Source organism: Lagopus leucura, unplaced genomic scaffold (assembly GCF_019238085.1).
Source record: "Lagopus leucura isolate 7727_CA_CO unplaced genomic scaffold, USGS_WTPT01 Super-Scaffold_100019, whole genome shotgun sequence".
Taxonomy (NCBI): domain Eukaryota; kingdom Metazoa; phylum Chordata; class Aves; order Galliformes; family Phasianidae; genus Lagopus; species Lagopus leucura.
Window position 1 is genome coordinate 5,818,424 of NW_024962273.1, and position 72,089 is coordinate 5,890,512.

General features: G+C 39.8%; 2 long non-coding RNA genes across 2 annotated transcripts in view; both read right to left on the minus strand.

The window, feature by feature from the left end:
* Positions 1-11,373, minus strand: part of LOC122183663 — a 31,794-nt gene extending 20,421 nt beyond the window's left edge. Inside the window, exon 1 of the long non-coding RNA XR_006180312.1 lies at positions 11,172-11,373. This is a non-coding gene — a long non-coding RNA (uncharacterized LOC122183663). The remainder of the gene's footprint in view (positions 1-11,171) is intronic.
* Positions 11,374-31,733: 20,360 nt separating this feature from the next.
* On the minus strand, positions 31,734-55,689 carry LOC122183662. The gene is made up of 3 exons (XR_006180309.1): positions 55,496-55,689; positions 35,905-36,012; positions 31,734-33,750 (listed from the first exon to the last, which is right to left on the minus strand). It is a non-coding gene; the product is annotated as an uncharacterized LOC122183662 (long non-coding RNA).
* Positions 55,690-72,089: the final 16,400 nt, after the last annotated feature.

Here is a 72,089-nt window from a genome sequence, read left to right on the forward strand (position 1 = left end):
TATTTTACCGTCTTTTTTTTATTGTATCTCACATGTTGTTTTTCCTCATATTTATCCTGCTAGACAATAAGTCTAGACTCCTTTTGAGATTCAGCCATCCACCTTGTTTTTCTGAAGTAGTTCCTCCCCTTCTGTTAGTGTTGCTGTTTTTATACCTTTCTCACTCAGGCTTTCCTACCGCTTTCTCCATCAAGCTGTTAAAGCTAACTCAAAGACATAAGTCATGGTATGGTAAATGGCATTTACAGACAAATTGCTCATTTTTTTTCACTCTGAGCTACGTGGACCAATAAAATAGAAAACCAGATGAAGAAGTGAATGACAAGTTACACATCTAGTTCATATGCTATGAGTTATTAATGCCATGCCTGGGCAAACCAGAATGATTCCAGAGTTAGTTTAAGAAGATCCTACTCCTCCACTCTGCTCCCACTTCATCCTCATTTCTATCTCACTCTTACTGATGCCACACGTTGTGATGCCACAGTGCAAATCAGTAATTAATTAAAACCATGTACTTCATTCAGATCATGTTCTTGCTCTAATTTATGATGTAGCCATGAAACAATTGCAGGAGTAACCAGAGCACAGGTGGGAACTCACTGACAGAGAGGCAGTTAGCTGTGTCTGAAGCTGCACATCCAGTGTTGCAAACCTAGAGTAAATAAGTGCATTTGTAGCTCCATGGCTTCTTTCACTGCAGCTAGTTAAGAAAGGTGTATTAATTAGTTCAATAGGAAAGGCACCAACTTCTACAGCTTTCTTGAATTTCCTCCCAGAATTATTTCATGTATGACCTTGTGGCATCCAAGATTAAAAAAAAGAAAAAAAATCATTCAGGCCCATTCAATTTCTGAATTCCTCAACAACTTGCAAAAATAGTGAGCTTTGTTACTCCGCTATGTTGTTAATACCAATAAGTGTTTAAGATACAAAGATCTGTTCCCGTATAAATCTTGGTTCAAGGACGATGGGCAAGCAGCTAGAAAACATTTCTTCAAGTCTTCTTCCCCTAATGTAAAACTCTTAGTAGAAAAATGATAAGGATAAATGGCACCTATCCAACTGATTCCATTATAGAAGCCGGTTTGTCTGCAACAGATGATTCACTATTTATAGTGTCTTTAGTGCGTGCCTCACGGTATACACTCACAGTCAATCTCAAAGAGATGTTACTTAGGCAGGGTAATGCACTCATCTTCTGAGAAAGAGCTAAACCTCTGCAAAAAAAAGAACATATCTGGGGATAAAATAATCTTCTGTGTCTACACCCATTAAAACAGAGCTCAAGTATAACAGAACAAGAACACCAGTTTAAATCCAGAATAACCCTTCTGGCTTTGCGCAACTCCAAGATGCTCCAATGTATAAGAGGGGGCATTTAGCAGAACTGTCATTTCAGTTCTGCTCCTCCAGAAACATTTAAACACTCCCATCTGTGGCCAAAAACAAAACAAAATCAGCTCTGATTTCTCCCAGCACAAAGGGCTCCAGCTGAACTGCCAGCTCTGACATGCTTCAAATAACAACGTCAAAAATGCAACTCCTGCTTCGTGACAGGCAGTTACACTGAAAGCACTGCAGGGCTGCAGTATACAGCAGTTGTGTTTGAGCTTCAAGCTCGTTCTCTGAGAGACTCCATGCAAAGCTCCATCAAATACACATTTAAGAAACTAGCAAGGGCAGAGGACCTACCCACAGTGATGTTGAGTGTAGCAGCATCAAGAATTAGGGAGATAATTGTTGCCTGTAAACTCTGCAGCATTGCAGGGTGAACTCCAGAAGCTCAATGGTATAGCACAGCCTGAGTTTGCCATGGCTGAGGAGCAGCTATAGCTTCTATTCCATGGATGCATGGCGTACAAGCCAATTTTATTTGCCCCACACCAAATGGCTCCTTCCACGCTCAAGAATGAAAGGATCTTCTTCCCCACTACAAAAATACAATAAGAAGATTGCAACATTATCTCTCAAGAAGAAATGTCACTAGCCCCTATGGGTAGTGTTATGATCAACAATCTGTATTACCTTTGTGGCCTCATTTTCCAGAAAACATACAAGCATTACAAATGCCCTATCCAGAATATTTCAGATTAGGAGACAACCTATTTTACATTTAATCCTCTGTACTAATGACACATTGAAAATCTACATAACTGATGTTCTGCTGCTTAAACACATTTTCCAGCAGCATTGTTACAGAGACCAAGAAAAAGTTTAGACCAAAACCTACATAGAAGGTGAGAAGAAAAGCCAGATAGATTGGCACAGCACCTGCAAATCCTGAAAACAGTGGGTTTTAGCAGTTATTATCAAAGGGCAGTTAGAAATCCCTAGAGGACACTGACATTTTTTCCAGCAATAAGTGCAAAATCTTCTCTTGTTGATTCTTACTGATACCTCGGTTCTCAGATAACCTCAGTTAATAATTCTGGTGGTCTCAATGTTGCTCTTCATCCTGAGCACGCTTTCATAGATCTCTCCCTGCAATAAGCTATTTTTCTGGGAGTTATTCATTGCAAATACAGCTTCTCACATCATTTCTTCCTACTCCTTCCTCAAGGTAAAGAGGGGTCTTGACAGTATTTTCACTTCAGTTCCTTTCAAATAATATTGGAAGTACAAGGATGGGGATGGTTATGCATATGAAAGCTAACATAATGGGCTCACAGCTGACTGCGCCGGAGGTCAGGCAGTAGCAGATACTGGGACTTTGCTGTCTGCCAGGCAGCGGTTCATTAAACCTGCCTGTCCTATCAAAGGTCCCCACACAGCAGCTTTCCTCTGACTCCAGACATCTGGGCAATTCGCTTTTTTTCCAACCTTACTGTGACATCTGCCCACAAGCCCTTAAGATATGACAGCAAAGTTTTACCTACGAGGAGAGCAAGAGCCCTCCATATTTCATTCTCCCTCTATCTGGGGACAGTATGGGCCTGCTTCGTCCAAAGTTCCTCTTATAGAATGGGCATTAGCTTGTCCCTAACAACACAAAATGCCCCACTGTCCCCCTCACCTCTGGAAGGGTAGGGAAAGACTTGCTGAAAAAACAAATATTCATAAGAAGTGAAAAAAGCAGGGATTGAAGGGGCAAGCAGCCAAGTTCACAGGCACAGCAAGCATGGTGGGAACCCTCAGTCTTCAGTCAAAACCCAACACTGGGGAGTGCCTTCAGGAGAGGATTTTTGAAAATGAAGGCTGACAGATGGTTGGACTTGATGACCTTAATTAAGGGTCTTTTCCAATCTAAATGACTTTAGGGTGACATGACAAAAAGATCCAGGTCTTCCGGCCACAGGGGGGAGTGAAGAGTCCATAGGCAGCAAAACTGGTTCTTGAGATGATGAGCAGTCCAACCTACACAGTGAGGATGGACTCCAAAGCTGCTCAGCTACACCCATTGGCTCTGAGTTTTATCCTTCACATGGATGATGCCTTTCTCTCCATTCTCTGGACTGTATTTTGCTCAGGGATGTATGAAAATGCAGATCAGCACCATTCACTACAATAGAGTTTTCATTGGTGTCATCAACAGAAGAACTTGGCTATTGTCTTCCTATTTCATGAAGCAATAAAATGCAAAATCAGGCGAATCTGCATTCAATCTTTAGTAGTTGTTTGATATGAAGATCTGTTTACCAATTACAATGTTTTAATATTAAAAAAATCACAATTCAGAACAAGAATTTTATAATTGGTAACGAATCCTCAAATTAATTTTATAGAACAGTTAACACCTGGATTAGTTAAGGATGAACATGACATTAGATACTTAGTTAAGAGTGCCAACAGATTCATCATTGCCAGTAATAGACATCATTGCCATTGGAAGAAATACTGGTATGAAACTTGCTGGAAAAAAAAAGGGCTTGTGAGAACATTCTCTATCTTCTGAGGTAAATAAAGCACCTAACATTCAAGTCATTAAAAAAAAGTTGAGAAGAAAACCTAAGGATTTAGCTCCACATCTGAGAAGATTAAATGTTTCATATCTTGTTGACCCTGTTCCATAATATCTCCCAGTTCAAAACCTGTTAGGGCTTTTTTTTACCCCTAATAAAAAAACTACCATCATAAGTAAGAACATTTTAGCCTTTCAGCATAATATTTCTGTTTTCCAAAATACACAATTGCGATTTTGGTTTCAGCAACATGGCTGAATATCCCTTAACCTTAGAGGAAGATGCCAAGTAAGGCAAACTATACAAAGCAGGAAATAACAAGTCTTCATGAACCGTACCTTGTACAAAGCAAATTCCTTTGACCTCTGTGCACGCCAGGAGCTAACAGGAGCCATATCCATTTGCACTCAGACATCTTTCCTGCTTTCAATTTTAGAGGAAAGTCACCCACTGTATTATTTCCCCTCTTTGCAATAACGAGAGGCAGCATACAGGAGTCACAAGTCAAGCTGTCCTTCACACCAAAAGAATTGAAATTCCAGGATTTTTTTATTTGCCATGAACTTTGAGACTTTGGGTTTTGCTTTTACAAGTCTGTCCACGCAGCTTCCACTGCTGGAACTCATCCCCTAAGTGTTACGCATCACCTTTTTTCAATGAGCACAAACCAACATTGCTGTAAACTGCACCTGGCAAGGAATTTTTCCCTCTTCATAGTATCAGCGTCAGCTGATCCGGAATTAGTATGTGTACGAGTACTACCAATGCAACAAAAAATCATGTTATAATAAAGGATGAGTAATATAATCAATACTTTCATAGAAAGGGGAAAAGATTCTGAGGCAAGAAAAAATATAGAGTGAATGCAATACCAATGTTTAGACTGGTAGAAAATAGAGAATATTTAAATACCTTATGAAGACTAAAGAACAATGCCATACATCAGCACGCACACTTGCCACCAGGCTCCATGCTGATGGCGCTCATTTTGATTTCTTCCCTTACAAGAATGCCTCCATATTTATCCCAAAGATGGGCCAAATTCGGAAACACTGTTGAATGTACTGCATGGCTCTGGGATTAACATTAAATAAGCCCAGGCCACCATCATCAGGGTGCTTACAGTTTAAACGAACCAAAACAAGAGCTGTCCTTAGTTCTCTTTGCTGCTGGGCTGCGTTCACCCACGAGGCAGAGATGTTATTTCCTTTCCACGGTGGCAGTTAATTGTGCAGCAGTCCCTGCTCTGCTGACCGACATAATCCAACATGTAGAAGGTAGTTTCTGAATCCTCTAGAAGAAAGGAAACAATTCCACTTGAACTTCCCTTACTGACATCATCTGCGGCATGACCAGTGTTGGCTCTTTTCCTGTCTGCACAATAAACCTAAACTCTGCTCTAACTTTCTGTACAAAATACCTCTCCTCTGTAATATTCCTTTGTACTTCAGCTTTGTAAAAGCTGTAAGACAGCATGCAATGCTGTCTTTATTTAGTTACACAAAGTTATGGTAAAATTAAGGATGGCTATCACAAAAGAATTAAGAATTAGAAACCTATCAACTCATAGTTCCCTTAATTTATAATGAGAGGCTTCGTGACTTCTAAGAACTCCGAGCTTTACAAAGCAGACCTGTGAGCCTTGATATGCAAAAATTTCCTGATCTGAAACTTTCTGCCAGAAGGCAAACTCAGAAGAGCAATAAATGGAACAAATCTAGACTGCCTTTGGACATTAGCCAGGCCTTCCTGAATGGCACTGCTTGCAAAGACAGGCAAGCAAAGCATCAATAAACCAGGAAACCAATAAACACCGAAGTCTCTGCTGTATTCATTATATATCCACAGCTCTTTCTAAACTTAGATAAGAACCAGTAATAATCCATTAGATACCCTGAATTCAATGCCTGGCAAAAAGAAAGAAAAAATAGAAGAAACACATGAACAGATTTGTTTCTGTTCTGGTCGTATAAACTTTTCCCTCTAACATGATTTGAAAATCAAATCATTCCTGCTTTTTGAACACTTTGATTTTATTTTTTTTCTTAAATGATATGGCTTCTAGTTTCAAATCCTTTCTTTATCCCAGAGGTGTTTGGAAAGCCTCACTCCACAAAGGAAAACACCATTAAAACAACCATAGAAACACACAGTTAGCACTTTCTGTTACACCAGCTAAGAATCTAGATGTGAATCTCAATGAAAATGCTACGTAGAAACACAAACCCCTGGGTTTAGGTACATACACATTATAGTTAGATGCATGACAGCAGCCAGAGCAGGAATACTTGCCAAGACAGCAAACCTGCAGCAGCACCTTGCAGGGACAAGGAGGAATACCCAGGCAGCTCACAGCAAGGCTGAAATACTACATCAAACAAAAACATAGATCAGACACGTCAGCTCAAATTAGTCATACAGTCTGTAGCATAAGTTTTTAATGCATGTGACCTGACAAGTGTCACGCTGGCAGCATCGAGATCCCCTGGTCACACTCCTCCTCCCTGCACAGTGCTTTCTCCCTCCTGCTACACCAGTGCAAATGCTCAGCAGAGGTTTTGCTGAGCTACTTTGCATCAGTATCATCTCTGAAAGCAGCACAAGGGACAGTTTGCAGAGCAGGGATGTGATGAGAGCTACTGTCAGACTAAACAGCACCCAGCTGGCAGTGTGATCAGCATACTACAATGCAATCCTCATCACTACCAGAGAAGCAGCAGGCAAGTTAGTGATTTGTTTGGGGTTTTTTTTTTTTTAGTTTATTTTTTTGCTTGGATTAACATCCAATTGCAGTTTGAGCAGCAGAGAATATTTCATTGATATTTCAGATGAAAATCTTTACTGGAGCTATTGTTCATTATTTTCAAATATTTCACAATCTGTGATAGAAGAGTTCGCTTCTTTTTTATTTGAACACCAAAAGGAATGTCCATTTTAATCACTGAATACATTCTTATGCTGATTTTTCAAAATGTAAGACATGAAAATGCACATCGAGCTTTTTTCATTTTCTCTTGCAAGCTCACAGTAAAACTTCAAGCCCTGCAACAAAAATTGCCAGTGTTGCTCCCCCTACAGTAAGCTCACAAATCACCCTTTAATTTTAGCGAAATGAGACAAGATCACCTCAGAACTGAAGTCTCCCAACAGTATATCATCTAATAATGGCTATCAAAAGCCTGATGCATTTCAACTTGGAAAAACATCACTTCAGCTATGGAAACTCTTACCAAGAAATATATTTTTGTTTCCTTCTAGCAACAATTTCAGGTGAATTGATCCAGCTATACTGAAAAAAATCACCTTAGTAACTAATGACTTTTTAGGATAAGTTATGGAACTTTTTCCAGTTCTGACACAGACACTGCTGTGGTGCAAGGCTGATGCCCATAACAGTCAGAAGAATATTTCATTTGAGTTAGTAACTGGATTGCACATATGCTCAAGCAGCACTTTGCAACGAGCGCTCTGTCATTTTGGTTTACTCAGAGTATTACTTTTTATTTCTACAAAGGTGTCTCTGAGCTGTGCAAGGGACAGAAGCTGGCATAGTTTACATCTTGCCTCTGCTTTGATTTCCAGGATTTTATAGCCCCTTGGAAGCTGTGCTGGCTGCTGCCAGTGGCAGATTTCCCGTGCTCCCTTCACTGCCACACACACCTGCCCACTTGGACCTTACGATCTGCTCTCACTTCTGAATTCTTCCTTGGCAAGCGCACAAACTGACTCCTGCTTGAACTTTCTCTTTATTGAAACCTGATGGATGACTTCTTTTTCCTTTTAAAAATGATATGAATGTTGCACATACTAACATGCAATTCTTTAAAATACTAGTAAAATTTAACATTTGATATGCCTTTTAATGTGAACGCTATCGTTCAGAGACCTGCATTTGTTAGACCTCAGCCCTATGAACAGCTGAGGTCAGTTCAATCTGTTTCACAAGATCTCCAATCCTATTTGGTGGAAATGTGTAAAAATTATATATGCGTAGATTGTACGTGAAAAATGAGGCAATATACTAAAGCTATGCAAAAAAAAAATATTAATCCATTGGGCATAATACCATGCTTGAAGATTCAAGTTCAACATTACCTGCAGCTCCTAGATCTGTTCTGCAGCTTTATGTTTTAAATTTTAATTCAGAAAATACAGGGAAAGATTCAATTTTCTTTCCTTGTACAGTCATACTGATATAAGAGTTTTGCTTCTGCATTATGATAACCATTAAGATTCTATGAATTGTACTGCAGATTTATAACACTATAGCCTATTTTAGAAACCCTTTAGGTTTAAGGTGAGATGTGAAAGTTATTTTTCAGTACAAGTTCCTCTGAAAGGACATAGGATTTATAGGTGTGGGTTTTTTTTTTTTCCAGCAGCCCCAGTGACTCAGTCTGCAGCTCTCAGCAGCCTGCATTCCACATGAAGCACCAATTCAGGCTACACTGTATTCCCACTCATTGCCCCCCATAAAAAGCTAAAATAATTTGGTGACAAAGCAGAGGATGCCAGAATTATAGTGAATAGGAAACCTGGAAGCTACCTTTCAAAAAAAAAAAAGAAAGAAAGAAAGAAAATTTCTTCACCCAATTTCAGTGTATTTTGGGAAAGACAACTGCTCATGCAATAAGGGAAAACCGATAGACAAGTGTCTTAAGGTAACACTTCATTTCATGCTTTATTAACACAATCCTATTACATATTTTTCCTCCTTCATTTTAATTAATAGAGCTGCAATATAATGGAGTTATCCAGAAGGCCCCACAGTTGAAAGCTGTAACTTCATTACAATCTCTATTTTTAGCAATACACAATTTTGGCTTGGGAATTAGGAGAACCAGCTTAAATGAGAACTGTCAGGCTTATCTTGAAAACAAAAGAGATACGGGTCTACATTCTGTAGACAACTTGGTTTACTAGCACCGAGTTACAGGTCACCAATGCTGCCTTAATGTAAAGCATTAACCCTCTCCCACAACATTCTCATCTCTGAACATTACAACACTTCACATCTTTGATGCAACGCCTTGCATACAGACTTCACATAAAGATAAACCTTTTTGCATCTAAATGTATCGACAGATAGCACTTGTGTGTACTTGCCCACACTGAGAGATGTTTCTGCAGGAGGCAGCAGAGGTGAGAGCTCAGGGTGATCGTGCTACTTGCAGCCCACCCAGGGGTCACCTCATACATCTTGTCCTATAGACCCTTCCCTATCTTTTGCCCTGAGTCATTATAGAAGAACGTTTGGTTCAGAAGGGCTGGGGCTCTTGCACCCACCTGCCAAAAGATGTTTGTGTTCAAACAGCTCATGCAGACCCACAGCTGACAACCAGTCCATTACACAGCCCCAAAAAGAACTGCAGGAGAAAAAAAACCTCCCATGTCCAGGCAGAAAACAGCTGGTATTTCTACCTCTGATTCCGGAAATAAAGCTGCCAAGATCACCAGCATTCAAGACAAGACTATATTTAAGAAGTCCACAGTATTCCCTGATCACTGAAGCAATCTAACCCAGAGCTTTATATGGAAAAGTAAGTTCTGTGGTTTCTATTCGAACTCCTTGGGAGCAATGAGAAATGAGAACAGGAAGCATTCATTTAGCTGCAAATGCCTAAACCCCAATCATATTAGTATAAAAAAAAAATAAAAAAAAAAAACAACCAACCAAACACACACACACCAAACAAGAGATATTTCCAGAAAGTTATGAGCCTCATAAACAGACTTTATCTGAATGAAAATAAGAGTCTACATCAGAAGGACAGACTTTAACACTCAGCAAAGCAAATCTTATTTTGCATGAACCTGATATTTACTTTTTATGAAGTCTACATCAAGCTAAGAGAGGCAGTTAGCAGGGATTGGATGGAGAAATTATGACAGTGTTGCCTCAGGAAAGCGTAGCAAGATTTTGAATTGGATGCAGGGAGATTATTAGATAAGCAGACCCTGCTTTCTGCCTCATCACAGACCAGTAAATAGATGAGGCTACATTTTCTGAAATGAATAATGGAGAACAAAATTACACACATCCTTCTCTCCAAAGTAGGGGTACATTTCACAGAGATGAAGACAGTCAGGTGAGATGGGATCTCCAGCCTGTGGTCTGTTATGCTGACTCTGAAGCCACAAAAGATGACTCAAGTGAGCTTGTCTCATTTTCCAAAACAAGTAGTGGATAAAATGATATTAATAGCTTTTAAAAGCCTTCAGCCTTACTGATATAGCATGGATTTTTTTTGTCATTGACTTCAGAAGTAGGAGATCATGTCTTTAGAAATGGGATATTTTGGCCCTGTGACTTTTGTGGGGATGCCATGTGCAGAGGAGCAGATTGCCCTCCCTTTGCCTTTAATTTCACACCTTCAAACACTTATGCTTTTTCTAATGGTAAAATTCTGTTCACACATACATATCCACATACATACATCACGTTCATTACACACTGAATTTGGATTTTATGTTTATATTAAAAGCTTGCCTTTTTAATGATATTATGCATGTGTACCTTACCACAAAACTAAAATTCCCTCTGTCAACATAGGAAGATTTACCAGAAAAAAACTATCCTGAGAAGCACCAGTATCATAGGCAATCAGTGTGGTTCTTGTGTGACAATTACTCCAAGGATCAATTTCATCAGCTATACATCCTAAAAAAAAGTGTCTTTTCATAACGTATGAGAAAAGAAGTCTAACAAGTCAAATTAAAGCAGTGTCTTAACTAGTGGAAACATCTACAAAAGCTAACCAGTTTGTTTTACAGTGCTCTGAGAGCAGTGAGCAAGTTCCATCACCTCTAGATACGCTGCTCCTAGCAGGCAGAAGGACAGCAACACAGTGGAACTACAGGGAAGTTGTGACGCTGCAGCAGGCTCATTGCACACCATTTTGTGCACACAGTCTATTTGTCATTTACAGGTGTTATCTCACCATCAATGAATCAATGGAATTACAAGCTTATTATGCACAGTCAGGCTTGGATTATAGCACATATTATGATAAAATGTATGAGGGCTTTTTTTTTTTTAAACACTGAAACAATGTTTTGCTTGTTTAATTTTTAAACACCTATTACTATCAGAGCACAAATCTTATTATCAGCTTTTGAAGTTATTACCTCAAGGTCATCCTCTTTTGAAAGGGTTTTATATATTTAAGAATTACAGGTCTGGACCTTAAATCAGTCAAGTTACTTGATTTTGATGCAAACCAAGGAAAAATGTATGAATTAATTTCAGTAGAGATGGAAGTTACTCACCAGTATCTCTGCTCAGAAAAGCACTGTAATCTATTGTGTGGTATTGGCAGCAGGACAAGACACATTACGCTTGCAATGCATCAGAGGAAGGAAAGGAAGCACGCTTGCCCATGAGGGATAGCAAAGCCAAGTTAAGTTGTCAGACTTCTCCTCCATCCCACAAGAGGTTGAAGATGACAGCATATTTTTGTTTATTATTTGGTGCCCGCTCCTGTACAAAAGAGGAAAGACAAAGACAGCAACCAGAAAAAAATGAAAAAGAAAGCAGCAGCGGATCGAATTCAAAACATTACAAAACAAATGCAGAGGCTTTGCATCAGAAGTTGAGCATCTTCCATGGTGGTTTCATACTGGTATGCTCTGTTGCTTCCTAATCAATATTCAACATACAAGAGGTGGCTTTCCTCGCTCAGGAACTAATGAGTGGTTAATGACCCCAATCTGGTGTATAACAGATTGTTAATACTGGTACAAGGAAAGCCCTAGCGAGATGAGCATTTGTTGGCAGAATAGGAGGGCAAAGGAGTCATTTGATGTAAAAATGGCTACAAGCTGCACTTCATCAGAAAAGTTATGATATTCTTTGTTGTGCAGCTCTGCCTTACACAAGCAGAAAGAAAAAATTAAGGTATTACAATATCTTTAATATTGCATTTATGAAGATGATGACACAGCTGGTGCTTAATTCCTATCTGTGTTCTCCTGCACTTATGCCATTAGTGCCACACTGTGGTTAGACAGATAGCCTTGTATTTTGGAGGTGGAAAAAGAAAGTGTGGCTGACAATTACCATTTAACTTGATGGAGTAGTAAAAAATGGACTTTTCTGTACGTGGTTACCTATAAATCATAAAGACTGCCCTCTTTTTGCAGGCTTTCCAAAAGCAGGCAAAAAAAAAAAAAGAAAGGCTCTTGCAAATCCCAGCAGTTCTCTGCTGCATTGAAGGAAGTTCCCTCTGTGGTAAATTTGCAAAGCTATAGCTTACACAGATTAAATAAAGTCCCTCTCAGCGGGCAGTATGTGATCATTTTTGCATTAGGAAGATATTGCAATATACCCCATATCAATTTGTTTCCCTTTTAAAACAAACAAACAAACAACCCCTTGTTTAATTCTACATTCACACACAATAAAGCTGGTCTTAATCTGTTACCCTAGCCCAATAACACACTAGTGCTTTCCACATGGCAAATTCCCTTGTGTTTTCCAATCAGCGATAAAATAAGGTTTTACAGAATTCTTTCAGTGTGGTCTGGAAACTAAGAGGAACACAGGCACCTTCAACTCCTACGTAGCATCCTGGCTCCCGAATAAGGCAGCAATTCACTGCCAGAAAAGATTTCTAGGCTGTCTCCAGACAAACTCCCGTTTCCTCCGAGTAGAGCAAAATGAGGTCTGCACTCTGACTGCAAAGTAAATGCTGGAGGCTCCTCCACCCGGGAAGCCTCCCTTCTTAAGCCAATTCTCCAGGCTCTGGTAATGAAATCCCCCCAAAGGACTTTGAGATCATTTCTCAGAGGGTCATTTCAGATTAAAGATGTCTGAACACGTTTAAAAACAAGGATCAGTTACAGCTACCCAGAGGGACGCAGCCATGGAGCAGAGCTCACAGAAGCCTTCCATTCACCCCCTCGAGCCTTTCCGACATGCCCACAGAGGGTCCCCTAATCCCAGCTCACCGCCGCATTCCCATCAGAGGAGCACAGCGCTGTGCCCACGTCATACACTCTCAGTCATCTGCAACTCAGCTCTACTGCAACAGTTCCTATTGTTTCCTTAGGCCAGCACGCTTAAAGTTTTATATCCCCCATGATCCTGGATATTGATTTGAAAAGTCTACAGTTGATCCAGGTTGCTTTGATGGAGACAGGAGCTATTTCTCTACCAACAGGCATTTTTACTATTGCTTCACTCTCTGTAGCAGCCTTTGATTTGACCCTATTTCTGCTGCAGGGCAGCACCATACATGCAATCCCAAAGCTCAAAATATCAGTTGGCTTACATGTATAGGTTTTTTTTAATGCTACATATTATTACCTCTTTCTTTTTGATAACAAACTAGTCAGAATCCTCCAAAACTAATAACCCAGGACTTCCTGAAGGAAAACAGAAACAACACACCCCTCCTTGTCTTCCTTTCATTTGTAGTTGAGTACACCAGGCTAATTTTTCTAGAACGAGCCTCAGCTGTTTTCAGGCTGAAGCAGTAGGGGTGAAGTGACAGCCTGAAAACTAGCAGCTCCTTTTCTCCCACACATGACACGCTTGATTGGGAATTTTCTTCTTCATAGCTGGTTTTTCACACTTAGGAGAGCTAGAAACTATAATTGCGGATGTGTCTTGTTTTCTGAAAAATCAAGAAAAATGGAGAGGTTTTTTTTTTCAGTATTTTATTCTGTTGTCTCTGTTGATCTCTTATTTTTAAAAGGAAAACCACTTTCTTCTCTTAGCGAGCATTAATTCTCAGAGATGCTGACCATCCGGACACTCTATTGATTACAAGCATTACTTTGGGGTATACCTTATAGACAAAAAATAGGCCTATTACCTGAATGCATTAAAAAAAATTAGAGTCTAAAAATACTCTGCTCCTAACACAGACTTTGTGCTGTCTCAGGCAAGTTGTATAAATCTCTTACTGTGCTAAAACTCAAGGACTTGAGCTCATGAAGAAACAGTTATCTTTATCCATATATCAATACGGCTTTCAGGATGTGAAAAATTGTCAATAATTTATACATCTAATAGAAATCCACATTCTGTTCCAATTTGTCATGGTAAATTTCTCATGGGAAATTCAAAGTAACTACACTGTTTTCAAATACTTAGGCTAAGTGTGGTGATTAACCACCAGTGACAAGAACAGCATTGACAGCTTGCTCCCATTCTGTTTGCATACTCTGGAATTCTCCTTTACAATATTAGAAAAGTGGATTTAATAGTATTTATTTACTGGATCACTGTATTTCTGGCCAAAAAGTTGCAAAATCCTACAGATCAGAGAAGAAAAGAGAAGCTACAGGGAATAACAGGAACCTAACTTACACTTTTGCCTTTTAAAGTCTCCTCTTCAGTTAACTAAATGTATTACCTTGAACTGAAAATCAACTATTCTCAGAGGTTTCAAATGCACAGCATCTTCCTCCTTCCCAATAAACATAGTCTTTTTCCTGACATAACTTCCTTTTTCTCAAAGGCATGGAAAAAAATTAACAGCCAATCTGTCTTGGAAGCAGTAACTTATCTACTACATTGGAATAGTATTTAAGCAACAAGGCAATCGACAGAGGAGCAACATTATTTGCACAGTGAATGTCTTTTTGAGTGATAAACCAAGAAGAACCAAGGAAGAAGGGTGGGGAGAAACCCAGGGAATACAGCGATGTAGCAAATTCAGAGTACTGACACGTGACATAGTTGCAGATAATGTGGCCACAAAATAGGAAAACAATTGCAGTGGTTGAAAACTAGCACTGGACAAATTAATGAGTGGTAGTCATCAGCCATGTCTCACACACATCATTTATTAAATCAGAATCCTTCCTTTCTCCTTGACAGAAACAGCAAAAAGTACCCTGTGCAGTTAAGATTCAATCTGTACATCTAAGGAAGAGAGAAATCAGATAACTTCCTTTTAAGGGGGAAAATCTTTCTTCTGATTTTCCTCCTAGGTAGTACTTTTTTGGCTCTCTACAGTATCCAACCGCAGGATTCTCAATTACAACTATTGCAAAGCACTCACATGGAAGCAGTGGTGACCTCAGCCATCCAGGGCCCCTTCTGCCACATGGAACCAAAAAGCCTTTAGTGCTGATGATCACAGAGGTCATCATCTAAAAATGGGTGTTATTGTATCATATTTATCAAGAAATCCATGACTAAGATGTAAGGAAAAGCAGTTCTTCCATATCATTTTTTTCATATACTTTTATATTTCCATTAGTATGGGTATATGAAAGCCCTTGTTCTGGGAGATAACCACATCCTGATATACCCTTTACAAATGCATAGCAAAAAGATGGTTTCCATCCTAGAATCAAAGAGGAAACAAAGATGGAAAAGGAATACCAGGATCAGTCAGGATTATGGGTCACAGACTCCACTGACAAGGAGCCTCACCATCTTATCTGCAGTTGGCATGGATCTTTAGGAGCAACATGAGGGACAGCAAGAAAGATATTTTGGAGAATGTGAAGTTACATAGAGACCATGCTTGTAAATGCAACAAAGCCAGGCTGGTGTATGAGGCTGATCTGTCAGTTGTCCGTGTGAGATGGTCCATCAGGAGAGGGTATAGGGAAAGGGGATAGAAAAAAATGTGAGCATTTTCCACAACTACAATTTTCCAGGTGAAAGAAAAGGATGCTGAAGGCACAAGTAATCAAACCTAGACAAGATTATAGGGGCTGCTTGCCAGGATCCTAATTAATGACAGCTCCTGAGGGGTGTCAGTGTCCCACAGACACTGGTGGCAGTGCCCTTTGTCCACTCTCCCTCCAGCCCTTACACTCCCTCCCTCAGACAGCTCTTCACCCTCTCGTCCTCTCTTCCTTTCTTCTCAATTATAGCAATATGCCAAGCAGCTGCTGTCATAACTGACATCACACCATAAGCATCATACTGACTAATTCATTAAAAAGACACAGGAAAACAGGGAGAAGGTTCAGTTATACTTTCGTCCCTTTGCTTCAGCCTTTGTGCTGCAGCTCCTGTCTGTTCAGCTGTCCTTGCAGTGAGCAGAACATGGTGTGCTGATAGTGTTCCCAGCTCCCTGCCCTGCTACGGAGGATTTCCCCCTTTCCTCCAATTTCTTATTTTGGAAGGGGATTTTTAAACACGTGGAATTGATATATTGATTTGGAGCAAGCACAGAATGAAGATGGTTAAAAACAGAGACATATGTAGGATTGTATGTAAAACAGAAATACATTAAGAAATCAGGCAATTTCTATCCCAGAGCTGAAAGTGATACTTCAATTTTAACTGCCACTATCAGGAAAAGCATCTTTTACCAGCTTTTCCTATCTTAAGGATAGATTAGGGGGTGGGAATATAGTGTCTGAACTCCTATTACAAAAGAAAATCAAACAGGCTTGCTACTACTTCCTCCAACTGATTGATGTATTCATGGCAAGTATTCTTCACGGATCACAAATTACAAAAGCCAACTCATACCAATAAGCAAAATCACTTATAAAGCCTTCTATGTGAATCATCTACAAAGTCTTAAAGAGATTCCTCAATGCTGTGCTCCACTTTCCCATTTATTTGTAAGTGGAGTCCTGACAAGTTCATAAAGGCAGATGTAAAAAGAAGTGGCAGGAGATAGTGAAAAATAAAAGAGAAAAATATTAAGCAGTGAATTTCTATAAATGTCATTGGACGTTCTTAGAGACTTAACAGAGAAAATGTTCACTTTTATAATACTGTATGTAGTGGCAATAGCAGTCACGCAAGCCTGGAGTCATTAGGTAAGAATTAATTTCAAAATGAATATTGACCATTCTGCTTAAATCATGGAATTTATGCCTTTAGCTGCAAAGTACACTTATTCAAGGAAACTTGCCAAGATGTACGAAATGGAAGGCTTATGCTAGGGATTAAGCTTATAAGCATTATGTGGCATAAGTGATATTACTCTTTAAAACAGTACTTGGGCATTCCAATTTTTCACAAATCTCTTGCACAAGACAATCCTGGGAAGGGGAATTCTCATACCAGGAGCACTGCAACTATGAACCCAGAGACTCATCTGATATTGCTCTTCTTCCCAAAATAGCGAGGATTTCCTGGAATATAAAGCATCTGATAACATTTGGCCTGAGCTATCACAGGAAGGCCTGAATAATGGGACTCTGGGGAATGAATGACAGCCACCAGCCCCGCCTTCTGAGAACTGCTGTTGTTGCAAAGTAATTCTTCCCCTTCCAAAGGTAAACAGCACAGCCTCAATAAATCAACACCCTTCCAAACATCAAAGCCACAGCGATAGCCCTATCAATACATCATTCAAGCCAGAAATTAACCTTAACATGCTGTATCATCAGTAAATTTTCAGAGTTGCTGGTCAGAGAGCAGAGGAGTGCTGATAGATCCAGTCAGTTATTATTTTCCTGATGAAATAACAGCTCTGGGAGATCTCTTACCCGTATTTCTGAACCTGGTATAGAGTTGCACTTTAAACCATGACCCTCAGTTGCCTCTGATTTCAAGATCACTCTTTCATGTCAGACCCTTAAAACTAGAAAGCTTCAAAGGAGGCAGAACAAACATTAGTTTTAGTCATCCAAAAGAGCATCTGCATCTGCAGTGGTCACATGTGGAAGCAAACAGTTTGGGCTATGCTTTCCAGCTGGGCTAAGTGACCTCAGCTTAAATCCTCCTGAATTGCAACTAATGACCCAGAACATCCATTGCAGCAATTAAAGCAAATAAACAAATGACCTGTCCTTTCCTGACAGTGTTTGAGTCCTTTCTTCCTCTTTGCTCATAATCTTTGCAGATGATCTTGATACTCACAGTGAAAAACAGTTGCCAGGATCTGTTGCCAAGAGGCCACCTTAGCTCTTCAGTAGTGTTTATGGCTGACCAGGAGATGAGCAGCACATAGACTGAAAAGGGTCACATACACAATGCCATTTTACACTAATCTACATGGGTAGATTTTACCCTTGGAAAAAGCCTCCTTGTACTTTCTTCGTATCTGATCAGGGAACTGCTGACAAACGCTGGAGCCCACTGAAATCCTTGCACCCAGCATGGCTTCTTCCATCTCTTATGGCAGAAGACAGCACAACTCCTTGAATGTGACATGAGAGTCACACTCCATATTCAGAAGATTTCAATCTAACGTGTGCAAGAAAGTGGGTAACAGTCTTGTAGCTCTTTCCCAGATGGTACCGATGAGGAGGTTCCAAACTCACACCAAACTCTGACACTCACAAGCTGGCAGGACAGAGAATAGCAAGCTACTTCTCAAGATCATCGCAATCTAGGGGAAAGTGAGGCATGGTTCCTCTTGACATGCACAACCACACAAAGGCCAGTTTCTTGGACTCAGAGGACATACCCAGCGGCTCAAAAGAAGAGGATTCAGGCTAAAGAACAGTATCCTGGGTTCTGGTCTCTGCTAAGGGTCACACAAGGCCAGTGCAGCACAGCAGGGACATGACTTTGCCTCTGTCCTAGCCATTTGTTCTGTCATTTCAAATTGTCTACCATGGATTTATGCTCAGTGCTCAGAAGCTTTCAGTGAAGCTTCTTCACTGTTAATTTTCTATAAAAACTGTGTTTGGTTAGGATGTTATTATGGAATTATTATAATCACATTTAACAATGACTAAGCTCTGTGTAAATGATCTAGTTTGTGTAAACACACAGTCTCATTTTGCCAGAATGTGAAATGCTGGTTGATTCTGTAGCAGCAAGTAATGATAGCAGAATGGGACAAGGAAATAACAATACAGCTTGTTTGGAGTAGGCTTCTCTTGTGAAAAATCATTCCTTAGAACCACAAAAAGTGCTTACAGTTGTATTTCAGTCACAGCTGCATTTCAGAATCTTGCTGATTAAACACATCCACTAAATGAGAAGATATTCCTCTTCCCAACAAAGTCTTGCTCTTACAAAGCAGAAAAGTCTTGCTCTTAGAGCAGAAAAGGAGCCTGCTTTGGGTTGATTCCCAGCACTCTTCCTATCTCCTAGCCTTTCCTTTTCTATGGTGGATATAGTTTCTGTCCCCAAATCTCTGCTTACGTTTATAAAGGAGACTCTAGTCCCTTTGATCACAAAGAAAACCTTTGAAATGTGAAATGAGTTTAAACCCGTGCAGCAATGTGTGCTCAAGTCTTTAGACACCTGTAATAACAGCAGTCGGACGTGTGAGCTTCCTATTCACTTCAGCAGAACGCTCTCTCTGAAGCCAAGTTAAATAGAGGCCGCATGGTCCAGTGACCAGATCATTATTTTGGCATTTGTGATGCTCAGGTTTAGCTTTGTGCTGATCCACAGAGGTGTGGGAATTCGGACAAGCTGCCTGGCAGAAGGTTTAAATCACGTCCTTCTCCCAGCAGGGACACGGAGCCCATCTCGTGCTGCAGCTCCATGTGCACAGGGGCACAGAATTCAACCTCAGGCCTGGGATCAGCAAACACTGAATGCGAAGTGCCACATGGTATTCTTGGAACAGGCTGTGCTCTTGAAATTGATTAACTCCAGGAATTATGGGAGGAAGCACCATTGCATTTATAAAGAAAATATGAAACAAATCAAAAACAGTGTAACATATGTTAGCAGAAAAAGGAAGAGAGATGCATCCCATCACCACAGCATGCTGACCTGGGCTCTGACACAGAGCTCCTGTATGATGTCTTAGAAGACGAATTTAATGACATTTAAACATTTCTTTTTCTGATATGAGTTGAAACAGCAAGGTAATCGAGTAACTACTGCCAAAGAGTAGTGGAGAGCTTGACTTTCCCAAACAAAGTAACACAATAAGGAGGAACACGTTTGTGTGTACATATAAAACTATTACATTTGTGTGCAGTTTCCCACTTAACAGCATTTGGATCACTAACCCTTCAGAAGGGAGCACAGGAGAATTTATTGGTTCTTTTACCCACAACTATGACAGGTTCACAATACCGATGATATTTTGTCAGATCACCCACTGAAATAACTCTGACTGCCATCCAGACCCTTTATTTCATAAAGCCCTTGCCATCTTAAGAGTCCAGCAAATCCGTAACTTTACAAAAGCATAGTTCCATCAGCTTTGAGAGGACCATAAGGGGGAAAAAAATCCTGTGCTGAGACATGATTTGGAGAAATTTGGCCTTACACCTCATCCTGGCCAAATGAAAATGATCAACCACATCGATTTTTTTTAAATGTATAAATTGGCAACACTATAAACCTTCACAAGGACAAAAGGCTGGAGCAGAATGAAAACTGTGTGCAAGAATCAAATTTTCCCACCCATTCTTCAGTCCATTCATGCAAGCAAGATGAGAATTTTTCCCTTCAAGTTTGGCTTACAGAAAGTGAGGCCATCCCATCTTCTGCCAAGCTTCAGGTAACTTACAAGGATAAGGTCATATCTTTTAAGATGTACCATTAGCTTCCTTGCTGCTAGAGAAAATTAAAAAGGAAAATTGCCTGTCACACCCTGGGAGCTAAGCTGATGATGAAGGCTGAAGTCTGCTCCGATTTTCATTCCTGGACTTGGACTTTCAGGTTATCTTATTTATTTATATTCATGCACCTTGAGTGCTACTTAAAATACAAAACCTACCAAGTGTTTGCCTCGTCACAAAGATGATAAATTGGGATAGATTTTCAATGTGTTGGATACCCACCTTTTGGGTGATCCAGAAGGGCCTCTGGTAATTTTATCTTTTTGATGGCATGTAATCTTCAGTGCTAGAGTGAGACATTTTCTCTCTGTTTCCCCTCACCATCTAAATGGCTGGGTTGATGATGCTAGGATTGATGTGCCTGGGAAGAGACTCCTGCTTTTTTTTATTGCTTATATGTTATCTTTTAGTTTTACTATTATTTTTTCTGTACACACAGTTTGGAGAGCAGTATACCCATCACACCGCATCTCTTTCCAAGTGTCAAGATTACTCATCCTAGCAATGACCTTTCTTTACTTCCAGAAAAGTAAAGATGTGTTTGTTAAAAAAGGCACACATTGTTAAAAAATGGACACATTGAGATAGCTTGCTGGGCTCTGTAACTCTGTCCACATGAAAGATGCTGCAGAAGCTGATGCATCCTAAAGCATCCTTTTGCATGGATACCTCATGGCTGACTCTTTCAATACAGCTCCTGCTTTACTGATAAGTATCAGGGAAATTTCTTAAGCCTTCAAGATAAAAAGAAAAAGGATAGATTAAAGAAATGATAACAGCTCATTTTAAACTAAAAGAAGCTAACAATCTTGTTTGCTTGTAACATCTGCTTTTGTATACATACATCAGACCTCAAGGGCTACTTCTGCTGAAAGTTGCAGAAGCTTTGGTTCTGTCAATAATAAGGATGATGGTAATTATAATGAAGACAATAATAATGAGAAGAAGAAGAAAAAACGTTTCTGCAGGCTCAAATTATCTTCTGACCTCATTCTGGGAGCCATACAAGGCCATGAAGTCCTCAGAGATCAGCCTGCCAAATGAAGACAGCTTATTTGGTACTATAGCTGGCACCTTATATAGTCCAGAACCATGCTGCACATGGGGAGTTAGGCCACATCCTGAGTCCATGAGGACTTGGGGTTTTCTCCAGAAGTAGCCAAGGACTGGTTAATTCTGAACATCGAAGATTATTCTGTAAAAAAAAAAAAAAAAAAAAAAAAAAAAAAAGCCTTGGCAAGTTACCTTAATTTCTAAGGCAAGGTTTGCAATTGCTTTCAGTATACTTGTTGGTTGTCTTGAGACAAGTTTTGGGGTCAATAAGCCCAAGTGATATCAAAATTCCTCATGCACGCAAAACCAAATGCAAAGCCAAAACCCTGGTATGTGAAGGCCAGCCCACAAGCAGAATGTCAGTCCTTCAGCAGATCACACAATGCCCTCTGACTGCAGCAGGATTTTCTATCTGGTTGCCAGGAATTGGTTGTCGTCTTCCCTCAGTGTGGGGAAGAAGAACAACCAGCACGGCACCTTTACAGCTGTGATAATGATGCCTAATGCCTGAGGGGCCAGCTGTCATCACTGTGTGCTCTAAAGCAGCACAGGCTACAAGAGAATTGCTTTGAGAGGTTTCTTGACCTGAAATCAGCACCACGTACCACTGCCTTCCCCAGCAGTTCCAGTTCTTCCTCCGTGCTCAGAGGTCCCACTCACCACTCCAGGCCAATCAGTTTTGCAATCCATCCTCAGGACACTGTCACTCCACACCAGAGCTCATCCAGCAGCCAAGTGCATGCCTCCAAAACCCTGCTGAGCTCCAGTCTTGTAGAAAAACTCACATTCAAAAATCCGGTGTCTCTTACAAGACCAATAACCACCACCAGCTTTCAAGACAGCTTTAACTAACAACACTTTGGTTCACATCTGAGTAGAGGATCTCCAGAAAACTCAGCAAGTGCAGGAGCAGCACAGGGGTTTCCCTCTTATCATGCAGTTAAATATGCAGGTTCTTGGTGGCCACACCACCTTTCAGTAAAGGACTAGCAGCAATAAACCCCAACCTGGGTCTAGTCTATCACATTGACAGACACTGCAAAACCTTAATAAAGTGAAAACTTGATGCAAAACCACAGGCTCCGAAAAAGAAAAGTAGAAAGCCGCATATATGCAGCAAACCACACACTAGAAATCAAGAGAATTCCAGAAAAAGAATGTTAATCAGCTTTACACATTCAGGGCACTTCCTTTCTGTTTTTTACCATTCAGTACTCCTTGCAAATTTGTAAAAACAAAGGGGGTGTTATGAGGGGGGGAAAAAGAAGGAAAAGAAAGGCATTTTTTTTTTAGATTGTCACTTTTTAATTTACAAACCAAAACAATCAGCAACGTGGAAATTGTATTTATCAACAAATTCAGTGCTTATTTATAAATGCAGAATATTTCTATGCATAAAACATGATGTAAAACATTGCTTTATGTATTTTTGGTAGGAAAACTTAAACTTTGATTTACATCCATTTCACTAAAACTTTATTGCTTCCTCGTCAGAAAGGACATATTCCTTTCTGTATCTTAGATGGTAAATATAGTTAATGTGCTGAGGCTGCAATGGATCAGCAGTGAAGCTGTTTAATAGTGACATAAATTATTTCAGTGACTTTTTCTGCAAGTGAGAGATGACTCCATGTGCTATAAACTAATACCAAAGGAATGATGCTCTTTCATGCTAGCAAAGTGCCTGAGCTATATTGTTTTTGTATCCTGTTGGGGATGCTACAAATGTAGCATGTATTACAACTATATGCACTTAGGCCATTTTTCTTCGCTGTTTTTAATGCTCTCCTGCACTGAAAATTGAGCTTCAGTGTCTGAATGAAGGCAAAGCCAATTACTTTCTTCGAAACTTCTCTTTAAAGTCTGCAAATCCCAGCAGGTTTTTCAATTTTAAAAAAGAAAGAAAGAAAACTCTTCCTATTAGCTTAAGGACTAAGAGAAGGGTGCAGGGCAGAAATAAGGCTGGGTAGCTGGAGGGAGCCACATGCATGCACGCACAGGCACTTTGCCATTCAGCAGACACCGCTCAGCAGTGCCCCAGCCCTGTTACCCACCCCATCTCCAGAGCCCTTGTTATTGCTCCCAGAGCATTTTGTTCAGTTTGCAGTTCAAGTGCACTTCCACCAGGAAACCAGTTTTCATTTGTTCTTAAATTGGTACTTATAATAGACATTTCATGTGCGCTGTGGTTCCTCAACAGAAATAACAGGAATACAGAGGAACAGAGCAGACGTTTATCACAGTGCCAAAATAAATGTGCCAACGTTTAGCTGAGGCAGAAGTTCACCCTGTGAGGAGTTTTCACCTATTCAGTGTAGAGTACTGTCTGCTCACTTCTGCCCTTGGCCCTACAGGAATTCATTCTTTTTCCTCCCTCATGCAAGTCCTTACAGACTGGATTGCAGTTCTGCTGTTTCTTACCTCTTGCTGAGTTAACTTTGGCAGTCCCACAGAAGTTCCCTGAACAGCGTGAGGTGCCATAGATGGGATTCCTGGACATCGCTTCCCACTCTTCCTCTCCTCCCTGTCCTTTATCTATTTCTGTGTAGACCAATGCTAACCTTTTTTTTTTTTTTTTTTTTTTTTTTGCTGTACACCTAAAAGCAAATATACAGCCCACAGCTGCTTGCTGTTTCTTTCTCCAGCATCAATCTTTTCACTCAGAACTGATGCAGAAGCTCCGTGGCCAATATTCTCTCCTCTTTCTCCTATCAAATGGATTAAATCCCTTTCTTCTGTCCAGAGCTGCAACCTGGAGTTCACTGCACATGTCTGTCTCTCCTTGGCTTTGAGTCTAAACTAGCTTGCACAGGCAAATGCAGATAAGGGAGATACAGCAAGTTGGCAGTCTTTCCTTCAGTGGTTAAAGACTACCTTAAGCCACAACTTAATCTGAGAAATTTCCAACATTTTTGACATTGCTTTACTTAAGTCTACAATGAAAATTCAAATTATGTCCACAGAAACATCCAGAATGATCTTGGAACAGCCCTTTCTGCTATAGCTGGAGCACAGCCATCACAAAAGGGAATGTTCAAAATGCACTGCCATGTAAACCTCATCAGACAGCTCAATGTTTCACCTGTTGGTGTGAGACAGTTAGCACATCAGTTTCCATTATTGATAATGACCTTCAGTGTTTTCCATTCTTTCAGTTCAAAAGATAATCTTCACCACATGCTTTCAGCCCTCCCTGAGTTCTGAACTAACCTCTGGCGCATAGCCTGCTCTCCAAAACAGAGAGCACTTGCTGTCTTTCTGTTCAGATTAAAACCCCACGAGTCTGTACAGGACCCAGTTTCATGTTAGCCACACTTAATTGTCAAATTCTGCAGTGCTGTAAGAAATCTGAGATTGTGCTTGCAATTTCTGATAACTCAACCATTGGACCGGATTGCTCACATGCTGCAACATTTACCCTCTTCCATTTGAATGCATCATCCACTCACTAATTTTCCATAAGCTTGGAACATTATTTAGTAATTTTCTAAAGTTTATTTCATTTGAAATAGTCCAGAAACACATGGCTATTTACAGTGAATTATTACTTCCATTATTAAATATGATGACCACAGAGAAGAGACTGACATAATTCAAAGTCCACCAAAAATGACAAGAAGTATCTCTATGGTGCCAGGCTGGTTTTCATCTTAGTAGAAAGGCCCCCAGTCAGAGAGTATGGCACAGCTGGGTTGTGCGCCCAGGAGAATTGCTCCTTTCGTCCACAATTACAGCACCACACTAACCCAGAAGAACACACGTGAGCAGAAGGCTCACATTCAGATGAGCCCACTGGCAATGTTTCCTGGAGAGAAAAGATATATAAACTTGGGGGGGAAGATAGAAAAAAAAAAAAAAAAAAAAAAAAAGACAAGGAATTTCTAAGCAATGCAATTAAGTTTCCTCCTAAGAATGCCAATTTGTGCTGGGATGGCTGAAGTTGTCTGCCCAAATCACAGACGTAATCCAAACTACTTCTGAAGTCTAGACTCACCAAAGTTTTGGTTTTCAATACTATTGCCACTATGCTGTTTTTGCCTGAGGACTCACTCAGGGAATCAACACTTTTAGAATCACAGGAGAAAAACAGACACGTTCCGGGTTTTTTTCCTCATGTACAGACAAGCTGTAAGTACAGGTAAAACTGAGAGAACAGCCAGAGGTTTGCAGTTCATCTCATCTCTCATTTTCTCCTGTGGCTTTTTTTTTTTTTTTTTTTTGAATTATCAAGAAAATCAATAAGGTTATGTCCAGTGATATCTGGGACTTGTCTGTCAACTCTGCATGCATGAAAGGTGATCGATTTCAATGATATTATATAATAAAATACACTATCATTTCTTTGACCCCAGCTCTGTATATTTGAACTTGATTGAGATAATCAGACTATAATCAAATACTTACAGCCTTCTAACGTAGTAGATCCCATTTCAGCAATGTCTTGTTTTTAATCCTGGAATGCAGTATTTCTCACTTTTTCAATGCCAAGTTAGTTTATCAGGTTTGAAACAGCCATTTGACTAAATCAGTTCATAAAATTGAAGACTGAATGAAAAAATATTCCCTCTGTACTGCCATAACAGTTCCCATTCCCCATAGTTAACTGACTGTTCAGTGAGCTGGCTCCCTTTAACACTCCATTTGTGTTCTCCTTTACTTTTGAAATTTTTTCACCATCCATCTGAAGTGCAGGAATCAATTTGAATTGTCATTTTAAAATATTATTAAATGCTTTTATCATTACAAAAGAAAAATAAAGAGAAAATATATAAAATTTCTATTTCAGTTTTTAAAATGCGATTCTTCTATTAATTTTGTCCAGACTTTTATCAGTCCATTCCAATCTGTTCAGACATATACATTCTGAACAATCTTACTCGATGCTTAGAGTACAGGACATCAGTGAGAGCTAAGGGGATTCACTGAGATACTGTACTCTTGGAAGTGAAGTGACAAAGCAGCCTGACTTTTTTGGCTGCTATACCTTCAGTGCTGTATTTCAAAGAAAACACTACTTCCAACTAAGAGTACTTCTATACTTCTGTTACATTATACAGCCATTCAGAAACCACCTTCCCCAGTAACTCTTCATCAGCAAATCTCTCTAGGTTGTGCATGTGCAGCTCCAATTGGCATCATTGATTTTTTTAAAAATAAACATTTTTCTAGACATTTCTGCATCGTTAGACTTGAATTTGCATTTTTAATTCTGGAATAGTGCACACATTCTACAAACAAGGGGTCTCATTCTTTTCTGCTCTGCAATCTTGTCAGCCATTTGGGTTCATGCAAAATAAGAGTGGCATAAACAATGTGCCAGGTCTGATTGAGCATCAGCTGTGCAATGCATATATAAGGTACAAAGCAGGGAATGACTGTCCACAGAAACTTTATAACAGGCTGCTGAGTAAGTACAGAACTATGGAAATTCTGGTTGCCAATAACTTCATGCAAATAGGTTATCTAGGAATACAAGGCTGTATTTCCAACAGGTATTACAGTATTTCTAGTGTACTTGTCAGTTTCCTTAATACATTCTCTCCTGGAACATGAAATTGATGCCTTCCATACCACCTGTACCTAGAAGATGTATGGAATAGCAGGAGCCACAGTGACTGATATAAAAAAAAATGAAAGTATTGCAAAAAGAAGCCATTTTGTAAAACACAATCAAAACTGATTTCTGGCGGAAACAGTACAGGAATACCTCAACATGTTTAGTCTTCAAAATATTCTTACTGAAGAAAAATGACTTAGCCCTAAGTTAACATGTACGTAAACATCAGAACAATGTCTACACAAATAGTAACACTTTAGCTTTGTCTGTATCTACTCCTCATCTACCCCCAAGTTCTATGCTAAAGGAAATCCTTTCTTTCATCATTCTCATTCAATTTATTCTGATATTTTTATTTCTGGAGTAAAAGGCACACTTTTTAAGGAAGCAGCATGTTCCAATGGGACCAGTACCAGCACAGCAGCATGGATGAGGAGATTCAGTTTTTAAGTACTTCCCATAGAGACTTGTTACCTTTTATTTATCAGCTTTATCACTATATAAAAGGGGAAGCTGGACACGAACCAGCAACATGCCCTCGCAGCCCAGAAAGCCAAACATACCCTGGGCTGCATCCAAAGCAGTGTGGCCAGCAGGGTGAAGGAGGTGATCCTGCCCCTCTGCATCCAGATGCGGAATCCTCAGTACAGGAGAGACATGGACTTGAAGTGTGTCCATAGGAGGGACACGAAAATGATCCAAGGGTTGGAATACCTCTTCTACAAGGACAGGCTGAGGACTGGGGCTGTTCAGCCTGGAGAAGGGCTGAGAGGTGACCTGATAGTGGCCTTTCAGTATCTAAAGGGAGGTAGTGGAAAGAAGGGAAGAGTCTTTAGCAGGATCTGCAGTGACAGAAAAAGGGGAAATGGATTCAAGCTTGAAGAGGGTAGATTTAGAATAGATAAAGGGGAAAAAAAATCTTCTACAGTGAGGGTGGTGAGGCACTGAAACAGGTTGCAGAGTGATGTGGTTGATGCCCCATCCCTGGATACTTTTGAGGCGAGGCTGGATCAGGTCCTGGGCAACCTGACCTAGCTGTGCATGTTCCTGTGCACTGCAGGGGCGGTAGACTAAACGACCTTTAAATCTTCCTTTCAACTCCAAGAATTCTATGATTCTATGACAAAAAGGGTCATAGAAAGATTAGCAGAAATCTCTCTGAACCAAACAAGTATGGAGTATTCCTAAAAAAATGTGAGGTAAGATACAAAAACACACAGGAAACAACGTTTCACTGAACAGCTAACCTGTTTTATTAAACTCACAATACTTTCATTGAGTCTTTAAGATCTGAATATGCCTGGGGTTGAACCCTGAGAGACTCTACATGCTACGCCAGCAACTTTAGACAGAAGCAGAAAAAAGGTCCTCAACAGCTATAGCTTTATAACTCAGTCACAAAATGCAACTGATGTGACAGAGGGGCAGCTGTGGTATTTCACTGCCTCTGCACCAGTAACAGAAATAACAGCTTGCAGCGGTAGCCAGAAACCACACCTGTCCAACAAGTAAGAAGCTGAGATAGTGCAGAAAGTGCAGGTGGAAACCTCAATATTAAAGAGGATGCAAAGCTTCTCTGAATGTAAACCTCACCATAACATGAGTGTGGAACAAGTTAACAGAGCTCAGAGAAATAAAATGGCAGATGAATGGAATTTTTTCCTCAGTCTGATAAGGAAACTTATAAATAAGTGAGTTTCAATATTTGTTGGTCAGTTATAGAATTCTATACCTACACACAAACCATTGTTAAAAATATTGAGCATTGTTTTCAGTAAGAACCACAGTAGAGTTTACTAAGAAAAAATATTTTGTTAGATTCAGATGTGTAATGGATTTGCTTTATAGTGAAATTAGCACACTATATTCTAACCTCTGCCTGCACCTCAGTAGAGTTTACTGAGCAAATGCACAGATAAGAGGTTTTCATCCATCATCTTTCTGACACGCAAGCTAAAGTCACTTTTAATCTCCACTTAATAAATTGGATTAAGCATTCACTGAGTATGGTTTTATTGTGGCAGTTTACAAGAGCCCAGAGGACAAATTCTTCTGAATGGCAACCCATTTTTTCGCTCTTCTTGTTTGAGTGCCAGACCTAACACTTCATGCAATCACCTTTTGCTCTTCCACTGAGCAGTCTACACCACACAGGTATTCCCTGATGGGGCCTCATTGGCTTCCACTATTAGCAAAGCCCCTGATTTCTGGAAAATAGCTAAGGGTGGGTGATACAGAAAAGGAAAACTAGGTTAAATGCCCAATTAGAAAGTCTTTGATGAGCCAGCTCATCAGAGATAGAGAGAAGATTTGAACACATTTCCATGCTTATTCTCCATTGGGAAAAGTAATTTAAGTCATATGGATAATGCCATTGATGCTTCAACATTTTAAAGCTGTTCTGACAGTTCACTATTTTTAGCTGATATCTGTAATAAGTCCAAACTCAATATCATCACGTAATTTACTATTTATGAGAAAGAGACACCTTTGCCATCACGTCTTTTACCTGTACAACCACCTACAACAAACACTGTCAAGACAGAATTGGTATTTTGAAAGCTATTAAAAAAAGTCACATTGTAAGCAGACACGAACCTCACAGCTCAGGCCCTGAAAGGCTTTCCTAATACACAGAAATGCTGAATACGAGTCCCCTGATCATTTATACATGATCACAAGAAGTAATCTGATTTTGTAAAGGGCTTGGGTAAGGTTCTGCATGCCTATCCTTTTTTTTTTTTTAAATAGGAAGGGTGATGATTCCTACTTAACTCAGTAAAACATTTTGAGATCAATAGATGAAAAGGTTGATACACGCACTTATATTACTGAGTACTTCGCAGCAGATAGCAACGTGTCTGAAAGCATGCCAAATGCCCCATTTCTTATTCTACAATTTAGAATGAGCCAGTGAATGCTGCAGGATCATGATTAAACTTTTAAATGTCACATCTACTAAGCAATAGTATCAGTCAGTCATTGAGACAGTGTTATATGAACTTAGTTCACATCAGTGAATGAATTATACAACTCTTTTCACACAATTTGCTTCAATAGGATATGCATATCTCACAGCTACAGTCAATCACTGTGTTGCTCATCTAAGGAGTGTGAAAAATAAACAGTCTTTATTCGGCTTCACTTCAGGAAAAAAAAAATACATAAATTTATACACCAAGCAGCACTGGGTATTATCTTTATACACATCAGCTCCTTGGGATTTCAGGTCTATAAAAATCAATAGCAACAATACCAAACTGAGTCCTGACCTGTCTCCTACAAACTCTATGCAAGGTCAAGAAATGATGAGCTGCTAATTATGAGGCAAAGGCAAAGACAAGTGATACAAACATTCGCTTTTATCTCCTAACTTTCTCTCATGGCGTTGTTTTTCTTTTACCCTTCATTATAATCTGTTTACTTAACTGAAATACCTTTCTGACCACACAGTACCCGTACTCGCATTTCAGGCAAAACTATAGTATGTAGTTCAGAATATCATATCTGCAGCATTACAGCATTTGTAAATACCAAAAATAAATCAAAAGAGAAGTCAACTGGCTTGATGTGCTCAGTCACAGAAAAGAGCTTTTATCTGATCTCTGGCAGCAGCCACAAAAATCTGCCTCAGAGCAGCAAAAAAGGCATTGTTGAACTGCCTACATTTACCCACACCACAATAAATGCTCATTCCCATGGCAGAGATGGGCATGTTTGCAGAGTCGCACTCACTGACAGCCATCTGTAGTTGAAGCCAAGTAATCTGAAAGCGTTCATACTCATATTGTCCTAAGTTGATTCAGCTGTGTGGTAACCCAGCTCAGCCTCTCTAGCCACCACTGCTCTTTTTTAGGCATCATGGGTCACATTCAATCCTTTCACCAGGAGAGATGTCTTTGCTCCAACTACAATAGCCCACTACCAGATAATCTATTTCTTTTTACCTTGCTGAGGCAAAATAACCTACAGATAAATCAAATCCAGCAAAGCATGGTTCTCCTTACGGGAAGGCTGCAATTTAAATACCTGCTGATGCTTTAAAGAAATGAACTTTTAAACAGGAAAAAAAAAAATAGAGGCTCTTCAATGCTTAAAGCAACTTCTCTAAAGATGTAGGGAAAGCTCTAGTCAGTTGGATCATTGGATCAACGCACACTCCTTTCTGAACAACCTTCAAGGAAGAAAAATAAGTGTTTGTTTTGTCTCAAAACACAGCAAATTGTTTTCTTTCAAGTCCATTTGATGACAATAACAAAAACCTCTCTGGGTTTCCTCTGAGCACTTCTTTGGGTAAAATCCAGAAGCCAGTGTACTCAGAACTACTGAGCAGCAGAGAGGGAACGGAACAGATCTCTCTTGGTGTCTCCCAGAAGTCAAATTCAGGCTTTGATTTAAGATAGGTACATTTACATGCAAAGAACAATTCCAACTTCTATTCATAAGATTAGGAGCAAGGAAAGCCTTAGAAGTTCACATTAAAAAACCTTTCTGACCTCAAGTTGTCAGGTCGCTCAAACTCCGCTGGACTGCAAGGCTTTAATCTTACGACAGGGAGGCCACAAATGGAAGATGGTGCCAAAATCTGCTCTCAGTCACAGTAAGGCTCAAGTGCTTTCTCTGACATTTCAGTGAAAAAGCAAAAATAAATTAAGCTGTGACCTTGAGACTTCTCCAGCCACATGCCATGCCCCCTACCTGCCCAGGGCTCCATGGAGCATCATCAGCCTTGCAGGAGCACAGTTCTCCGAGGATCCCCACCTTCCCTGCTCTCCCACTGTTCTCTAATTGTGCTTCTAAGGAAAAGAACCAGCAGCTAGCATATTTTTTATTCATGGTATAAATGTCTTTAAACTGCTGTAAAGATTTGCCTCTTCTTATATTTTTAAAGCATTGCATGAAGGGTTAAAATGAACAGACCTCACTGATAACTGGAGCTAAATGACTGGATTTCTGTGCTGCTTCTAAGTAGTAATTTTTGTCTGACTGACAAGGTCCTTGTCTCTTTGAGTAGCAGGGTCACAGAAGCCATCAGTCAATTACCCTTTCCCAGTCCAATGACTGCCTTTTCACCTCTCTGACTGAAAGGACTTAACAGTGTTATTCACACTTCCACAACTGTAAAGCTCTCCATGATCTTTATGGATAAGAGATGTTCTTCAGATAAAAGCTGGAATCCTCACGATGTGCTGCTTTTCTTTTGGTACATTTGCACAGCTCTATATTAGCACTGGTGGAATTAGTCAACAGCTGTCCATTCATTCTTGTTTCTTCCTCACCATCTTTTATTCCCCTCTCTGCAGCGGCCTCACAGGCTTGAGTAATGGAGAGAAGGGAAGAAAAACACTCAGCACTAAATGCATGCCTGGCTCCATTCCCTTTACTGGAATTACACCTGGGATGAATTTAGGCATAAACTCTTTTCATTAGTCGTACAGTAACTAGAAATGCTAAGCAACATTGTTACAAAGACAGTCAATTTACAAGCCACAGCTCATCACGGTAGCACTGTGCATAGTTATCTTCCCACCATAAAGAGCAGAACTAGAAATGAAATAGATGCTTTAAGCCAGAGCCCTTAACAAGAGGGAGAAAGTAGTAAGTGCTGAGTTATAGTCAGGATATTGCAATGTAGCCTTTATTCCAATACTGGTTCTGTGCATTTCAGGAAGTTTTTCAAAGTTATACCCTTAAACTTGATCACCAGGCAAACTAATAAAACCCTCACTGTGGATTCCTGCATGCAATTACTCAATTACAGACTGCGTATTCAGCAGTGGAGAGGAGTTCTGTGTTTAGCTGTGGCTGCAAACACATTGCTGTCTGATCCAAATTGCTCAGAGAAGCCTGACAGTCCTCCCAAGTGCCATAAACAGAAAATGCCCACTACTTCTTTGTTCTGGGAAGGTAACTCCTGCTTTGCATAATCACCTTCCTCTTTGTCACATGCACATTCTCTGGCACCACAGGTCTAACATGTAGCCAGTATTTTGAATAGTGCACTACATATGGTTACAATGATGTGGAATGGTCATCTCATTACCATAAAGGTCAAAAGCTGAGATCTGCAGAGTACAGCAAATACAGTGACTACTGGGCTCTCTGTTCCAATTGTCTTTGAAAGTCAAGACTCTTTCCAGCTAACAGCAAGACTGAGAACTTAAATGCCTTTTATGGAATTAATTTCTTCAGTAATAATAAACTAAGTTAATCACAGCTGCAAGTCTACTGCCATCAGTACAATTACTCCAATGACGATCTTGACTGTGTTCACAGATTGGTGTGTTCGCATAAAAATGAGGAACCAGTTGATACTTTAGTCTTACTACACAGTTAGTATGTTCAAACATCCAATTCAGACTGTTGGCAAGAGGGATAAGAAGAAATAAAGCCAGTCGTGAATGAAATACCCAAAATGCTAAGAAAACAGAAGATGCTATATGCACTCATTAAGACATCTTTTGGTCAGTTTTATCATGAAGCTGCATTTGAATTTGTATCAGTCAACTTCTACTGTGGGTTGTTTTGTTGGTTTTTTGTTTTTGGTTTTTTTTTTTTTTTGTTTTTAACAAGTGCATGAAAAGAGACTGGTAAAATTCATACTAATATGTTATCCACTCTCTTGAAGTTCTGCCTGAACTTCAAAAAGCAGTCTAGCCACAAAACACACCATGGACTCAGTCCTCATCCAGGGCAAAGCGCCAGGCAAACACAAAGTAGAACTTTTCAATTTCCTATCTTTTCACCACTTGTGCAGGACATTCTCACTCCAGTTACATGGAAAGGAGCACCCAGCTTCTCAGAGACCTCCCAGTTCACATGATTCAGTGTCTGGAATACAAAACAGGATTCAAATCCTAGTTAAGTAGTTTGGTAGTTGATGTAACAAAGCCACCCAATGACTCATACCCAAATTCCCTGAGAACTGCAATCCAAATCTCCCTGCTGAGCTGGGTAGCTCTGGTACATCATGAACATGGCAGACAGCCATCGATCCCTTTTGTCACAAGTAGGCAAAAAAGCATCCATAAACTGCTGAATGCCATATTGCTCATCTCTTCCTTAAATCTCTCAAGAGTGCAAAAGTTCACTGGAATGATTCAGAAGTAGAAGTTGAAAAGGGTCATACAAAAAAAAAAAAACCCCACCCAGTATCACACTTCTGATTCCTTTAGAGAATCACAATGCATAATGGGATTTCTGCTGTCTTCCAAGCCTAACAGCAGAGATTGGATTTATGCAAATTATAAGGTCAAAATAATTAGAGATAGGCCATAGGTATAAATCAAACAACCAAAGCTGACTTGTCTAAAATTCTGCGTGCTAAACAATCAAGGTGCTTAGAGTCAAAACATTCATTGGTGGTTGTCTCTATGCAGTGAAATTTAAGGATGGACTTGGTAAATTACATGGCAGCTGAAAGCTGTGTATTTCACAGCTCTCACATGAGAAGATGAAGTCCTGCTCTTATCTGTATTTCTGCAGCACAATTAAAGTCTTTTTTCAGACACCTCATTAAATAGAAATGCTATTTTGTGGATGGCTGTAGTGAAAATTCATTTGCAGTGGAACATAGTTGATATTAAGGAGTGAAAGTTCAGATCTAATTTTCAATGGTTGTGCATCTGTAAGCCAGTAACTTGCTTACAGTTGGGTGTCCAGTTTTTTCAGATTGATTGATCAATGCCTTATGAATAACTAGAGATAGTGTAAGAAGAGGCAAATTTCAATATACCATTTGTATTACCTGAAATTATGTGCATAACGGTCAACATGCAGTAATTAATATCACTTTTCATTAGTTTAAGAGTAGACATTCAATGTAAAATTAGATTTTATGCAGCAGAAAACAAATCCATGCATGTTTTATGACAAAATTAATCACATTGACTTTTGCTAGCTAATACAAATACACAAATGGATGAACGCATCTTTTAGCAGTCTGAAGTTTTTCTCCCTGCACTTACAAGGTGAAGAGAGGAGGGAAAATGGAGCCCAAGTTTAGTTTATGATTTTTTTTCTCCCACATTATGTTTCTAATATCAGTGACAGATAATGGCCTGCATTTCCTAGCTAAGAAAGAGTGCCTCTCTCAAAACAGTGAGAAGTGGTACTCATGGGGTTTGCTCTCTTACTACTCACAGTATGACAGAATAATTTTACACATACCTGATCCATTTTGTTTCTTCAATTCTATTTCCCCCCGTCCCCCCCCCCCCCCCCCCCCATTCATCTCTGCTCTCTCCTTCTACTTAAGTCATTTACTTGGCTTCACAGTTCATTAAAACATTTCCTTCTTCAAAACCCCTTTACAATAACACATTACACATGTTAATTAATACTTGTAAGAAATGATTTTAAGGCACTTGCTGTCTTAGAGTTTTCAGGTGACCTCCAGTTTCCACTCTCATTTACACACTATGCACACAGTGCAAGTTAGGGAAATCACAGGATTCTTTGAACACCCTGCATGGGTGAAGGAGTGGCTGTGCTGGAGCAATGTGAAGGTGATTTGTGGTGCTCATCTACTCAAAAATATTCTTTATCTTGATTTTCCTGTCATATAGGAATTTGCTTAGAATTGGACAAACAGTGCATAATGAATTATTTACTTGATTTACACAATCTGAATTATTTGTGAACAATGCACAATTTTCTTATTAGTTAGTTTAAATCATTTGATACATAACCTCATGGATGTGTCCGTGTGCATAAGTGAAGTTTTGTAAATATCAGCTTCCTGTTTGCGATAAACAACCCTGAGCAAATCTGAGGATTACTGGAGCATTATTTTATAATTGGAGCTCTTATATTAAGTGCTTACATTAAGCGCAGTTTCACTTAACATGAAAATATTTTAAAAATATACAAATTAACACCATTCAGAAATTCTTAATTGATATGTGGTATAAAAAAAAATGGATATTGAATTTAGATATATAAATATTGTATAACTTAATCATAGCCTGAAATATATATACATACATTATTGAAGAAGTAGAGGCACTGTGTTTAGAAGATCCATTTTTCATTTTTCCAGCTCAAGGAAGGCAGTCGAGAAGAAATTTCATAAGAGACTTGAGAGATGCCATCCTAAAATATTAAAGGTACTTAATTTACTGCAGCAACATCCTTAGCATCACTATAACAAAAGCTCTGTCTGTTCTTCCATTCTTTACCCAAACTTCAAAAAATTTTTATGTATAACACTCATAAAAACCATAATCCACCTTAAAGTTCAGCTTGAAAACAAAATCAAAGAGAGGGAAAAGTTGCTTAGGTAATTTTTTTTGGACTGTTTACATACCAAAAGACAGAAAATATTCACAGGTGTACAGAGAGCTTGCATCTCCCGCCTGGAAAGAGAGGCCACTTTTGTCTTCTAGCTTCTTTCAATCAACATTTGCTCACTGATCTCTAACTCCTAAGCTTTAAAACTTGCACTCAGAAGGCATGAATCAGATCCCTCTGAAGCACGTATGCTTTAAAAATAATGTTAATAAGCAGAGATACAAGTCCTGAAGACAGGACCAAATCCTCTGCAACACCTTATCTGAACAAAGTTCACCCTGCTTGGAGAAGCAGACTGGGCCAGGGGACCCTCACAGGTCCCTTCCAAAGCACCTTTTCCTAAAAAGCTACAAGTTCATTCTGAGGGAAGAACTCGGGTTCACAAAGGGCTAAAATTTGGATTCCAAACTTGAGCTGCTATTTTTTTATTTTGAAGGTTGTTTCTTTAAATGGAGACAGTATCTGTGTAATGAGGGAGTTAACTGCCGTACGTCTTCTCCGAAAGCGCAATTTTGGTGGCATCATTTCTGGCGCTCACATAATAAAATGTTGCTTGGTTATTCTTTTTATTTTACTCACCCAGGCTTTTGACTACCAGTTTACACAAGAACTAAAAGCTTTGAGTAGTTTGACTGAAAGAATTAATAACTGTTATTTCCAGAATGGAGACATTTTGAGTAAAAACTTATAAAATGCATTGCTTTTCTGAGGCACCTAAAATCCTAGATTCTAAATGTCTTTGCTGACATTTATTTTTCTCTTCAAATACTTCTGTAGGAAGGGTCAGAACTGAGGTTAGGAGAGACTCAAAACATTCTACTGAAAGACTCCATGACATTTCCAACCTCCTATTCTTCTGCTCCAGCCACTAGAATCATCCTCACACTCAGTTCAGCACTTGCACAGCTATGATAAACCTTTGGAACTCTTCTAGTCCATCAAGTTAATGACATGCACTTTAGACAATCCTTTTAACTAAGCCATCCCTACTATCAAGGAGCAGTTAGCCTGCAGATTCAAGAATTCAGCAGCTTTATGAGGTCCCTAAATGTATATTTACACGATAAATGGTAATAGACTCATCATACACCTATCCTGTGCGTGGGGAAACCAGCACTCCTAAGGCTCCATGCAATGCCATGGTGCTCAGCAGCACTAGTGGCAGATGAGACATCTCTGCCATTAAGCCAACCATGATGCTAGGTCTGGGCCAATAAATCAAATCATTCCTAATGTTGTTCTACATTAGCATTGCATCTGAGCCAGCTCTGCTTCCCAGGCAGATTAGACTAGATCATTCCTAATGTCACTCTGTATTACCTCTGGTAGCCCACAGCTTTGCTGGAGAACTGTCAAGGTATAGATAAGATCCAAGCAAACATACTAATAGATAAGATAAGGTGAAACAGTGGCATAGGAATCCCTGCAGTGCTTTTGTACCAAGAGGAAGTTCTCTGGTAAAGGAATTATGCTTTCCATGATTGTTTATTTAATCTTTGGCAGTTTCTTGCTGAGATGAGAAACTGAGTTCCTCTAACTGCACAGCACACATACAGCTGCAAGTAAAGGCTGGCTCCTTTGCCAGGCTGCTTCCTGGAGAACTGTTCTGTGCCTGTAGAATTCTTCTAGAGACGATTAACCGAGTCTAGAGATAATATGACAGACAGGAGTACGTCTTCACTTCAGTTTCAGTAAGGTCTTCTATTGGAAGAGCTCACAGTATTTTCTTGTCATATGGCAATTCATTTGAAAATAGCCACACAGTTCTGGAATTATCAACTTACAGGATTTCAGCTCACAGTTCCCTATTTTCTTCCCTCCTTGACCTACTACAGAGCATTTGCCTTCCTTGTAGTGTCCTCAAACATTTTATACAATGTGAATTTCAGACACTTCAGCTTCAGTTGCACAGGAGTTCATGTTTTTATACATCCATTGCTTCATTCTTATTTGAAAGCCACCTCAACAGTAAGTGCTCTGACACTCTCTTTAAGACTTCTGAGGTACTCAAATCAGGACAGTACCTTCATGAAATGGTGGTGCGTAGTGTGAACGCTCCAGAGACAATATACTTATGTCAGCACACCTGTGAGGTTGTTAGTATCAGTCCTAAGTTACACAAGACCTTCTGGACACTAAGACATGTCCATGAAGCATCTTACAGTCAAAGAGAGTAGTAAAGGGCAAAAAATAAAAAAAAAAAAGGCCGTTCTTCATCTGCATAAATCGTAATCTGAAGCAAAATGCAAATACTGCACCTAAAATCATCAAGGCAAAGACTGAAGCCAAATCTGCATCCTGCATTTCCAGCCTTCTTTTCCAATCTTCCCAGGTCAAAAAAGGTAATTATGGAAATAAAAACAAAAAATAAGGATTCTCCTCTTGATATTGGGCAGCAGAACAAGTCAAAACAGCCATGTAAGGCAAAAGAAACCACGAAAACACGCAAAAGGGCTCTATTTACTTCTCAGAATCACAGACAATCTAATAAATGCATCCCTGCACACCAGCTTACAATTCCATCTGAATAGCTACACCCAACCTAATGATTCAAAGACTAATTAGTTCATTTACTTTACAGCTCATTTGCTGCAGTAATAATGAAACATTATCTAGATACATTCCTGCAGGGGCCAGGAAGAATACACTGCTAACAGAACTTCAAAAGAAAGGAAAAATGAAATTTCCATTATACCTTCTCATAAGCAGCAGATCAGCTTACATTCATTCCTACAAAGGAAGGCTCGGTATTCTAGCCCTGATCCAGCAAAATATCGAGCACGTCCTACAGTCTAAGTGCAAGAGGGCTCAGCAGTTGCAGCACTTAAAGTATCCCCATTTTTACAGTTAAGCACAATCTGAATGATTTCATAACGGAGCACTGTATCGCTGTCTGTGAATGACACAGTATGAATGGTATCCATTAACATGCCTATTCAGGGAAGAAAGGTAAAAGAAGCTAATTGCATCGCAATTTATGCTGCTTCTTTCCTGTTGCTTCATTGGCATAACTCCCTATCATTTCTAGTTACCTGGAAAAGGGGGAAAACTTGAAACTTCAAGTTGTCTGAAATAACTGTCAGCTCCCGTTATAGCTCAATTCTGTAAGTGCAACACTATCGCAAGCAGCCTCAATCTAAAATTCAGAAGATGCTGGATTATGCACATGTTAGCATTGCTTTTTAAACTAGGTAATCAGCTTTAATAGTCCTTTCTCTGTGACCACTTTACATATCACTACATGATTTACCATACTAAAGCAGAGGTTTGGCACTTAAAAACGGGTTCTGCTTCTGTATCTATATTCCCCGATGACCACTTTCATTTCTCTTTGGATGAGGTACACTCGTTACATTTCCCAGATCTTCACTTCTCTGCTTCTAAATTGCCATTGTGGATCAGGCATGGAGCGCTGCCCGTATTTTTCCCCACATTTGGTTAGCCAAATGGCTCAACTAACACTCATGCTGGCGCAGCTGAAGAAGTGCTTTGAAGGGGGAATGAGGAGCTGGAGGGCAGAAGCCAGCAGCTCCTTAAATCAGAGGCACTGCTATGGAAGAAAGTACATGAAATCTTAGTGCTAACCTTTAGAAAACAGGCAGACTGCAAACAAGAATAATTGTTATGGGCCAAACCCTGCTGGTTTTACTCATGCTGGAAGTCCTATTGCCATTAAATGTAACTGTATGTGTGAATTAAGAAAGCGCTGTTTGGATTTTTATTTATGCAGTCTCCCATGCAATAACACTGAATCGAAATACACTTGTTTACTTTTAAAGGCGCTTCAAATTTTACTGTTACAAGAGTGTCACTGCTTTGCACTGCTTCTCTGCAAAATAAATAGACTTTCATAAATACTGCCCTTCATTTCAATTCCTTATTATTAAATCTTTGCATTCCAGCTACAAGGCAAATAGGTAGGTTAGTGCTCATTACATGCGATGTTCCTATATCTTTGAGTTTCATTTAAAGCAGGTGTGTTGCTGTCTTGCAAATATGTCGGTTTCTGATCTTCTAAACAGACTTTTAGTGTACATGCCCTGCTATTTTCCCTTTCACCCTAAATAAAGTTTTCCCTGATCGCTCTTGCTACTGCAGAGAAATACATTATCCATTTTGCCCTGAAAGAAATGTGAAAAAGGAAAATGCTGATGGCACAAGAAGCAATTTGAATCCCATGATAGAAAACATAGCCCTAGCAAACAATGCACTGTAATAGGTAATAGTATAGGAACATTGTTTTGGGGGGTTATCAGAAGAGAAATGCAAGGTACACATTTTTAAACAAATAAATGTTTCCTTTTGCCCTTTTTTCAGCAGCAGAAGGAAGGTGGTAGATGCAAACGAATAGATTTGAAAAATACATACCCTGCCTATCACTCAGCAACTACAGAATTGGTTTTGGTTTTAATAATGAGAATTGGTTCCACTTCTGTACAAGCAACTTATGAAGGACAGACAACAGATAGAGGTCAGGTGCTATTACAGCAAGTCATGCCCCTCAGGCTGTTCTGGCACCCTTTGCTGTTATTTTCATTGTCATTATCCTGTGTGTAGAACAGCAAAGGAAGCAGCATATCTTTAAAAACAAAAATGTGTTGCGCTGTTTGTTTCAGGCTTTGCTACAAGTAAATCAGATTTAGTAGGTGTGATTCACCAGGTACATATCCTTTCTAAGTGTAATAGCTCTATACAAGACTGCAGAGTTACAGGGATGGCAAAGCATGCATTAAGTGTTATCCAAGCACACAGTCTGTCCCATGCGACTACCAGAGCTCATTACACTGCTCCTGATGTACCAGGTTGAATTTAAAAGTTTGTGAAGTGCTGCCTTAGTGACTGGCAAAGTACTTCTGACACAAAGCTGAAAGTTGCTGCTATTTAGCAGTTCTTTTGTGACCTTTCAGAAGAGAAAGGATGGACTTGGTCCAAGTTACAGCACAGACATCTGTATCACCACCATAAGCACTTCTATTCCGCAGAAGAATGAATATAATCATTCTGAAGGGCAGGGGTTCCTAGGCAGACCCCATGTTTCAGATGCACTTCCCACAGCTCATCTGTATTTCCTCCATTTCTTGGCATTACACACTCCAACCATATGCACCATAACAAATGATGATGAGATGCACAGATGATGATACAGATGATTGGGCAATACTATTTTTCTCATTTAACTTCTTATGAGAATCATCACAGAGAGAAACAGCTATTATCTTAGGAGTACTGCCACCAAAAAGAACACAAAAAGTGCACACAAGCACATAAACAGACTCACCTGAAAGAGATTCACAGTTGGACTTACTCATGCTTTTTGAAAGGGCTTGCATTACTGAAGCAACTTCATTAAGAGCTGATTTTTAAGTCATACATACGTTTCTGTGCTGCAGACAGGGCTCTGAGCAAAGGAGTATAAGATAAGAAATTCACACTTCTGTTGCAGAGAGTAGATGCTTTCTTAGGCTGTGAGATTACCTTTGGGGGCCAGCACACAGTCACTCTACCCATATAACATATAACACAGCTCCTCTACCCATATAACCCCACAGACAAAAGCAAACTCCCATAACTGCACCTTGCCAGCTGCTCCGTACCTGAAACGTTTTGTTTTCTATTTGGGCTGAAGTCAGAGGAAAGTTCCCTCTTTTTTTGGAACAGCATGAGTTTCTGCAGAAATGCTCCCGGAATTAAGCAGAGTGCTCTCTGCTGTTTGCTTGCTACCTGCCTCATGCAGGGTCTGTAAAGCAGCCTGTTCTGTATAATAGAAGCTATTATTTATATTAATATTTTCAATGCATATTTAACTGTAGAAAACCAGATTACACTGACAGCTCATGTTTAATCACCACTGTTAAACACGTTATCCCTTACTTTACAATGTGTATACACATCATCTCCTTTGCCTCTAATGGTCGCCTATAAGTTGCCAAATCTGAAGGAAATAGGCAATTTTAAACAAATGTAGATACATAACAGACAAAAATCAATTCTTTTACAGCTGAGTTAATTTCTTTGAGTATGAGTGCCAGGGATTGGTAGGAGTGACTAAAAGGAGAAGAGCTCAGTTCTACTACCTAAATACACAAATACAGAGTATCCAGTGTGTATAGGCTGGAAATCATAGAAAGGCAGCAGAGAGAAGCATGAACACCCTGCATGAAAATCACTGGCTAGCAGTAATAAAATGGAAAATATCTTGCCTTAGAAACAGAATCCAGTTACATCTCATTCAATATCTTGGTATGAACACCTGTAAAACTACATGGTTATTACAAGTGAGCCTAATGTCTTACTAGGACAAGGTAACTAGCTTTAAGTCAGGATTAGTTTTTGGATCAGACTCAGAAATGCTTCTGATACAACTACAGTGAGTTAAGGGAATACAATCTCAATGAAGATATTCTAAAACTACAGAAACTTCTGCAAAACTCTTGGTTTACTGCCAAAAGAAAATAGTGTATTGAGTAAAGCTCCTGAAAGAATCTAAACTGAGCTCAGTGCTGTTTTTATGAATTACCTGAATGATAAAATAAGACACACAGCAATTAAATTCGCAGATAGTATCAAGCTAAGAAGAAGCATGAGGACTGGAGAGGACAGCATTAAAATTCAAAATTTATGTAGACAATTTGTGAAAACAAATAAGGTACAATTCAGTGAAGACAAGTGCAACATACTGCATTTATGCACAAGTCGTCAGCTGCACAAATACAAGATGGGTAACAGCTAATTACAGAACAATTAGGAGGAAGATGTGGCAGCTGAAGGATTACAGACAGAACACAGTACTTTTTTCCGATGAAGTTGCCCTGGTGCTGGAGGGTGCAATGAAGATGTTACACACTGGACACACAAAGTAGCTCTGCAGCCTGAGACTGGAGTGCTGTATGGAATTCAATACATCAAACATCGAGAAAGATACGAGGCACTAAATAGCTGAGAACAGAGTGATCAAAGGTTTGGAAAACACTCTGTGAGGAAACATTGGGAGAACTGTGTTTAACTTAGCCAAATGCTAAGGATTCACAACAACTTCACATAACAGAAGTTCCCCCAGAAGTTGCTGCTTCTGCCCACTCTGGCAAAGATGGTTAGCTTGCAGCCAGGAGCATCTAAGGACAAGTTAGGCAAGCGTTTGTCAGGAATACCTTGGAATTATTAATCCCATCTTCTGCGGGCTGAGGGATCTCTTAGAGTCTCCCCCCCCAACCCAGCTGAAGCAATGACAGGAGTGGGTGACAGGCTCTAGATATCCTGATCATTGTATCATCTGCCTGCCCATTTAAAAAGTACTCTAAATGTCAATGATACAATACTGGAGCCAACTTAGACCTCAGCTTGTCCAGATAAAGTATTAGCTAAACAGATGGCACTGATAATGAGGCTAGATAATGAGAGTGCTTAGCACAATGAAAGGTAATTAACTTGCCAAAGCGCTCATGACAGGCTACATGATGCAACACACAGGGACCTACAGCTAGAAAGGAGCTGGAGTTTGCATTCTTTGCAGGATGCTAGAAAGCCGGGCAGTGCTGTTTGTTCATCTGTACAGAGTGTAGCATCAAGCAGAACACTCAGGGCTCTCTCAGTCATGGTCAGCAGCAAGCCTTCTGAAAAACGGCCCTGAAAAATGGAAACTGAAACAGCTCCTGGAGTGGCCTGCAGCAGCTCGTGGGTGAACACCTGCCCTTGGAGTGCCCAGAGCCTGCAGAAAGCACAGAGCCAGTAAGAGTAGCAGCTGCTGGGGAATGGTCAGATCTGAAAATCACAGCAAGGAATCTTTCCCACAACAAAGTGTTGAGAATGAAAAAATTGGGCTGGTTCAGCCATCCTCAGAGTGTTTGCTTTTATCATTCTTTTTGAGTCTGCAGCCTTTTAGGTGCATGTAAGTAAGCCAAAACATCCCTTCTACTGTGTTTTATTGCAGATAAAAGGGAAAGACTCACCTCACAACCATCTATTATGTTGCCCTGTATTAATTTCGTTAGCACTATCTTAAACATCCTCATGTTTACTACTCTGGGAATTGTTTTGTATTTCTTCATCAATTTAGTCGCTCTCTTTAGGACTTCTTCCATTATTTCATAAGCCTTTTGAGATGGAATGACTGAGATTGAACACTTCAATACAGGCAACAGTGTACCATAAATTTCTGTAATGATACTCATTTTGTCTTAATACAATCTACCATCTCTATTTCTTTCTGGGCTGCACAGCACTTCAGCCTTCTCTATGCTGTTCCCTGCAATGATCAAGTATTTTTCTCAGAGTTGTTACAGCTAATTTAGAATCTATCAGGTAGTATGATTAGTTCCAATTGTCCCTTCAGAATCAGTTACTGTCAGCTGTCTACCCTGAAGCTCACCTGTCATTTATTACGGAATGCTCTATCACCGCTCAATCCTTCTGCATTCTTTGCACCTCCTCATGGTTTACATGCCCTGTGTAACTTCACCTTACCAACAAAAAGAAACCCTATTTATTCCCTTTCCAGATAATTTCCAGAAATATGGATCCTTACATTACTAAATGATTTATCTTTTCCTCGAGTCCTTATTTCTTACCTTCTTAATCTTCCTAATTCACAAGAGAGCTTTCTTCTATTTCCATGATTTTTTTTGTATAGTGCCTTTATCCTCATAAACTGCATTTACTGTTGTAGGCAATGCAACAATTTACTATTGGATTTACAAGATTTCCTCTGTTCAAGTAAAGAAAAAAAAATCAAATGGGATGCAAAGATAGCATTTTCCTTTACAGGAACTATTTTGATCCATTCTTTGATAACAATCTTGTGTAAATGTCTTATAAAATTCCATACCAGCATGATCACTACATTCCTTTTAGTTAGTATACACGAAGCTGAGATTCATTCATACAGACCATTTGTACTCCCTACATCTTCCCCTCTTCCCTTTCTCTATTTGCTTTATCTTTATGTTTGCCTTTCACTTAGATTTTCAACTGTTTGAGGCTGGCTTTTACTCTTCTTTATATTTGGACAGCATATAGCATAGTAGGACTGGAGCCAACACATCCAAGAAATACCTTAAAGAAAACAATAGTAACTTATTGCATGGAAAATGTTTCAAATACAGTGATTTACTTCTTATCAAGCACAAACAGACATTTCTATCTCTCCTGCTCAGGTACTTCTCTGCTCAGCCCTGCTACTAATAAAAAGAATTCTCTTCTTTCCTAGTGATTTTCTACCACTAACACCACACTGATCCAAAAGAATATTATTCTTAGATTAACTCCACTGGATATATAAGAAATGAATCTAGAGACCTCTGCCTATGCAGTTACCATCCTTAGACTAAGATGGTATCAATTCAGATGATGATTTTCCTTATCTCCTTTGGAGCAAGTTTTCTCCATTTCCCAATATGTAATTCAGCACAGAAAGTCAGAAAATTCCATCATCTGGGTACATGACTCCACCGTTAATAAAACGATTGTTTGCAGAAGTAAATGATTACAGAGTAAAATGGTATTTACAGATAGTAGCTAGCAAGCAATCCCCAGCTGATCACTTACTGACATGTAACACTCACAGGTATCACACCTGGCCACAAAGCTACCTCAGACCAGTCTGTCCTATATAAGGCATGACTAGGGTGAATAGTTCACATAGTCACTATTTAGAGGTACAATTTTAGGAGGTAAATAACCAACTGTGTCAGAATACTACGATCTGCTGTGTAACCTCAGCGTAGCAATAGAAAGAGTAAAAAAGAATGCAGCAGAGTAGGCAACCATGCGTGCTTAGATGTTGGTATGGAAATGAGTAGCAACCAAGGAAACCATTTCCGCTTTCCCAGCTTGCTTCGTGCAAGACAGCAGTACGAAGGCAGAGAGCAGCAAGCTAAGAGGGCCATCTCATAGGAGCAAGGGATGGAGGTGAGCTTGCTGACAGAAGGGAGATTCAAGGAAAGTTTCCAAAGAAGCTGTTTCTTAGGTTCAGGAAGTGGCAAGACTAAAGGAAAAGAGTACAGCAGGTTACATGTATCATCACTCATTGCCAAGATGATATGTGAAGTGAGCACTATGCCTTAAAGAAACTGCATTGTTGTTGCTTTCAGAGACAGTCTGAGATTAAGAACAACTTGCCTACCATCCCAAAAAGAGAGTGAAAAACTCTATGATACCTCCTCAAGAGAAATTGTGGACAGAGGAACAAAAGACTGCAGATTGTATGCAGCAGCCTAGTAACTACCATAAGAAAGTGGTGCCATTTTTCCAGCGCCTGCCTTTTCAAATAACTGCAGTCTCCTTGCCAACTCAAATTTGCACATCAACTACACTGCTTACTTCTTCATCAAGCTCAGGAACACTTCAGCAGAATGCAGCCTAAACATCACCTCTATCTTAGCAGAGAGTCTCATGTTTATGAGAACCCTGCAAATCCAGCCCAGGAAAAACCACACATCTGCATACCAAGCCAGCAGCTATTCAAGCTCTCCTCTTCCTAAACACTTCCTGGAAGAACTAAAAATGTCCAGAAATATTATTTCAGTATTATGGCTACACTGGAATGGTAAATGTGAGTCAAAAAAAAAAAAATCAATTAGCATGAAGTTCTTTGTTTCCTAGCATAGATATACTTTTAGATACTCGCCTATGGTGCTGCAAACAAAATATCCTTGTTCAGAAGAAGAAATCAGCTTCTTCCATGGGTGACTGAAGGCTTGGGGTGTACAAACAGACAAGGAACTCCACTCAGCATTGACAGTTATGAAATCTATTGTTCAGTTTTTGGACTGAATCAGTGCTCAGATGAATCACTCTACATTTCATCTTCTGGTTTCTGCAGACCTTTTAAAGATCTATGCACCAGGCTACTGTCATTTAAAAAATTGAAAAAGATGAAATAATGTCTAATGAAATGAGACAGTCTCAGCATACTGAGTTGTTCCAGTAAGCGTGACATTCAGCAGAATTTTAAGCTCTAGACAACTCCTACCAGCAGACTTCTTACAAAATGAGAGAATGAGCAGTTCCACATAAAGGGAGACATCAGGACCACAGCTGATCAGTTTTGACAAAAATCCCTAAAAGCTTTGAAAACAATAGTTTCTTGCAAAAACAAGCCAATATTCAATGAAAAAAAAACTTACCCAAAGAAGCAAAAAGCAAAGAAAAACATACACCATTGCATCAGTGACATACAGCTGATTGACACACTCCCGCTGATCACACAATAAAGAGCAGTATCTGTTTCTGGAAAGGACCTTCGGAAAAATTTAGTCACTGTTTACAAGAACATAAGTTTTCACACAAGTACTTCATGTATTTTTCAGAACATCTTATACTTCAGTGTGATGAAACGCCATATTATACCTCCATGATACTGGGCAATTGGTAATAACAGCTTTAAAGGGTAACATTTACAAAGTCTCCAGTAGGTAAAAAAGCTTACAATTCATAGAATCATAGAATCACCAAGGTTGGAAAAGACCTTCAAGATCATCCAGTCCAACCGTTCACCTATTCCCAATAGCTCCCACTAAACCATGTCCTTCAGCACAACATCCAACCTTTCCTTGAACACCCCCAGGCTCGGTGACTCCACCACCTCCCTGGGCAGTCCATTCCAGTGCCTGACCACCCTTTCTGAAAAGTAATACTTCCTAATGTCATAATATATGTAAAACCAAAACCCACTAAAAATAGTCTCAATGAAGTCTTCATTTTTAGATGAAGGATAAATGTATGCAGTTCTGTTCTCACATGAATTGTTTGTTTCACAAAAGAATAAGTTAAAAGAGATCTGGAAGCGTTGATGAGTTGCCAGAGTCAAAACTGATATGGCATTTCCTTTCTAAGGCTCTGTTTTTAGAAACAGCAGCTTTGAACTTCACCTTCTCATGGTTATTCCCAACATAGAGATAAATGATTCTTGAGGGAAAATTTCAAGAAAAGCCATGAGCATATTTTTTAGTTAGCAAGCATAGAAAGTATATCAGGCACTTAACAATGAACTTCTGTGAATTTATCAGACCAGCAACAGAAGTTCCTGCAGCAGCCCTTCCTACCTCATCTGTGCTTACACCCCAGGCAGAAAGGCAGCCACAGATGCAGTTTACAATCTCTCCTCAGAATGACAGCAGATTTTGAGGCCTATGATACAACCCTGAAATTATGTATACACGGTCATTCTCAATAAATTTGAGCTAAAGCTTATGTTGCTGTCTGCACTTGATACGCAGCATGCACAAACCTATCCATGTTGGACAGAGGAACATCGAGTATCTTGCAATAAAGCTCTGAGATATGCATGGCTGACCCTATTCTTCATATTTATTGATTGAAGTTGCAATTATATTTACCTTTCACACGTAGCTTTCACCAGTAGGTCTCCAAATAACCCACAAAGGAAGTCAGCAATGCCATTGGTATTTTACTTCAAATTTCACAACTGCAAAGGGAGGTAAAGCTTTATCAAGGAGCACCCAAAACACAATAGACTGAAGAGAAGGATCATTAAGATTAGCACACAGCCAGTGCAAAGAGAAGGACAGAACACTACCAGTGCAGCTCATAGAAAAGAAATGAAAAAAAATAGAAGTGTAAGAGAACTGGAGATAGAGGGATCAGTAAAAGCTTAACAGGTAGAACGAGAGGAGTGCATTAGATCTGAACAGATGCAAAGGGTACAATCAGGACCAGTGGAACATGTAGCAACAGGGGTGTGAGAAAGAAAATATAAAAAGGAACTCTTTGATATAGACCACGAGGGGTCCTAAAAAGGCCACAGAAGAAGCAGCTGCAGCAGTCCAGATAAAACCAAAGATGTGTCAGTGCAGGAGGGTTGAAGCTGCTCTCTGATGGCTTCTGACCTGTGTGACTTAAGGTTGTTGTTTCTTCAAAACTTCAAGTCTGACACAGATGCTGCTACACACACTCAGGCTTTGCTAAGTGTGAAACAAAGCAGTCAATTTGCTTTTCATGTCTCTCTTCTGCTCTAGCTAGGTTTTCTCTGGGGCGCTTCTCTCTGTTGCTCTGATTTATTCTCTCCCATCATGATTTTCCCACATGCTACTCTTTAGTACCAAGTTCAATGTTCCTTCTCAGAATTTGTGAGAGCCCCTCCCTCCCTGGATAGCATAAGGTTTCTTTCATTTAAACTGGTTTAAGCCTTGATTTTGTAATAAGGGATTCTTCTTCTCCTCTGCGTCCCTATGACCAACCCTTCTGCCCTTTACCTCAATCAACACAATAATGGCATTCGTGCTCCTGTGTGCAAACGACCTAGTCTTTATGTCAGAATGTTTTGAGAAGAACAAGAGAAAGACAAGAAGTTCATCCACCTTCAACACAAAAATATTGAGAAATTTTCTCTTGCTCTCTATCACTCATCATGCCTGTGCATTTCATGTGCTGATCTGTCAGTTTAGAAATGAACACAGTATGAGAGCAATGCCCTTGTGCAGGGAGCAGTTTCATATTTGGGCATTTCTACACCACTGAAAAGCAATATGCAGTAAGATCCTGTAATTGCAACTGCAGTGCTGGAATGCAATAGTTTACCTGTATAAACTTGCATGCCTGCCTGTATGTGCATCTTTAATCAGTAGAAAAACACATGAATTTTAGACTTAAGCACTGTTTGCTGTTGGTGCTAAGCACTGTTAACGTGCATGGCACACTGAACGTGCCATAGAGGTGCTCTGCTGCCTGCCAGCTCTGGCTGACTACTCCACATTAGGACCTACTCACCTGATGAAGTGGTTTTTTTTCCCCTAAGCCAGAAGTAGTAAGATGTTATATTAAATACACTGAAAACAAATATTTCAAATGCATCACATTTAAAGAAGCTCAGCCTCTCTAGAGTTTAGGCATACAATAACAGAAGTACTAATGGCCTGGGCATAGCACAGCACATCCTTGAGAAAACAATATTTCTTCCAATGTTTGTTAAGCACTAGTGGTATTTCTCTGCTGTTAGTCTCCAAGACCTTCTCAGTATCTCTTAACCCTTTTCCATCCTTGACATGCAAGAGCACTGGGCAATTCAAAAATCCCTTTAAGTGCACAGAGTATTTTTTTCTAGTGATTATCGACACCTTCTGCTTTGTTTTTTTATTTATTTTAGTCACAGATTAATTAAAGCCATCATAAGTTGACACAGACTGCCCTTTATTTAAAAAACAGCCTTTCTTCTGAAAAATTACAGAAGGAAAAATCTTTACACCTTTTCATAACTGATTCATGGATGGGAAGACCCTGAGAACTTTTTAAAATACAGCCACCAGACCCAGGGAATAATTGAGAAAAACACAATTATTTTTTGCACATAATTCCTTCAGTAAGTGTTCCTAAGAACTGTGGCTCTCCAGCAAGATCCGATTTCAAAAGGCTAGATTTGGCTTTGTAAGCAACTTTCACCTCTTCCAAAAGCCAGGCAAGATTCTGTCCCTAGCTGCACAATCCTTACATGACTTTGGGCAAGTTACTTACAACCACAGTTTTCAGCCAGTCATGTATTCACTTCAGTTTTTCTATTTAACTTGAGACATCTTGTACCTGTTTTTCACGTTACTGCTGAATTCCTCCTAAGCTCTCTCTCATAAGAGCTTGAGGCCTTGGGTAGCTGCCTCTGAACATCTTTATGCATCATCATTGGCATGGCCTTCCTCACATCTGTCTCCAAGCAGTGAGATGAGGAGTCAATATTTAACACTGGAGCAGCACAAAGGTCTTTGGCTGGAGCTTTCTCATTAAAGGGAAAATACACCTGTTGTAGGAAAATTGCTCCTGCTACAATAAATAAAACACAGGGAAAAATATCTTACAATATTACCCAGGAGCCAAATGCAGGTGAAGTCTAGGATAGAGTAGCTTAGTCATAGCTCACATCTGTGACTGTTTCATGTTACTGCAGGCATTTTGAGGAGATGCCTGTGAACATAAAGCTTCTCTTCTTGAGAATAATCTACATGCAGGAGGTCCACACTTCAACCAGAGGAAGTAATATCTTCTCACACAGCTCATGGCATCAAGCTCTTTTCTACATCAGAAAGCAACCTGTCCTGTGAAAACTAAAAGTAAAGCCAAATGCCAAATCAGAGGACTTGATATCGAAATTGCTGACTGGTCAGAAAGGAACATGAACTAGCAAGTTTCTACACACAGGCATCTTGATTCATAAAGAACCACAGCATCAGAATCAGATTTTAAGTTGACTGCTGACACTATCCACTGTGGTTCAGGATCCTTGGGCTCTGCTTTTCACATGAAATGCTCTGGATTAAATAAAAGATTAAGACTTCAACAAATGTTTTCACAATATCTGTATTTTAGAAACCAACACAGAACAATTTGGACTCAAGTAACTACCTCAAATCTTTGACTTACACTGTGAGAAGGTACCAATACTTTCAGCAAGCACACAAGACAAAATTGGAAACCTTTCCAAAATTTGTGTGTAGAACATAACAAATGCATTGCCAAAAAAGCATCACTTGCAGTTTCTTATATCAGCTTCTCAACAACAGGCATCCTAACAACACGTGTCTAGAGGTAATGAGCAGGAACAAATAGTACAACTTCTAAACTACTACTTTGTCTTTCCAGCTGCCCATGTACTCTTTTCATCAGCACCACACATTTTAACACACAGACATAGCCATTAAATTAGCTTAATAAATAGCACAGCGTGGATTGTTTGCTCTTGTGCATATTTCACTACCAGTTCAAAAATCAGATCAGATATTAAACTTTATTTCAATAATGATGCTGTTTAAGATCAAGTTACGTAAGACAGACAGATCTGCTGGTTAGCAGTTGAAACACACTCTGTTGGGCACTATTCCCTTTTCTTTCAAGAGATGGCAGGAGGTAGCTCTTAGTGCATTTGTTGTTTTATTGCAAACATGAGACGACAAAAATACCCCCTTAACAAATCTGTTTAGTGTTTGAAATAAATCACATTGTCACGTAACTCATTTTTTCAAATATTTTTTCCAGTTAATCTCCATCTTTATTTCTTTCTTTTAGTACTAAGAATCCATAGTTGCAGTTAATTACAGATAAAACCTCTTAACAGAAAAAAAATCTTAGGAATTATGATTATGCTCCTTACCCAGGAAATCCAAAATAAGGGTTGAAGACAAAACAATTGCAGAATTTCTTTTATATAAGTTACAGAAAAGCAAAAGGAAGATATTCATTCAGTTTTACTATTAATGCGTACCTCTAAGCCTGAAAGCACTCACATTCTCTGTCAAAATACTGAAAACTCTTGTCTTCAACTCATCAAATACTGTGCAATAGGTTTAAATCCATTAGAGGAAGTTTTCATTTCAGATCCATAACATTATATTCAAGTCATCCAGGGACACTTGAAAACTTAGGTCTCTAGTACCTTTAAAGCTGATGATTTTAATGACATTTTAGATAATGCACACCAGCTGCTTGGAATTACCTGCCTGCACTGGAATCACATCAAACTAGTCTTCATTTCTATGTCAAGTCACTGTGTTCCTAGATGGGAATCACTGAATTACTTATGTACCTTCAGTGCTGTGCTGCTGTTCATCATTTAAAATAATGATGAAATAAAAGGTATTTCCCCCCCCCCCTTTTTTTTTTTTTTTGTCAAATTGAACTTCAGTTGGTTCCTGGCTATTTTCTCAGTTCCACTGAGTGGAAAGTGCTTCAAAAGCAGGTATGTTTTCCTGAGTTTGATCTTAGCAGTGAGTCCATGATTCTTCCTAAGCAAATGACTTTATTTTGCCAGCACTAGCACTACAGGCAAACAAAAGCAGAGGCTGCTTGATTTCTCTGTAATATCCTCCTACTCCCAAATGCAAGCAGGTTTCCTGAGAACAAAAGGGATATTTCAGCTCCCCAGCCTACAAAGAGAGAACCTGATGGAGAGATACCTGTGGTTTTGCTTCCCCAGCCCACTGGAACAATGGATGGTCACAAAACAGAAATGACAGATGGGAGGGATCTGTGTCATGCTGCATGCCATTAGGTGACAAGCTCAGCAGCGCCAGCCAGCCAGGGTGAATGCAGAGCACACACTGCTTGGCATGCCACTGTCAGAGGACTTGTCCCAAAAACGTTACTGCTCATTATGGAGCAGTTAGAACAGGTGTATCAGAGTTAGAGTAGGCAACCTACTTATAAATTTGCTGGGTGATAGGTAAGGCTTGTCGCTCTTGAGGAGGCAAGATAGCTTTCCAGCCCTTATGACTCAGCAGACACACACCTACACAGGCAAGTGGACAAGGCAGTATGTGACTCAAGTCATGCTTCGTTCACTTCTCATGAAACTCACTTGTCAGAACAGTCTTCCCACCTGCACAAAGGTCTACAATGAGACTAATTTATCATAACCTTTACAATTGCTTTGTCCCCATGCAAAGAAACTGATTTTCACCACATGGATTTATGTAAATATGGCATTCTCCCATTCATTACTAATAGGAACTCCCTGTTCAGAACACGTTCTTCTCAAAGGCTTCTGAAGAAGGCCCCTTCATTAAACCAAGCTACCTGTATCTACCATCTAAATTGGGCAAACAAATCTGGTAAATCTCCATCCTTTTACAGAAAATAGACTAATCCCTGTGAGAAGTGGCATAAGATCTTCAAACTGAATAGGCAAAACTGGCCAGAATCAGCAAAGAGTACCAGCATAGTGGAAATAGATCATAACAAATCCTTACTCTGTAGTCTGGAAGAGGAAACCTCCTTGTTCTCTAAATAAAAAGTAGTACAAGTTACACTGCTATGACTTTATCAAAGATTAATCATGCAATTTTTAATTACATACAGATTCAATGATTAGAATAAAGATTTTTCAAGTGCTACCTTGACTCACTTCCACAAATTCATCTGTAAGCATCACACGGACTTCTCAGGGTGCAGTCAGTAACCACCACCACTGAAATACTAAGGCTGAGCACTGCCAAGAAACCCAGCTTGATATCATACAGCTTTTGATGCCATTTAGCGATGCCCAGTCTTCCTTTTTTAGAAAAGATGGCGATTATTATGAAAAGATAGCTTGTCATCCTGGAGTTTGCAGACCTCCTCCCTGCCTTTCCATCTGGCCTTTGGGTTGCCTTGTGCAGTACCAAGGAAGTGCTGTCTCATTGCTGAGTCCCTACAGTCACGAATGCAGAAAACTGCTGTTTATCTTATCAGCACCCCACACACATACTGATACTGAATTATTCTGATACTGAAGATGCTCAACAAACAAAATGACTTTAAGCATCTTATGACTGTACCTTCATATTTTAGCTCCATACAACAGACATTATGAAACAGCTTGTGATGTAAATACCCACAGCAAAATCTACTCACATACTCATAGTTAATATAGTGATATATAGAAGCTAATGATAGACAACAGGAAAAGAAAAAAGAAAAAAATTTTTACCTGTGCTTGGAAAAGACAATGTAAACTACTGGGAAGCTAAATCTTTTTAGGAATTGTATAAAGCACGAGGTGATTTAATCTGAATGACAGTTAGTGGATTGTATGGGCACCTAGGGAACCCATAGGATCCAAATTCACCCTCAGATTTAAGTTCTAAGGAAGATCCCAGATTGGAAAGATGGTTTCAGAGCATAAGTGGAAGTGTGTCCTTTTCCCAGATGCTCCAGCCTTCCAAGACTTGTAACACTTAAGAGCAAGGACACCACATTCACTCATATTAAGCTACAGCCTTCACATTCATCCTAAATATCACTGCCCTGCTCCTAACCCTAATCTGGATCTACGTTTTCACAAATGATACAGAAGCTGCTCTATCCTTGCTGAATGTTGTGCAGGAATTTATTTCAGCCCTACGATTGCAGAAACCACAACAGCATGCACACTTTATATCGCCTTTTAAAGCTGTAGCTTCTACAGAGTGTTACTCAATTCAGTAAGCATCACACAAAACAAGCCTAAGGGAGATCATCAAGCATTCCCATGAAGGTCACCCTTTGACACCTTCCTGAATTGTAACGAAGCCAGCTTCCCCCTGCTGCTCTCACCGAACCAGGCAAGGATTAACCCTCCTCCAGCAGCCCACAGGTGGGAGCTATCAGCTGCTGCTGAACCAGCAGCATGCTTGACCACAGCACACCGTGAACAAGTGTTATTTTTGCAAGCTAGTCACTTGTTTAGAGATTTTTTTTTTTTTTAATTTGTTTGCCCCTCGAAAAGGATTTTACTCACCTCCTTCTGCTTATTTAGCTGCACAGAGTTATAGTTACACAGACAGGGGGTCACAGTTCAAAGGCAGCACGCGGTACTTTCAGAGACTTTCACGACCTTTTTGCTCAGACATCTCCGTGCCATCACGGGTTCACAGCTCCAGCACAACGCATTTGCGTTCGGTGCTCCGTCCGCCCGCAGCATCCCGCCCGCTTTCCCTCACAGCGCTGCCCTCTGCCGGCTCTCCCGCCCTCGCTCCGCGCGGTTCCGCGGGGCCTCTTTGCTACAGGAAGGAAGCAAGCAAGCAATAGTCGCGCTCCGCTTCTGCACGCTACGGAGCAAATTGCTTCCCGCAGTTACTGCGCCGGAATGGACAGGGAAGTGCTTCGCGCTTATTTGCACGGAGGATGGTTCCTGACCACCACTTGTCTCTGCAACAAGCAGCGTTCACATCACAAGCAGTACCTTGTGAGGGTCTTAGGAGCTGGCATTTCACCTAACCAGGGATCTGGCTGGGGCTCAGAACAGGAAGATTACAGCCATCTCTTACTAGGGATTTTTTTTTTTTTTTTTTTTTTTAAATTAAAGAGCTTGTAGCAGAACGGTAAATAAGATTTAGACCTGTTAGAAGACTAAGTGTTTCTCTCTGTTCTAAGCTTCTACTTAAGGCAATTAGCAGTTCTCCAGGCCTGAGCAGGAGGGATATGCATGAATTTACTCAATCCCTGACAGAGCTGTGACAGAGCAGAGCAGTATGCTGCCAGACAGACCTGGCAGGGTTTACCCTGTTCTACCTCAGCACCAGTGCTGCGTTATCCATCAGTGGTCCATCAGAACTGTCACATACCATAATGTATTAGAGGAGATCACAGACATGCACTAAAACATTTTTCCACTGTTTATAATTTTTTTTTTCCTCTTATAAGTTTTCCCAGTTACAATAATTGAAGTGTATTTAAAAACCAGTGTATAAAGATACAGATTGATAAAGACACTGCAAAGCAGCAGATTTATTCTGTATCTGCATTACATTTGCCACTTCTCAGAAGCATGAAGCTTATTATGCATGGGGCATATGGTCTGATATGTATAGAGATGTATATTTCCCTCCCAGAAGTACACACAAGTCTGAGCACAGTCTCAGTTCTCCCAATTCAAGACCCTGATTATATCTTCCCGCTCTCTCCAAACCAAAGCTGCAATCCTACGTTTTCCCTTTCTTTACCGCTGTAAGGTGATAGAAAGTGCAGTAATGATAGCAGAGTAGCAAAGTCCTAAGCTACAGCAAATAAGAACTTGCTCAAAGGTAACAGCCAAGGGCTCAGAAAGGAAAGAATCTGCTTACCTATGGAAGGCCTTGTGTACACAGGATCTTCAGCAAGATCCCCTTACCTCCACTGCCTCCCTTTTAGTGAGGTCTTGGAAGGGGTAGATCCTGGCTCCTGCTCTTATGGTCACTCAGGTACATTGCATACACCTGAGCTCCCTTGGGTTGGCCCTGCCTTCCCACCAGGTGCTCAATCACTCCTTCAGGCTGTGACTTAGCATTTTTGCTATAACTGCATATGTTCACAGCATCAGCCTCTGCTCCCTAATCCTAAACAGGAGTGCAAAACTACCAGTGCTTTTAAGGGAGCAGCTCACAGAATCTGCTTGGTACCATGCCTGGACCAGAGCAGAGGTGACAAGTGATGTCACGGCACACTGACATCACCTGGATGACTCTGTATGGTACCTTTTAGGGAATTCAGTTTTAGCTGAGCCAAGTGTTAATGTGTGCTCTTGTTATATGACGATACAACGTACAACATGGATCAGTTACCCAGCCATGGGTCACAGCACAGAGCACATCTGAAGGGGTTCTGGATCATGCTGTGAAAACAGCCTTTTTTGTCTCTCAATCATGAAAACACAAAGCAATAGCTCATGCTGAAAGTCATAATTACAAGATAGCCTAATTATGTTTTCAATCTACTAGCTTACAATGTTATGAATCACTTTATCAATAGACATCACATCTTTTTATATAGTCCTTACATAAAAATTATAGTTGATCAATTATAGTTGAAAACCAATGCATGTCACCCTGCTCACCCCATGAAAGGTGAATTACGTTGTTAGCCTTTTAGCTTGAATAAATAAATAAATATCCTAAATTCTACCACAGAAAGAACATATGTGCTCTGGTGACACTGTCCTCAATCCAGACTCTTAAAAACCCCTAGGCAAGAAAGTTTCTGCAACCAAATGAGTGATTTTTCTTGATAATACTTCACCCTCTTAGCTTTTGCAATAAGCCATAATTTAACTTCTTTGTAATATTCAACAGTCCAACAAGTACCACTAGTTTCTGCAAGGATGGAAGCTCCAACTGACTCACTGCTATTCACTTTTACTTGGAAGGTCTGCTAGTCACTTTGTTGTTGTCTCTCAATGAGCTGCATAAGGAGAATTGTTTTTTAGTTAAATTATATTTAAATGTACAGTACTTATAATTTCTTCATGACTCTGTTCTACAAGCTTCTCAAATTAAAGGAACACGTAAGCCGCTTCATTGTGAAGGCATAATTTCATTGCTCTTCAAAATATTTGTGTCTGCTTTTCACAAGTCAAGAAAAAAATGGGTACCTGCAAAGTATCCAGCAGATTTTCTTCTCAAGAATGTGTAAGTGAATGCTTTTCACTTGTAGGTGTACAGTTGTGCACCATACTGTCAGGAGATCCTGGTTAAATTCTCATTATTTACAGCACTGTAAAAAAAGGAGCTTTAAAATTTCAAGTGGGTGTTACATTGCTTTAGAACCTGTGTACCCATTCATTCTGCTTGGATTATTATTCAGGCACGAAGAGCTGACAAGCTTTTTTAAAAAGTAGGCTGTGGCAGCCATCACTGTTCGACTTCTGGGTGTTTATTTTCATCTCCCCCATGGTGCAAGTGACATAAGAAAAAACAGACCTAACATTGGTTTCTCCGTTCATCAACAGATCATTCCACAAAGCCAGGCTGGATCCTTCATGGTTTGTCTGCCTTAAGACTCACCATAAACACTTTTTTTTTTTGCATTTGCTCCTAGGCAAAGCTCTGTGTTATGCCAGGAAGTAACTTGTGCTATAGGAGTGTTTGCACTGGGCTGGTAACGCAGACATGCACATTTAGAAATTTCTACTATTAAAGTTTAAAAATTCAATTGCTAATAAAATTTACTACCTTCATGTCATATTTCACAATTTAGTTCAGGGTTTTATTTTCTCCCTTCTTGTGTAAAATGTATTTATATTCTCTGGGAAATGAGAAAGAAGACTTCAGATGTTGCTTTCTGATTACTGTTACTTGTTTTACATAACCTTTGTTGAAAAGGGTAGGAAGATAGCAGCCTGCCTTCCCAAAAGCCTACCAGCCACATGATCATGTTCCAGCCTACGTGATCCACAGCCTAAGACTCACTCTATTTCATAAGTACAGACTTGCAAAGAACAATGTTGGAATAAATACAGCGCATTGCTTTGTAAATAATACTCTTCTTTTCTTAAATGTAGTATAAAAACAGAGATTTCCTCAGCTTACTTCCAGAACTTGAAGATGTAGCACACATGGCAAAAATTTCAGTACTGTCTCTGTGGTGCTTTAATTTTATGCCACAGTTTGTTCCTCTAGAACAGCTTGATAAGTTGATGTATTGTGTTATAGAACACTGAGAACGTGTAACACATCAATCTCTGCAGCAAAAAAAAATGTAGCCAAGCGATGTTGAAGTTTGAATGTTTCAATATATCACAAAAATCAAACTAACCAGAAATATTCATATTATTTATATTTTTTTTCTTAAAAATGACCTATATGTGCCTTTATTTTCTTCGACTGAATATGTTAAAAAAAAAAAAAAAGACTGAATTTCTCAATCAGTATTAAGTTTTTTTCTTAAGCTATGAAAAGGGTAATCCATTTCTCTTCAGGAATTATTACCAGAGAAGCTGATCCTCCACTGGATGCTATTCAAGCTTTTCAGAGCAGTAAATACTGTTTGTATAATTTCACTGTCATATGGATCAGAATAAAGATAGTTCATAGTTTGAACTATCTGTTTGAAATGATTTTGAGTATGAACATATAAGAGGAGTAGAAAATAAAACAAAAGCTTGTAAAACTTGCTGCCAGTGTCTACATCAGTAAAGAAGAGGTGATTGAAAACATACCAGACTTGCATAGCAGGGAAAGGATTGCTATCTGATACAAGGTCGAATGTGTAAAATATATATATCACTTTCATTTGAATAAAGTATAAATACTGAATAAATAAAATTTGTCTTGAGAGGCTGGAGATAAAATCATTTCTATAAATACGAGATTGTCTCTTATATACTCCCTCCAAAATAAAAATAATGTGACCAAGAGATGGTCTAGTATGTAAACTGGAACAAACAGGGAATTACAAGCAGCCTCCTTGCAGTGTGATCGATCAAAGACAGTTGCACTTAAAGTTACATCTGTGGATGAGTACTGACAGGGTTCATTACTAGCACAAATACAAAAAACAAAGCAGCGATTTCCCAATAAACAGCAGACTTTGCAGCTCACGACTACTTTCTTGAAGGGACATGGGCTCATTTGTCCTCTCATTGTGACCCTCCAAAACTTCAGGGCTTAGAGAAGGAAGCATATCCTTACCAGCAATGCTCTGAACATGCACACAGCATCACTGTCACGTCCAAGAAGTTATTTTTTGTTCTTCTAATCATAATATCAGTTACCTACTCATGTGCAGTGATCTCAAAAGGCCCGTGACTTACAAAAAAAAATATGACCAGCAAAAAGAAGAATCATAAGCAGAGAGTTTTATTTCTGAAGTGAAAACAAGGATAATTTGTCAGCATCCTTGGTTAAACTAGTAAACATATTTTTACGGTAAGGCATTTTCCAAGTTGCATGTGTCATGCAGGTCAAGGGAGCACAAGAACAATCCTCATATAGAGGTGGACAGCTTAAGAAGAAACAATATGCTCTTCAGGAGCACATTAACTGCAGTTAAGACAGCAAAGTAGGCATAAGAACTGCAACTCAGTTGTCAGAGTGGAATTGGGTAAATAACACTTCCTGAGAGGTCATGTAGTCAGCATTGCAGATACTTGTCTTGTTATCCTGTAAGTACTGCAAGATACCCTTCAAAATTAACATACAACTCATGAACTTCAGTGCATACAAAACGAGCCCTAAAGTGACAAAAACTGCTCCCTGATTTCTACCAACTTTTAGCTCAGTCACAGCAAGTTACTGCATATAACACTTCACCTGTTATTACTTGCAGAAGAGAATCTCATTTCTGCCCAGCATTGTGATGTTTCAGAGTACTAACATATGGCAGACATGTCTGTCCTACCTCCAAAATGCTTCTTGGTCAGAAACAATACTCAAAAAAGAATGCAAAATTCTGATACCCAGAGTTTCACTGTGTTTGACAATGGCAAAGCAGGAAACGTTTCTCATTTTGGAAGGGAACTTGGGCTTAAAGGATTTCCAAAGGGAGGAATGAAGATAACACCTTAGTTTTCTACCAACGTCCTATCCCAATTGGTTATACAGAAGAGCAACAATGCAGAAACAGTCTCCTGACCGCTGTAGCTGATAAGAATTTCTAAGTCCCTTCCAACCTTTCACGTTCTTTCAACTGCTGAAGGTTGTTTTCTTTTACTGTTGTTTGTTTGGTTTGCATCTTGTTTTCCTGCGGTGTTGCTGAAGTGGACAGGAAGGAAAAAAGATTTTTATGTACAACTATGACTCCTCTCATATTGAGGTTACAGCTCTGGTAAGAACAAACCGTTTTTTCAAAGTTTTACAAAATGTGTCCTTGGGCAGTAGTTTCAAGAGCACCAGAGTCATTTTGAATTTTAAGTCTGATGAAAATGCTTCGAGATTCTCCATGAATGCGAGTTCCCCTCTCTCTCTCACACGCACACACAAAAATAGTTTTGCAATCTTTAATTCATTCTCACCCACTTAACAAGGTGTTTGGTAAGGACGATGTTATCTGAAACTGAATCAACCGATTAGCGAGACTATTTATCTCTGAAGGAGCAACATGGGAGATCTGCAAATGCTCAAAGAGCAGAGTATGCAAATTGTCAGGGTGTTTTGTAGGCTGCAGCAGCGTTTCAGACAGAGCACAAGGATTAACAAAAATCTCATTTAATTATTTCCTCTCCTGCCACTGCTGTCACCTTCTATAAACAATTGAGTAAAGAAAGATGAACTAAGAAAAATAAACTAAAGGTTAATTAAGAAAGTATTTTTCTTTGTTTCTTCTGACTAGGCCCATGCACATACCTTGTCTCTAGGATACAGCAGCCATGCTATTTTCTTACTAATTAGAGACACCATATTCCCCAAATGGAGTGTTGGAGGTAAATTCTCCACCATTCATCCCTATAACAGTATGACAGTCATGTTTATAATTTAGAAGTAACACGTATTCATACAAACACTGTTGACTTGCACATAGCCACATTAATCAAACTGACATTTCACACCTTTCCAAAACTAGAACTGTTCCAAAAGAAATCATCACTGAAAGCACTAGATGTGACAAGAAAGTTTTAGTGGGTGGATCTCAGAGATGAACATTTTTCAGGCTATCACTGAAAGCTTCCAAAGGCTTGAGAGATGTAGAATCTAATTGCTGTATCTGAATACAACTGAAACAGTGGAGAACTCAACGATGCCAATGACAAGTGGACAGATAGTAGCCTACCAAGCAGGATGTATGAACTACCAAAGGACTAACGAAAATGTATTCAACATTTCTCTGGTATGATCTGAAGATGTACAGATGGAAGGAAATAACTCAAACTTCAGTGTTTAAAGATGCCTATCATTAACTGAAGGAATAGTGTTACTAATTACTGGATTTTTCTGGGTGTTTAGTGAACGGATAAATAGACAGCTTCAATTTGCACTGTAGAAGATAATAACCAGTAGGATAATTCATAATACAGTGTATATGGAACTGGCATTCATAGAGGCTGTATAACTTCCCTCCATTGGATTCATGCTGCTAAAACTCAGGCTGTATCATTTAATCAACACACAACATTATGTTTATCTACCACTCTGTTCTCACAAGGAAACTTGCATGACAAATGTACCATCAAAAAGAGCTCTGCAGCTTTGTGAGGCTGAGTCAGGCTCAGAGAAGCCAGCAGCTGCCAGTGGGTGAATAGCTGCATGTTGAAATGCCTGGAGTGAGGCACTGGAGCATTTGGAGTTACTAGTAGCTCTACAGGGAATCAAATTCTGACTAACTTCTCATCACTGTTGACATTTTGGAAAGGCGCATTAGTGTTTGAGGAAGGCGTTAAGCTGGATCACCTGATGACTGGTCACTGCCCATAGGCTGGTGCCTATGGTATCACCTACACTCCCATGGCCCCACTCCATCCCCTGCCTGTATTTCCTCCTGTTTTATTATGGGCTCTTAGAGAATTCACACTATGCTAAACACTACTTGTCATTACTATCTATTGGTTACAGACATTTATGTACCTGTAAGCATTAGCAAGCAATAGTACAAAGCTAAGCAAAAGTTTAAACATTCCCTGTAACAGAGAACTGATTGTTAGATAACACAGCTACTGTATAACAAACCAATCCAAAACTCCAGTTCCAGCACAGTTGCACAAGTCCCAAGACTGTCATTAGCTCAGCACAAGGGCTGTGGGCTGTGACTAGCAATGGCAGCACTATCTATGTTGGGCTACAAGGCTGCACGCATGGCCTCCTTGTCACTGCCAGCTCCAGAACGAGGAGCACACACCCAGCTGTGTGAGCAGCATTGCAGTGCTCTTCACACTTTCTCAGTAGCTCCCAGCCTCTCCATCTTTAATAGGAAGGACAGCTCAATGTCTCTCAAATATCACTAATAACCTTCCTGGACAAATTAAATGCAAAATGTCTGCAGATATGTTGAGTATCACCCTTTATATAAACACGGAAAAGCTGTTTAGGGAGGGCATTTCCATTTTAAGAAAAAATCGTGACATTTTGCAACAGGCGATTTGCACAGCCAAGAGATGGCAGCACTCCATCAACCATTTCCTTGAAGCACTTTGATAACGTGCTGCAAGACTGAAAACAATGGAATAACACAACAACTAATGGGACAAGGTCCATGATTACTATTCTACTGTTTTTCAGAGGTCTGATAAGATTAATTCACAAGTAAGGAATAGCAAGTATTTTCATAGTGTGCTGTCTCATAGATGTATCATCTCAGTATACGTTTCATAAGATAATAACATGACCTAACTACCCTTCCATGAAACCCAAGAAGCACATATATATCAAATATACACTCTCATTTAAAACACTCTCTCAACCTTTCTCAGCAGCTGGAAAAGTTCTCTGGTAATAATCTTAAGGATCAACATACCCCTAAAAATTTATTTATGCCATATATATGCCACTGATTTTCTCCTGCAGGTTGATGCTGACAGAAGTTGAAGGAGTTTAGTATTTCCCAAAAGCTGATATAATCAGGTACAGAAGAGATCTGTTAGCAATAGGAATTAGTTTCTTTACTACAATCACTCTGATTTACATTCAAACTCTATGAACAGTACACAGACTTCAGCAGCAGTCTACAAGCAACACTGCACAGGAATTTAGTAGTAGAGCTGCTACAAGGTGATTAAGAAACTGGGTAAAAGGGAAATGACAATAAACTGGGCTGAAAAGAAACTGTTGAATTGAGAAGCTGCTATTGGATGAGTTTTGAGAGCAGTATTATGTAACTTAATGAGGAGCTTCTCAACTGACTCAAATCAGCACTGCATTCCACTTTCTTCCCTTATTGCTAGAACTCATTCTCTTCTGTGAAAAAGGTCAGACTCAAACAACACTAACTATACTGCAGAAAAATATGTCACAAATAAATTGTATAATTTTACTAGAGAGCTTACTGTTTCATCCATATTTTACAAAAAAAAAAAAAGTTTGTTTGGTTTGACCTTCTCCTAATGCAAGCAGTTTTACTTTAGTCACTAACTTAATTGATGTTACACTTCATTTAACCAATACATAAGGAGCACCAGCTTGTTTTCAGGGAAAATACTGTACCTGAGGTTTTGTTTTTTTCCTTCTTTCCCCAAATGTAATGAAGTTCTTGCAGCAGGTTTCCTAGAACTTTTCCAGTTGTAATATATCTCTGTGTCTACTGGAAATATCCACCACTGTTAGATTTATTCCTGAAATTTCTAGTTACACATAAGATTATATTTCTTAGAACGCCAGCAGGTGGATTGAGTTTCTTCTCTAACAGCTAAAATGCTAGCTAGCTCAAAGATCACGAATCTCCAACCCCCTCACTGCAGGCCAGGCCACCAGCTTCCCCATTTAATACCAGACCAGGATGCCCAGGCCCCCGTCCAACCTGGCCTTGAACCTGCCCAGCTCCCTCAGCCTGTCTTCATAGAGGAGGTGCATACCTTACAAATAATTTATAACATGTTTCATATAAGCATGTTTCATATAAGCATGTAACATATAAGCATGTTTCTGGAATGATAATTAACTGAACAGAAATACTGTCAAATAAATAAGCTCTAAAAGCTCAGATAAAATTAAATATCATTCCTGGGGGTAAAAATAATTTTCTTTTTCCCTTTGTGAGATGATCAATTCTTCCAGAGCATTTCTTCCACCCACACAGTAACGTTGCTGTATCAGAATCAATAACATATTTATAGATAAAGGAACAATTTTTTTATTACTATTCAATACTCAGTAGATTTCTACTGCTTTCAGTTGTGTTCTTCCAGTTGTGTTTTTTTCCTTCAGATAGTACACATCAGATAATTACTTTGAAGATAATTCCCATATCAAGCAGAAAGCATCAGATATAACTGAAGTTCAAAACTTCTTGCACTTTGACCTAGGGAAGATAGGACAGCTCTTTTCTTCCTCCTGTTCCCAGCACAGTGACATTCTGGAAAGACTTCTATGAGGATTTTCTTCCTCTAGTTTTGTTTCTTCCACCCTATAATTTTGCTCTTAATACCTTGCCTGGCATTGCCTCAAGCATTGCTTGGAAGCAATATCTGTTTTTATATCTACTCTTACAAGTTTGTCAAAATCCTAAATTTGCTCTGAAGAACACTATGGTGACAAAAACATACATAAAACGCAGGCTTATCTTCTTCTTTAGTGAATCTGGTCTTTATTGGTATTTCTATTCTGTCAGAAATTATTTCCTAAACAAAACACAACAAATTCTTAGGGATAAAGGACAGGACCACATTGCAGAGCTTAGATAGAGTTCTTCCAGAACTATGAGTTCAAACCTAAATTTTGCTGACTGAACCATTTAAGTGACTGTGTCATTATTTTGGCAAATTCCTGGTATAACATCCTCTAATATCTCTGAGGCCACTGCTGGTTGACAACAATTTAAAGGTCAACACAAGTTTCAGGGCAATATAACTTTAGAGCACTGTAACTCAAGTTAGGAGGAATAGACATGGACTTACAGCTGAGCACACATGCAGACTTCTTGCTCAAGAATGTGAGTGAATGGAGAACAACATATTGTGATTGTGTTTCGTGTAGATATAGCTCATGATTCTTATCTGTGCTAAGAAAATACATTTCTGAAAGATTTTCCAAACTTTAAAGACATTCATTGAAAAGCAAATGTACAGGATACGTCTAGAATAAAATCAGATGTTTTAAGTGAATGTAAGCCCATTAATAGTGCCCATTGGAATCGTAAGATACATGCTTGGTGACAACCTGTTGCAGAACCCAGCTGCAGTTGCCCGTCCCTAACACAACTCAACTGAATGAAATTTAGGCAAATCATATCATTGGATTATCTTGAACAAAAGTATTGTTTTCATGCTGCTTTAATAATAATCATAAAAACTTTGCAACTCTGCCAGTAGAGTAGCAAAGGAAGATAGTTCAGTTCCTGAAGTAAATGGAATAAAAAGGGAGGCTGTCCGGCCTTGTTGTGGAAGGTCATCTGATCACTTGCAAAGTGGTCTCTCAGTACCTGGGAGATAGCACGGTTAGAACGAAATGTCTCTGCATTAGCGCCCAGATCTCAGCTCCTCTGCCTTTTAAGAGGCTTTGTCTGCGAACTGTAAATTTGCACTACGGGCCACTATGCAAACACTGTGTTTGCTAAGCGATAATGCAAGGCTGACTTCAGCTTCCAAGGGCAGCAGTAACCTGTCGGCGTGCACATCCACAAGGCAAGTTCTCTCAATTAACAGTGCAGCTCCTTAAGGAGGAACACACATTTTTTTCTGAGCAGACACGAGTGGCAGTGTCTCCGTGCAGGAAGCTCCTGCCCACGAGGCACATGCAGCACATCCTGGCACTTGGCTGATGCTGGGCCCAGCACAATGCAGGCACCCGGAGCCCAGCAGGACCTATCTCTGCACACAGACTGCTACGTCAGTTATTGCTGAGCTTGATAAACAGCCTTCCCCCAGCTACCAAAGCACACCGAGCCCCACGGCTCGTTCTCCGCACGATTGAACACTTTATAGATAAACTCAACAGCCCACTCTACCCCAAGTAATGAGTCAGATCTTCCTAAACACTGTGCCGAAGTGTTTACAATGTCTCTTGCTACAGGAGGAGGAGGTGTCTGCGTTTCCTTTTTTCTTTTTTTTTTTTCTTTTTTTTTGAGCAAACACAACTGACGAAACTGTCAACTCTTTTTGCTGTTTTCAACTTATATAGAATACACAGCATTAAGCTACAAGGAGTCTATTAATAAGGCCTATGCAACAAAACCATTGACGATCTTCAAGGCTTGTTTTAATCTCCCAGAAAAAAAAATAAATCAATTTCATTTAGAATGAACTAGTAGGGAATGCAGATTACTCCAGGGAATTAGTCTTTAAAGTATGATGGAGAAATATTGATTTTTTTATTTTATTTTATTTCTTTTTTTTTTTTTTTGCACTGCAGGACTATGATGGTTGCAGTGCCTGTAAGGTGTGCAATAACAATTACAAAAAAAATCTTCAAAAATTCCAGGCTTATTAACCCTACAGGTTTGTAGTAATAAGTATTTCTGATGAAAACAAGAAAAAGCATCATTAGAGAGACAAACACCTGGAAGAACAAGCTTAGAGCCTTGAATAAGTTCCACTGCACTAATGAACCACTCCACATAATCCCAGGAGGTCAAAATAAATTGTGTGTGTTGACTCCAGTGTAGAAGAACTAACCTTGTGCCCTTGCTTTCCATATCTATGGCATCTCCAAAGGGTCACAATGGGATGAACTTGTATTAATGCAAGTTCAATGGCAGCCTGGAATACAGCTGCTGAGACTTCACAGATGGTGACACTTCCTTGTGGGGCTGAACCTTATCAAACAGTTGGAAAAACAAATTCTGCTGTTGGTTATACCTCCATCAGTGCATCTTTGTCAGCTACAGCAGGGAGAAGGAAGCTGTTTTTTATTCAACACTGAGCTCGGTGCATTTTCACTCCAATGTGGGCACTACTGGGCTTTTGACATTTACAGCTTGGAAAAATAGAATGCCTCCAAGTCCTGACACTGTATATTTACTTGTTAACAGGGTCAGTATTTCACTTTTTTCCTCTGGCTTTTATTTCCTTTAGCCAGATAAGTGGAACGTGAACTCCGTGCCTATCATTCCCAGTGCAAAAATGTAAAGAACCTGTTGATGCACTACAAACAGAATGAAGGCACTCATTTTTTGTAATGCTGCAAAACCACATCTCAATTCTCTATGCTTTCTTTCTGTACATATGCCAAAATCTTCACCCATATCAGCTAAAGCCTTCTCCTAACGCTTCAGTAGGGAAAACCATATTTACTTTGCAGATGCAGAAACTATAGAGCCTCAGGTGAGATGAGAGCTTAAATCCATGGCTGATTAGAAGTATTCAGGTAGTTAATGGTGTACACAGACATTAGTGACATACAAGTGAATATCAAAATATATTTATCTTGGGTTTTTTTCAGACAGAGATGCAGCCTGAAAATCCAGGCCTGAGTATCTCAAGGCTCTTAGAAATTGCTGTTTAGCAGAAGCTTTGGGCAAGAGGAAACCCAGTATCTGAACAACAGGAAAAGTTCAGACCTGGTGCTGCGTGGAATGTTGTAACTTTCCGGCTTCCTTAAGTTCAGAGATATTCATGAATATTTAACAGTTTGAATTTTACAATCACTGTACAAACATTCTTCCTGCCTAGAAGTTGTTATATTCAGCTTTTGTTCACACTTGAAGTTGATTTTGCTCCCAAGCAGCAGCCATTTTGTATTTTTGAAGAGAAATTCATTTTTCTAAGTGGAACATTTTGCCTGTCTATAGAAAACACCTGTTGGCCTTAGAGATACACAAGATTTCATATCAAAGTTGCATTACCAATATAGCAACTTCAGAGCTAACCTTGGTGCAAATGACCTGCAGTAGCATGAAGTGAAGATGACAGAAGTTGTGGCTTACATAGCTTGAAACACACTTCACACAGGTGGCACACGTGCACGGCAGGGTTTGATCTGGCATAACTGTGTGGGGGGAAAAAGCTTGCATAGCTGTTCAAAAGATACTGCAGCATTGTGCTTGTGGGTATGGATGCAGATTTGAGTGCGAGTTCACACTCCTCCTACACACCCACACTGTGAATGAAGTGGCTCAGCTCAGCTCAGCTCCTCTCCGCACATCAGGGGCTCTGCTTACACTGTCCTGCAGAGGTTTGACACCGGCTGCCTTCCGTCCCCCTCCTTCATCCCAACTCCTCTATTCTTTATATAGGAAAAAACAACCCAGACAACAGCAATGTCTCTTTTCCTTATTGGTAAACATTCTCTGGGCACATCTGCTGTGATGATGATAAGGCAGGAGTCTGCTCTCAAATGGGAAAAACAGAATGTCAGTTTACATAATGGCCAGAGAACAAGAAAAAGAGCCTACGCGCTACAGCAGCAAGCCTGTTTCTATCTTGCTGCATTGTCTTAACAGGATTCTTATTGTGTTTATATTTAGAGACATGGGAAACTGTGCTAGCCGTGCTCCCTATTGTTACTTAACCTCAAACAACCTATATAACATGCTGTCCATTAAGGAACCTGAATATAGACGCTAATCAAGGTGGCTAAACAAGATATAGGAAAATAAAGCTCAGGGCTTCCTCCTTGTTTGAGAAAAAACAAACAGGAAGGCTCTCTCTTAGCCTCACCTCTGCAGCAAAGAGTGGGCTCCTTTCATTTGTTTTTACAGGCTCCCAGAAGATCTTAGCTCTGCCATGTACCTGTTCAGCTTTTTCATCATTCACACTGCCAGGGAATGGTCAGGAACACTCCAGCAACCTGTTTCCCAGCTGGTTAACTTTTTTCTGTTTTCTTTACTGTACATTTCTGGAGACATTGTTTAATAGAGAACTGTGTTTAAAAATGACAGTGGAAATCTGACATAGCTGAGATAGCACTGACTGCAAGGAGCAGATCATCAGCAATTAGCCTTTGGTGCATTCCACTTGAACAGGCCTCAATGCTGTACAGCCAACAAAGCCTTACAACTTGAATCCACCTAACTGATATTAAATTGAACATAATGTTCCTAATGAAAACATGTCCTCACTTGTTAAGAGTCCACAAATCCAGCACAGGCATCAGTATTGCAAAGGACCAAGAATGGCAACAGAGCCTGAGACTTGAATGCAAGAGCATTTTACAAAAAGAAAATACTTTAATATATTTCTGGTTAAAAATGTAGTATATTTACTTATATGGCACATTTCAGTCTTAGTTCGTCTTCAGGAGCTGCTATATTCAGGCCTCTCAAACCAGAATGGGGTAAAAATCCTACCTCCTCTAAAGCTTTTAATTGACAACTTCACACAGACAGCTTTTGCCTCTTTCTGTGGCATTCTTGCTACACACAATCACAGCATTCAAGATTCCTTAATAATATTGGCTTTTCCTATAGGAATGTTCCAACTTTCCAGTAACATCCAGTAATAACTGTCCCTGGTATGCAGTGGAGAGAGGCTGCCATCAGAAAGCAGCGCAATAATTTTGTTTTGCATCATTTGGTCCTGATGCATGTAAGGCTGTGAGATGATCTATCAGGTATGCCACAGGCTATGGGCCCTCACAGCAGAAAAGTGTCTTTTTTAAGCTTTGCTCAAGGTTGCCCCGTAGCTATCCTCAGCAAACATATTTCCTTGGTGAGCACACTTGTTACTATCTTGTCACTGTCACCCAGTCATCAAACCACATGAAATTGATGTAAAGATACGTAGCTATTGAACTAAGAGAAGACATAAAACATTGATGCCAACAGCTAGCAAGGGAGCATGAAATGGCTGTCGTCCTTTCTTACCTCTCCTTCGTACCCCAGTACATTTGTGCAAAGGCCAGCAGGAAAGTGGGAGGTGTGCAAAAGGAGCTTCAGTCTCAAGCAGGATCTCAGGGAAAAAGTGATCCTGCATCACCCCTTCCCACTCCACATGCCAGAGAGAACCCTTTCCTATTATGGTTTCTTCTCACTGCTGCTCCGGTTTCATTTGCACATCATAACCCCTATGCCTTGGGCTTAGTGCTGGAGGTAGAAACAACTCGACTTCTGGGAGTACAGCGCAAGGCTGCCATAGGATCTGTCTCATTTTAAAACCAGCCCCTTGGTGGGATTTTATCCATTGTAATCTTTCTCCGGCTTTCTCCCCTCCCCTCAGCGCCTCTCCTTTTTCAGGTGGTGGCACTGCTGCACCATTTGTGTGCTCGGCGCAGACCGCTCTGCCAGGTTGCAGAGTGTATCTTAGCAGTAATTAGAGCAGTTTTCACTACCTCATGCTGTCGGCTTTCCAGCTCCCGCATGATCCAAATGGCTCTCAGGGGATGTTACATTATGGTTGGTTTGTTATTGTTTGTTCCGGGCCAGTGCCACTAGACAAAGGCGTTATAAAACTGGTGAGTGGTATTAATCACAATTTCTTAGGTGTCCGCGTCTGCAATATGCCTATTCTCACTTTCCGTTTTTTCTTTTTTTTCTTTTGTTTTTGCTTACTTTCCGTTTTGCCCTGAACGGCCAACAAGGGTGTGATGCTCAGAGAACTTCGCTCATCATTAGGCTGATGTGTTTGGAAGGCTAAAGTAAAAAAGACCCAGAGAAGAATAAACGTTGCGTTTCTACATGCGCATCTCTTTGTTGGGATGCGTGGACGAATACCCGAGAGCTTCCTTGCAAACACCCAAACTCCCACCAGCTCCAAGCATTTCAAACCCCGACATTCTACCGCAGCTTAACCACTTACCATTGTAGTCTCGGTATCTACCCTGACTTCAGCATACAATGCAGAATGTCCCCTGCTGCGCAGCACTAAACAAGCCTCTTGGAAAATACTGCGTTTATTTCAGTTCAATTAATCCTTACCATTGCTAAGCTCGAATTGTTTTGAAATTACTTCAAAACTGAAATAGTTTTGAAATTCACTGAGCCGCATCCCCGTCCCTGCGCTACGAGGCAGGCGTTCAGTCCTACATGGGGAGAAAACTAAACCAATTCATTCCGTTTCCGATCTTTATGATTTCAGTGAGCTTTTAAACCTGTTAAGTGAGGCATAATAAGAGAGCCGCACACAAGAAGTAGAGCTTGAGTCTGTCTCCTCGTGGGACTTCAGCATACAGCACAATGAAGAGACTCACTGGGTATTCTTACCAAAAAAGCCCTACGAC